The sequence below is a fragment of the Myotis yumanensis genome, unplaced genomic scaffold (assembly GCF_028538775.1).
Source record: "Myotis yumanensis isolate MYYU_CA2020_CCGP unplaced genomic scaffold, mMyoYum1.0.hap1 SCAF_23, whole genome shotgun sequence".
Taxonomy (NCBI): Eukaryota; Metazoa; Chordata; class Mammalia; order Chiroptera; family Vespertilionidae; genus Myotis; species Myotis yumanensis.
Window position 1 is genome coordinate 5,445,190 of NW_027223774.1, and position 65,408 is coordinate 5,510,597.

The 65,408-nt window shown below is 45.5% G+C and overlaps 2 protein-coding genes and 1 non-coding gene across 6 annotated transcripts; 1 reads left to right on the forward strand and 2 right to left on the reverse strand.

Moving 5' to 3' along the window:
- The first annotated feature begins 7,718 nt into the window (after window positions 1-7,718).
- Window positions 7,719-7,908, forward strand: LOC139000421 (U2 spliceosomal RNA). The gene has a single exon (XR_011469597.1). It is a non-coding gene; the product is annotated as a U2 spliceosomal RNA (small nuclear RNA).
- Window positions 7,909-13,621: 5,713 nt separating this feature from the next.
- On the reverse strand, window positions 13,622-41,655 carry LOC138999661 (zinc finger protein 726-like). Of its 4 annotated transcripts, XM_070401844.1 has the most exons (8): window positions 41,601-41,655; window positions 40,848-40,955; window positions 40,494-40,613; window positions 25,781-25,889; window positions 23,637-23,783; window positions 20,148-20,274; window positions 16,494-16,567; window positions 13,622-15,179 (listed from the first exon to the last, which is right to left on the reverse strand). In XM_070401844.1, the coding sequence occupies exons 5-8, from the start codon at window positions 23,649-23,651 to the stop codon at window positions 13,686-13,688; spliced, it is 1,710 nt and encodes a 569-aa protein (XP_070257945.1). In that variant the 5' UTR covers window positions 23,652-23,783; window positions 25,781-25,889; window positions 40,494-40,613; window positions 40,848-40,955; window positions 41,601-41,655; the 3' UTR covers window positions 13,622-13,685. The 4 variants fall into 4 exon arrangements, with proteins under 4 accessions (XP_070257945.1, XP_070257946.1, XP_070257947.1 ...); XM_070401845.1 differs by lacking the exons at window positions 40,848-40,955; window positions 41,601-41,655 and having other exon boundaries at window positions 40,494-40,644; XM_070401846.1 differs by lacking the exons at window positions 40,494-40,613; window positions 40,848-40,955; window positions 41,601-41,655 and adding an exon at window positions 38,905-39,029.
- A 3,425-nt stretch (window positions 41,656-45,080) lies between these two features.
- On the reverse strand, window positions 45,081-60,409 carry LOC138999666 (zinc finger protein 420-like). Its single transcript, XM_070401856.1, has 5 exons — window positions 60,276-60,409; window positions 59,088-59,207; window positions 54,661-54,787; window positions 48,937-49,010; window positions 45,081-48,072 (listed from the first exon to the last, which is right to left on the reverse strand). Exons 2-5 carry the CDS (start codon window positions 59,100-59,102, stop codon window positions 46,870-46,872), a joined length of 1,419 nt encoding a protein of 472 aa, XP_070257957.1. The 5' UTR covers window positions 59,103-59,207; window positions 60,276-60,409; the 3' UTR covers window positions 45,081-46,869.
- Window positions 60,410-65,408: the final 4,999 nt, after the last annotated feature.

The window sequence follows — 65,408 nt, forward strand, 5'->3', positions numbered from 1 at the left end:
GCTTTAGTCACTGGCCACCCGGAAAACAGCCCTCAGCCCCTCACCCAGACTGGCCAGGCACCCCAGTGGGGACCCCAACCCTGATCCAGGACACCCTTCAGGGCAAACCAGCTGGCTCCTACCCATGCACCAGGCCTCTATCCTATATAGTAAAAGGGTAATATGCCTCCCAGCACCGGGATCAGTGGAGCAGCGAGGCTCCCGGCACCAGGATCAGCGTGACAGGGGGCAGCACCCAAAACCCCTGATTGCCCTGCGGCTCTGTGTGTGATAGGGGGCGGGGCCACAACCTCCCTATCCGCCCTGCTCTGTTCGCGACAGGGGAAGGCGCCCCAACCCCCTGATCAGCCCTGCTCTGTGCCTGATAGGGGGGAGCTCCCCAATCCCGATTGCCCTGGGGCTCTGTGCTTGACAGGGTGCGGCGCCCCAACCCCCCCCCCCCACGGGCCCTGCTCTGTGCCTGATAAGGGGGAGCTCCCCAATCCCCTGATTGGCCCTGCTCTGTGTGTGACAGGGTAGAGCCATAACCTCTTCATCGGCCCTGCCCCGAGTGTGACAGCGGCGGCTCCCCATCCCCCTGATCGGCCCTGCTCTGTGGGTGATAGAGGGTGGCGCCCCAACCCCCCTCCACAGGCCTTGCTCTGTGTGTGACAGGGTAGAGCCATAACCTCCCCATTGGCCCTGCCCTGAGTGTGACAGGGTGCAGCGCTCCAACCCCCTGATCCGCCCTGCTCTGTGCATGACAGGGGGCAGTGCCCCAGCTCCCCAATCGGCCCTGCTCTGAGCCCGACCAGGGGGTGCACCTAGGGATTGGGCCTGCCCTCTGCCACCCAGGAGCAGGCCTAAGCCAGCAGGTCGTTATCTCCCGAGGGGTCCCAGACTGTGAGAGGGCACAGGCCGGGCTGAGGGACCCCCCTTCCCCCCCGAGAGCACAAATTTTTGTGCACCGGGCCTCTAGTCCTATACAATAAAAGCCTAATATGCTAAGTGCTACCAAGCGTATACGCTAATGATACATATATGCTAATGATACACTACGGCTGCTGAAATGCTCGCTGTGACATGCACTGACCACCAGGGGCAGACAGTCGACCAGTTGCTATGATGTTCACTGACCACCAGGGGGCAGATGCTCCGACTGGTACAGTGGTGCCTTGACTTACGAGTTTAACTCGCTCTGTGACAGAGCTTGTAACTCAAATTACTCGTATATCAAATCAATTTTCACCATTACAATGAATTGAAATGCCATTAATACATTCCGGACACCCAAAAAACACTGCAATTGTTTAGTTAAATGTTTTTAAATAAGAAAAATGTATTTAAAAATAACGAATATTGTATAAAACCACAATACTGATCAATAGAATGTAGTGCAATAAACTTGTTTTATTAAGTTTAATGTACAGCATTTACCTTGGAGATCAAACGACTTAAAGATACTGATGGGCCCTAACCGGTTTGGCTCAGTGGACAGAGCGTCAGCCTGCAGACTGAAAGGTCCCAGGTTCGATTCCGGTCAAGGGCATGTACCTTGGTTGCAGGCATATTCCCAGTAGGGGGTGTGCAGGAGGCAACTGATCAATGTTTCTCTCTCATCAATGTTTTTAACTCTCTATCCCTCTCCCTTCCTCTGTAAAAAGCCAATAAAATATATATTTTTTAAAAAAGATTCTGATGGAGTTGGAGGAGAAAGGCTGAACTGAATATCTGAATAACTGAATCTCATTTGCTGACTTTTGCCCTTTTCGCCACGTTTTCATCACTTTCATCTACAGTTTTTGATAAAAACCTGTCCAATGAAATCTGTTTCACCCTCCCTTTCAAAATATTTCTGAAATGAGTTAGGCAAGTGTCATTAAATAGCTCCATTGCATGCCCAGTTGCAATTTTTTCTGGGTGTTTCTTTTGAATAAAGTCTGAAAGTTTCTCCCACATTCCCAACATTTGCTTCATCTCACTTACAGAGATAACCTCCTCCTCCTCCTCCGTGTCATCTATTTCCTGCAAAACCTCTGTGTGCTGCTGCGTCTGTAGCTCCTTTAGCTCCTGCGTTGTCAGTTCCTCGGAGTGCTCCTTGATGAGCTCATTGATGTCACCTTCATCCATGTCCAGGCCCATGGACTTGACGAGGAATACAATCTCCTCCACCACTGCTGCTTTGGGTTCGAGTCTTTCAAAATCCGTTTCAGACACTACCTCAGGCCACAGTTTCTTCCACGCAGAAATCAAGGTCCTCTTTGTAACACCCTGCCAGGCCATATCGATAATTCTGAGGCATATCACGATGTTATAGTGGTCCTTCCAGAACTCTTGAAGGGTGAGGTTTGTGCTCTCCGTCACCTCAAAGCAGTGGTTGAACAAGTGCTTGGTGAAGAGCTTCTTGAAATTAGAAATCACCTGCTGGTCCATTGGCTGCAGGATAGGGGTGGTGTTAGGTGGAAGGTAGAGAACCTTTATAAACTTTTAACTCTTCAAGGATGTCATCTTCAAGGTTAGGTGGGTGAACAGGTGCATTGTCCACGACAAGAAGAGTTTGTTGAGGTAGGTTATTTTCCGGGAGATATTTCTTAATGTCAGGACCAAAGACCAAATTCACCCACTCCTCAAAGATCTGCCTGGTGACCCACGCCCTCAGGTTTGCCCTCCACATAACCTGCAGTTTTTCTTTCAGAATCTTATGTGACTTAAAGGCTCTGGGGTTTTCCGAATGATAAACGAGCAGTGGTTTAATGTTGCAGTCGCCGCTTGCATTGGCACACAGTGCGAGGGTTAGCCTATCCTTCATGGGTCTGTGGTTCTTCTGCTACTATAATTTCAGCAAACGTTTTGAGGTAATCCTCACCTGCCTTTATATCTGCGCTCGCTGCCTCACCATGTCTGACAATGGAGTGAATGCCAGTCCTCTTTTTAAAATTTTCGAACCAGCCCCGAATGGCTTTAAACGGCTTGTCCGATGCCTCGTCCATTGAAGTGCCTAGGGTCTGCTGCAGCAAATCAGCGTAAATAGCTCGTGCCTTCTCACAGATTCTAGCCTTTGTCACGGTATCTCCTGCAAGCTGCTTCTCTGTTAACCACACCATTAGCAGCTTCTCCATATTTTCATGGATAGATGTCCGCTGTTTAGAAATTATTTTAACGCCCTTGGCTGGAGTTGTAGCCTGTATCGACTCCTTCTGCTTCAGTACGGTGCAGATCGTAGAAGTGCTACGCTCGTACTGCTTCGTCAAGTCAATTACATGCACACCTTGGTCATGTTTTTCGATAATTTCTTTAATTCAATGCACATCATCTGCTTCTTCTCAGCATTGTCCTTCGCACTTACTTTCTTCAGATCCATGGTTGAAAAAAACGAAGTTTTGCAAAATAACTGCAAACACAAATGCGAGCACAACACTGATGCTTCAACTAAGAGCTAACCGCTTAACACTTGGAGTGCAGGTGAATTTCCCGCCAAAATATAAGATGGCTCTGTCTTTTGGTTTTGTTCCATCCACCAAAAGGGTGGATTACAAACAAATATTTGGTAATACGCAGTTACAATCGGCCCGAGTTTACACGTTTCCCGCACTCCACTGCAAATCTATATGAACCGAGTTAAAGACGGCTCCCTCGGAGTACGCGCAATTCACGCGAGCCGACTTAACTCGTTTCCCGCACTCCAAGTGTTAAAATGAACGAGTGAGACACGTGATGCTGGGCTGATGTTATGGCGTTCACTGTGACGTTCGCTGCGACAACTAGTGGTGGGGTATCTGAAGCTGGGTCGTAACCCGAATTTTAGCTCCAACTCAAAGCAAAAAATCGGCCGAGAGACGGCTCATATCTAGAAAAACTCGTTAGTCGGGACACTTGTAAGTCAAGGCACCACTGTAGGTTACCTTGTTGTTGGAGTCCAGCTGATGGAGACTGAGCAATCTGGATTGAGCAAGAGGGGTAGACACACCCTGGAGCACTTCCATGGTCCCTCCCAGGCTAGTCAACATTCCCCATCTTTCCCCGCCCTGATCGTACACCCGTGGGGTCCCTTGGCGGGCCTGTGCCCTCTTACAATCTGGGACCTCTCAGGGGATGTTGGAGAGCTGGTTTTGGCCCGATCACGGAGGCCAAGGAACCCCACTGGTGGACAATTCATGCACCAGGCCTCTAGTTAAAATAATAAAAAGAACAAAACCCCTGCATAGGAATTCAGAAAAGAAGTCATCCTCACCCACAGAGGCCAGGTTGTTGTAATTCTCCAACATCACATGCAGGTACAATTTCCGCTGAGCTGCGTCCAGGCATTCCCATTCCTCCTGTGAGAAATCTATGGCCACATCCTTAAAGGTCAGCGGTCCCTGAAAGAAAAGACACATTTACCTAGAGGCTACCAGAAAAGTTTATAATGTCACCCAATATGAAAACAGTGCTAGGAGAAGAGATTTGGACCTGGGGGTGTATCTTGAACCATCCAATAAGATTACATTGCCCTAGTAAAATTCTCTGATGTGTTTTCAAATACTGACAAATGAGGATGACACATGTCCAACAATCCATGGTACAGATTTTGCTTTTCAGAAAAATAAACTTTAAAATTAGGGCATGGCCGAAACCGGTTTGGCTCAGTGGATAGAGCGTCGGCCTACGGACTGAGAGGTCCCAGGTTCGATTCCGGTCAAGGGCATGTACCTGGGTTGCAGGCACATCCCCAGTGGGAGATGTGCAGGAGGCAGCAGATCGATGTTTCTCTCTTATCGATGTTTCTAACTCTCCATCTCTCTCCCTTCCTCTCTGTAAAAAATCAATAAAATATATTTAAAATATAAAATAAAATAAAATTAGGGCATGGACACAGGCATATGGATTTCTGAGTGCTGTGTTTGTATCATTAAGGGGTAGGGGTGTATATTTCTCAGCGGGAAATGTCAAGATGAGTCTGAAATATAAGCCCTTCTTCAAGTGTAATTCAGAAAATGACTGCACTTTTCTGAAAATACAGATGCTGATTGATGTTCTGAAATGGGGCCTCTGTTTCCACTTGTGTTACAAGCTCACTTTTTAATTGTGATACCAATGTTACCAGATCACGTGCCATATGTCTGAATACACAGAAAATGAAAACACAGGAAAAATTCATATATAACTTTGAACTCAAGGGGTTTGTTAATGGAATTTACAGTTCTCATGCAATAGGACATACTAGTGGAAAAGCAAATATAGCCTCTGACCCAGGACACATCTTTTACCTGAGAAGCAGCCATCTGGTCCTGGTTACTGATCCTGGTCCTGGGATGTTTTCTCAGGTGACAATATGTTGAAGAGTCACAGAATGTGTCTTCAAAGGCATCTGCACAGCCTGTTAATCAGCTCACCTCACACCCAGTGAGAAGAACCTGGAAATGAAGAAAAGACCAACCCATCCTAACTTTTATCACAGGAGCCAGGAACAATGAGCTCCTATATGTGAGGTGTTTTATTCTGTCTTCATGTGTCTGTCCTTCAAAGACTTCCACAAACTCCTATAGCAATGAGAGCATGCGCTGATTTCCTGAAACATCAAACCAACAGAGTACCACTTACCTCCCCTGAAAAAAGCCTGCACTGAGGCCCATGCTATGTCATCTTTAACCAGTTCACTCCTGAGGCCTGCAAGGCTCCCCCAGAGCTGATTTCAGTAGCGCTGGGTAACAGACATCAGTCCCAGTATACCTGAGACCTCTGGGTAGTGTGATGGTGTCACAGCACAGCTGCTCTGAGAACACATATTCTTCTGAATTCTGCTTGACCACACCATGTGTCAGGGGAGGATACATTTCTCCGGGAGCGCTGACTCCTGAATCCTGCCCATAGTGCTAATTGTGAGAGCAAGTTCCACCTTGAACCCTGCTCACTGCACCAAGTATTGGGAACTTAGTCTAAGTTCCTCCTTTACTCTCAGCTCGACTACACCAATTGTGGGGTTCGAGCTTCTCTGCCACAGGCTGGACCTTCCTGAACACCAAATAGTAAAAGGAGAAGCCATGAGAAGTTATAGATATATAAGAGTCTTTATTATAGAAGGTAGTGGCCCTGTAGGCACTGCTAACAATGAGCCATCAGACAAAACAGTTCTTCCCAACCTTCCTATACAGGCAGCTGCACACCACCTGATAAATACATCTTTCCCACCAAGTAGCAGTAGCCTCTGTACCAACAGCCTGAATCAGCAGCAGTATCCTCTGTGCCTACATCTACCATCTGGGCAGCCTGACGCTGTCTCCAAATTCACAGCCTCACACATAGAGAGTCACCTGAGCTCCCTGCATTTCCCCAGTCTCTTTAGCACCCTGGCTTCACAAGGTAGTTATATCTGAGCTCTCCATAAGCTCTTAGCCTCACATCATAGCAGTACCAGCTCTCAGCTTCTGAGTTCTCTAGCCTCACTAATATACTTTAATACGACTTAGACAAAAGAGGCTTCCTGCCAACAGTGACATAATCCTTTGGGTTATAGAAGGACACAGTGTAGATTGCAGTGGCCTTGCTTGTATCTGTGTAAGAGGCCGTGGGAGTCCAGGAAAGGCCTGACCCCACTCCAAGTCATGTAAAGGACATGAACTTGGCTTGCACCCCAGTTCTTGTGAGCTAGGCAAGCAGACATTTTGTCATAGCAACTGTTTGTCATAGCAACTGTTTGTCATAGCAACTGTCAAACATAGATGGAACTAGACAAAGCTTGCCCAGTCTTGCCCAGCTTGTAACGATCTGCTACTTCCCCATGACAGGCCTAGCCCTAGCAGTGATCTATGAAGCATGACCAGCCATAGCTTAGCTATAAAACAGTGTGTGTAAAAAATAAAGTGGCTGGTGCCTTGCGCCAGTCCTCCTAACCCCGGTCTCTGGTGCTTTCATCCCATGCCACCTCTACCCTGCAGGACCCCTTGGGAGCGGGTCTCCACATATCTGTGTATAATCCTTGATCACCCTGATTAAGATTCCCATGCTCATGTACCTTGGTTGCGAGCATATCCCCAGTAGGAGATGTGCAGGAGGCAGCTGATCAATGTTTCTCTCTCATTGATGTTTCTAACTCTCTATCTCTCTCCCTTCCTCGCTGTAAGAAATCAATAAAATATATTTTAAAAAATAAAAAATAAATAAAAAATAAAAATAAAAAAAAAGATTCCCATGCTCAGAGTGTCCTTGGCTGTCTGGCGTATTATAGATGAATCCTTCACACTCTAATTACCCTTGACTATCTGGTATCACTGGCATGGTTCCCACAGATGGCTGGAAGCAAGAAGTTTTACCAGTGCAGGTTTCCTAGGTAGATTTCTCCCCTCTTTCCCCAGGAAATTACAGAGAATGTAGATCTTCATACTAGAGTCTTTGGGAAATGTTAAGATATTCAAATATGCTGATCAAGTGAATTCACCATGAATACATGGGCTCTGTGGGAACCAAGTTTCAGGTCAACCCAGTCCGTCCTTCAACATTTTCTGAGAATGGAAAAGAGAGACTGGAGGAGAGCAGCTCCTTTGGGGCTCACAGTCACTAAATCAACAAATCACATAAAGGGAAGGAAGCAGATGCTCACAGAACTAGACTCTGACTGTTAAGATGATCGACATCCTTATCAGGTGCACGCTGAGATCGCCTCTATTACTAAGTGCCAATGAATGTTTCGAGATATGTTAAACAGCAGAAAAGACACAGGAGTCAGAATGTGAGCTACACCCAATATATTTAAAACTAAAAACATCGCTGCTCAGCCATTTGGCTAAGATTAAGTGTAGTATCTGTTCTTATCAGCTTAATATGTGATACATCCTCTATCCAAGGACATCACATTAAATGTATTTTTGGAGCAGAAATATGGAACAGGAGCATGCTCTGTCCACTCCACTCATTAAGGTGGTATTGCAGTACCTCTGGAATGATGCAAAAAAGAAAAACAAACAAACAAAACCCACAAAAACAATTGTGGTGGTTGTTTTTTTAGTGTAATGATATCTAGGTTTAAATACGTAAAAAGGTGGAGACTACCTTATATTAAGAATGATAAGAGCTGCTTCTGAGATGTCACCAATGCTTATTTCAGCAGTTAAATATTTACATGAAGGAAATGTCAGAGATAGAAAATGCATATCCACTGGGGAGAAAAAAAGATTGATCCTTCTAATATTCCTTGATAAAACATCCTGTGGGGGCAGACTCGGTCATTTCTTGTCCCCGGTCACCTCCTTCTTGCTATCCCAGGAAATGACAAGGGGACCATCAGTAACATACCAGTCTCTCCCTCTGTGTGAATAAGGTTTGCAAATGGAAGCAAATAAGTATACATTTGGTAAACTTCATAAACTGGAGATTTATAATTCTCAGTCAAATCTGTTTAAATAATTCAGTTGTTAAATTAACCATATCAACACACCAGACGATATACCACAACCTAATCATCCACATCCCATCAGCTCCCCTCTCATCCAGATCAGGGTGCCCATACCTCCAACTACAATGTATTTATGTCGATAGTTCTGTTTCTGTCTCACTGTTCCCTTCTTCTCCACTGTGGTCCTTTCCTATATTTCACTTCCCTGTCTCTGGATCTTTCTCCCTTTTCTCTCTGTCTGTCCCTACACCTGGTCCATGAAACTCCTGAAACCTCCTTCCCTTCAGGGGCTCTTTCTCCTGGTCTCTGAGGCTCCATCTCCACACACGTCTGCGTCTTCCCCTCCCCACGCCCGCGGCCCCTCTGCTGCCTGTTCCCGTCTGTCCCGCTCCCACAGCTGCTGACTCAGGGCTGCTCCCTCTGCTCCCTCATCCCTGAGCCCCCCTTTCTGGCCCTGCACTCGCTCCCCCAACTCTTCTCCTCTGAACCCGTGTCTCTGTCTCAACTGCCTCCTCCTGTGCGGCCCCCACTTCTGCTCCCCAGGACCCGCTCCCTCTCAGCCCCCCTTCCTCTCCCTGGGCTCCCCCTCCTCCCTGTGTCTCCACTTCCTTCCTCCTCAGGCTACTTTCCCCAGTGACCCCTTCACTCCTACGGTCGCCGTCCAGTCCCCCCCACACCCCACATGGGCCCCTCGCTGCCCTTCCTCCCGCCCACGTGTCTGTCTCTCTCTCCCTCTCCTGACCCCCCAGCCTGGGCCCCCGCCCCCCGCAGTCACCGCGCCCACAAAGCCCCTCCCTGCGGGCAGGTCGCCTCTTCAGGGGACACCCCGTCCTCCCCCTGAGCCCCCCACGGACACTGTGCTCCCCGGGCAGGCAGACTCCTTATTAAATGGGGGTGGGCCTAGGAGGGGGTGCGGACCCCCAGGCCGGGAGCCATCCGGGCTCTTTGGGCGGAAAGCGCCGGGCGGAGGGAGGGGCGCAAAGGGCGGGAACCCCCTGACCCAGACTCTCAGCCCCGCGGGGAGGACCGGCGGCCCCGGGAACGGTTTTCAGCGGGAAAACCGCGCGGCAGGCGGTGGCCACAGCCACAGGCGGAGAGACCCCGGGCCGGGGCCTCCGTTTCCTCCCAAAGGAACGTGGCGCCCGCACCGCGCAGCCTCCCGGGACGCGGACTCACCGCTGAGAGAGGCTCCGGGGCGGGGACCCCAACACGGACTTCAGCGCCGGCAGCGCCCTCAGCCTTCCCTGCGGGGAGGGGGACGGGGAGCGTCAGCTTTAAAGACAAACACCCTCCTCAGGGGGAACCGCCACCTTCCCCTCCACGGCCGCTTCCGCGTCTGCAAGGAACTGCGCATGCGCCTCCCTGCGGGGTGGGCGGGGCCAGAGGCTGAGGTGACCAATTCCGTTTGGAAGTGGGGGGTGGGGCGAGCCCGCCGGCGAGGCCCTTGCGGGGAGAGATGGGGGCAGGCGCAAGGGGGCAGCCTAGGCTTTCTTTGTTTGCACAGCTCATGCACAGCTGGGGGCTGAGGGCAGATGGCCCCAGAGGCAAACATAAGAACTGCCCTCCCCCTAACCTACTGGTGAAATCTCCTCCCTGGACTCCCTTGACCAAATCCTGCCTCCTCACCTCTTGACCAATTGGTGCAAGCACCTCTGAGGGAAAGTCACCCTCAAGTTCTGAGTTCTTCCTGCTGCCAGACAGTCCAGTTTCTCCCCGTATGATACCTGGGTCCCCAGAGACTTCCCGGAACTGGAGTTCAGAGCAGTCGGGAGCTTGTGACTCCCTCCGGATTCAAAAAGACAGCAGCGTCCTAAGGTGCCAGCCCCTTTCCACGCGTGCTTGAGCCTCCGTACCTCTGCACTTTACTTCCGCAGCTCCTGAGTCTCAGTGTGCTTTTCTCTTTCCTTCTAGTTGTAGAATTTTCACTAAGCCAGCCTTCCTGTAGTTCTGGATGATATCTGATTTGTCTTTTCGTTGTATTTTTGAAGTTGTGGGAGGCAGCAATTTCTGGTGTTTACCTATGCCACCATCTTGGTTTCTCTCCAGGTCAGCTAACTCTGAGCACGGTTATCCTCATGCCTACTGTATGTACACTGTCCAAGATTAGAGCTCTCACCAGAGCAAACTTCTCTGCAGAGTAGTCTTTGGGGCCCAAAGGTAGAAATGAAATAATTATTTTTCCAACCCTTTACTTTCATCTGAAATAGGTCTCATTTACACAGCATAAGTATGGGTATCGTTCTCATATCCATTCAGCTACCCTGTGTTTTCTGGTTGAAGCAGTTAACTCATTTATATTGTAAGTGATTATTGATAGGTATGTAGTTATTGGCATTTTTAAACTAATTAACACAGTCCGAGCAGGGAACTTTAGCTTCCTATTGACATCAATGGACAGATCTGCCAGAAAAAAAGTCAATATGAAAAATTGGTCTTAAATGGCTCATTAGACAAGATGGATTTGATAAATTTATAGCAGAGATTATCAAGCAGAGTGTCACACTGGAAAACTGGTGTGCTGTGAGAATTTTTAGTACAAGAAACACCTGGCTATGTAGTCAATAGCACAGACTACATTACCCAGAGATTGTCAAATAAAATGTGACAAAGGCCAACACAGTAATAGCTGTGTGGTGTGCATAAGTCAAAGTCAGACATTTTTTAGACAGGTTGGCAAAATACATATTTTGGTGGACCTCTGAATTTCAGTAATTACTCCATTTGTGCCATGAGATTAAAAAATGTTAAAATCACTGACTTAGAGCTTTTCAACCCAAAGCAAATATGCATTCTGGCCAAAATGAACAGAGAAGGCCCTCTTAACCTAGAAACAATGTCTGCTTCATCAATTTTCCTAATGACCATGTGAAAAACAAATCTTTTGTATCTTTTACATCAATACACCCCCTCAACATTCCTCTTTAGAGTACCAGAAAATGGAACTATTGTCTAGGTGACATCAAATTTTTATGAATGATCCGGATCCAATAGTTTGTCCTGAACAAAACCATAAAACCTGTGGTCCAGATAGAGACCCAGTCACAAAATATCAAGATATTCTTTTTTTTTTTTTCCCCAAGATATTCTTATACGTATGAATGCTCCATGGGAATGTCAGGAAGTAGAGTAGAAGAGTATCCAATATCTCGTTTCTTTAATCATTGTGTGATCCTTCGGGTTGGCCCATGCAAAGCATCTGATATTACCAGCTTGTACAAATTTATAAGACACTGGAGAAGGAATGAATGTGGCACTTTCATTTTAATCACTGCTATCCTGCCGTCCCTGGGACTTACAGTAATGGCTAGGAAAACACTGCGGGGACAACACGCCTATGCACATAACTGTGGGCATGCTGTCAATATACAAAATAACTTCTGATGAAAAATAAAATTTTTCAACCACACATCTGCCATGGTCTCTGGGATTCCTCTTGGAAGAATGACTAATATCCAGCAACATTTAAGTAATTGACAATAAAATCTGTTTAACAAGGGCTGAGTCCATCCCAAGAAAGAACGTAATGAGGTAACATTACATAAATTCTTAATGAAAGTCAAGACAAGAAAAATCATTCCAGTGATAAAGCACACAGAAGCCAATTTATTATAATCAAAAAATTAACACTCATATTCAAATTCTAGGATCCAGCATGGAAACATGAATGGTCACCTTCCTACTTCATGAATATAAAGCAAGATATTGCCAAATTCTGAAGTCGGTTATCACATTAGTAAAATTCTAAATTGCGGAACAGAAGCTACAGGGGCCAGAGGGTTCGTGTGGGAGAGGAAGAGGTTTAGACGGCATTGTTAAAGCGCTCCAGAAAAGAGTATCAGCTGAGTAGGAAAATGAGAAGAAAAAAAATAACACTGAATATGAAATAGGAAATGAAAGAAATAAACTTAATTTTCTGAGTTCAGCTAGGAGTGCAGCTTGGAAACAGATGTCCTCTCTCCAATGCAGAGTTCATGGCAATTCTGCATCCTGGGTATGAAACATCTCCTATGTTGTACTACAACATCACTGATATAGGATTTGAGAGAGAAGGGAGAGGGAGAGAGATAGAAACAGCAATGTAACAGAGAATCATCTGTCAGCTGCCTCTTGCATGAAAACTACTGTATATATAGTCCACAAACAGGGCATGAAACTTAATCGGGAAATGAACGCTGACTTCCTTGTTCATGGGTCCACGCTCAACAACGTAGCTTCATAATGCAGGCAACCCCACTGCTGATCAAAGTTGCACACAGTACATTTATAGGTGTTCCCTCCACTATGAGTTCTCTTATTTTGAGTAAGACAACAAGGACAATTAAAAGTTGTGCCTCATTCTTCACATTTGTAAGGCTTTCCTTCACAATGATTTCTCTGATGTTAAATAATACTCCATTGACAAGAAAAGGATTAGCCTCACTCATTGCATTTGTAAGGTTTCTCTCCAGTATTAAACTCTCTGATGTACAGGAAGGAATACACATTGACTAAAGGTTTCCTCACAATTTTGTTTCCTCTTTCAAAATATATTTTGATTGATTTCAGAGAGGAAAAGAGAGTGCTTGAGAGAAATATGTATAAGGGGAAATCGTGGATCAGCTTGCTCCTACTGGCCCCACACTGGAGATCGAGTCCGCAACCAGGGCCTGTGCCCTGACCAGGAATTGCACCCTGACATTGTGGTGCGTGGTCAGAGGTAAGCCACCGAGTCATGCCAGCCAGTGCTTTCTCACATTTTATACAGTGTAAGGTTTCCTCCAGTATGAAATCTCTGATGTTTAGTAAATTTTGAGCTGTGGGTAAAGGCTCCAGCCCATTCTTTACATTTGTAAGGACTCTCTCTGTTAGGAAGTCTCTCAAGTACAGTAATACCTGAATGACTTTTCAAGGCTTTTTTACATTTTTCACATTCATTAGGCTTCTGTCCAGAGTGAATTCTGTGATGTTCAGTAAGTTCTCACTGCTGGTCAAGGACTCACGAAACTCTGCACATCTCTAAGACTTCTCTCAACTGTGAAATCTATGCTGTCTAGTATGGCAGAAACAGTAAATAAAATCTTTGTCGTACTTTCTATATTTAACAGGCTTCTCTCCAGTATGATGTCTCCGCTGTGCAGTAAAGTCTGAAGACCTACCAACAGATTTGCCACATACTCTGCATTTATAAGGCTTCTCTCCAGTGTAAACTCTCTGACGATAATTTACGTATGATGCTACACTGAAGGTTTTCCCACATTCTCTACATGTATGGTATAAGACTTCTGAGGACCTTCTAAAGGCCTTGCCACATACTGTATATTTACAAGGTTTTTCTCCAGTATGACCTCTGTTATGTGTACTAAGTTCTGAAAAGCATCTCTACTTTGCCATATTCTCCACATTTATAAAGCTTCTCTCCAGTATGAACTCTCTGATGCGTAGTAAGGTGTGAGGACCATCTATAGGCTTTGCCACATTCTCCACATTTATAAGGCTTCTCTCCAGTATGAACTCTCTGATGCTTAGTAAGTTCTGAGGATCTTCTAAAGGCTTTGCCACATATTCTGCATTTATAAGGCTTCTCTCCAGTATGAACTCTCTTATGCAGAGTAAGTTCTGAGGACCATATAAAGGCTTTCCCACATTCTCTACATTTATTAGGCTTCTCTCCAGTGTGAACTCTCTGATGCGTAGTAAGGTGTGAGTACCATCTATAGGTTTTACCACATTCTCCACATTTATAAGGCTTCTCTCCAGTATGAACTCTCTGATGCGTAGTAAGGTGTGAGGACCTTGTAAAGGCTTTGCCACATTCTCTACATTTATAAGGCTTCTCTCCAGTATGAACTCTCTTATGCGGAGTAAGTTCTGAGGACCATCTAAAGACTTTGCCACATTCTCCACATTTATAAGGCTTCTCTCCAGTATGAACTCTCTGATGTCTAGTAAGGTGTGAGGACCATCTAAAGGCTTTGCCACATTCTCTACATTCATAAGGCTTCTCTCCAGTATGAACTCTCTGATGTGTATTAAGATGTGAGGACCATCTAAAGGCTTTACCACATTCTCTACATTTATAAGGCTTCTCTCCAGTATGAACTCTCTGATGCTTCGTAAGGTCTGAGGAGCTGCCATAGGATTTGCCACAATCTCTACAGTCATAAGGTTTCTCTCCAGTGTGAATTCTCAGATGAATACTAAGGGTAGAGCACCGGTTAAAGTCTTTGTCACATTCTGAACATTTATAAGACTTTTCTCTGGTATAATTTCTATGATGTTGAGTACGTCCTGAGGACTGACAGAAGTCTTGCCCATCTTCTCTGAGTTTGTAAAATTTTGCAATAGTATGAATTCTTCCCTCATGTACAGTAAGAGAGGAATGACATTTAAAGGTTTTGCCACATGCTTTACATTTGTAAGGCTTCTCTCCAGTATGAACTTTCTGATTTAGAGTACAACCTGAACGCCAAGTAGATATTTTACCAGAATCTTTACATTTATAAGGTTTTTCTCCATTATGGAATTTTTTCATTTTATTTAGATTGAATATTTGACTGGAAAGTCTACCACAAGGATTCCATTTGTCAGCCTCCTCCCCTAAATGAATATTCTCTTGTTTTGTGTAATTTGAAGAATAATGAAAAGACTGGACACATTTACTTCCTTTGTGTGTCTTCTCCACAATGAGAATAACCTGATATACATTGTGATTGGACATTTGGTCAATGACTTTTCCACTTTTATAACAGTCCTCTGCCAGCTCCCTTCTCCATTGGTGATTAAGATATGACTCTTGCTTAAAGTTTTTCCAATGTTCAATCCATTGATAACTGCTCTCTCCATTATAGGTACTCTGGTGATAATGGGAGATAGAAAGGCCTTTAGTGACAGTTATAACTTCATTAAACTTGTACACTTGTTCCATAAGAACCATTATGTGATACTCATTAAACCAAGTGAGTTTTAGAGAAAAAGCTTTCCTAATTCATTAAAATTATACACAAAAAAATAAATACAAAACATTGTCAGAGAAAGAAAAATGAATCCCTGTTTAAAAGATTGCCAAATTGCTCAGCAAGATGGTCATAGTTCCATTCCCGGTGAAGGCACAAGACCTGGGTTCAGAATTGGTCCCCAGTATGAGGAATGCAGGAGGAAGCCAAGAAATGATTATCTCTCATCATTGATGTTTGCCTTTCTCTCTTTTGCTATGTTCCTATCTAAAATCAATAAAAATATATTTTTTAATAAAAAAATAATAAAATACCTAGCCTAATTGGCTCAGTGGATAAAGCATTGCCCTGAGTACTGAAGGGACCAGGTTCAATTTCAGTCAAGGGCACATGCTCAGGTTTTGAGTTTAATCCTCATAGGGGGCATGCAGGAGGCAGCTGATCAATGATTCTTTCTTATCATTGATGTTTCTCTCACTCTTTCCCTCTCACTACTTCTCTGAATTTAATAAAAATATATTTAAAAGTAATAATAAGCCCTGGCTGGTTTGATTCAGTGGATAGAGCATCAGCCTGCGGACTGGGGGATTCCCAGGTTCAATTCCAGTCAAGGGCATGTACCTTGGTTGCAAGCACATTCCCAGTAGGGAGTGTGCAGGAGGCAGCTAATCGATGTTTCTCTCTCATCGATGTTTCTAACTCTCTAGCCCTCTCCCTTCCTCTCTGTAAAAAATCAATAGAATATATATATATATATATATATATATATATATATATATATAAAATTAACAAGATTGCCAAATTGAGTACATTTAAATTTTATAGGTACATCATAAATCTCTACATTTTAGAAACGATTGCATGAAAATATAATCCCACCCTACATTTTAAGCAATTCAAAGGATTATTTACACTACAGACTATAATTCCTAGTTTTTCCTGATTTCCTTTCCAAGAATGCATAACAGTAAAAAGTTGTTTTCAACTTTCACCTTCAGAAACACATTGATCTGCCAATGGAACTGACTTTAATATGGGAGGTTTCCCAAAAGCATAATACACTTGACCTGTATAGGTAACAACAATTGTATTATGATAACTATTCCAGATTAGTTCTGTTTATATTAATTCCCTCTCTTCTCATCACACTCTTCCTCAATTTCCAAGGCTTTTATTCAGTGTACATTATCAAAGTGACACCTTTTATATCTTACCAGTATTATTTCAGGGAATAAATCTTGTATTCCGGGCTTTGGAATAAGGGCTGGGTCATCTTCAGATGACATACCTGAAAGAAAACAAATTTTCAGTTTGGACAATCAGGTGAGTGCACTTTGAAGTTACCAGCAACTATAGGCCAAATGACAGTTTTGAGAACTCGATTACCCAGTGAAGGATTCAACAAAGCTCAAGATAGGTACAATGAAGAAAACTCACATCAAAGAGGGACAAAGGGCTGCCTACATTTGCAAATGATACCGGCTCAAACCAATTGGCACACAATGTCAATATTATAAAAACACTCCCAATTCCCAGTTTCTTTGCTGGAGAGAGAGAGAGAGAGAGGTATGAGGGAAGTGTATCTTTAATGATCTCCCTGTTTTGAAGCCTCTTTAACAACAAGTGTCTGTTGTGTATGACATAGCGTGTGAACAGAATTGCAGTACATGGTGAGTGCCCTGTATTGGATGCTACAAATGAGAAATTGTTAGAGCACCACAAACACTGCAGTACAGAAGATGTATATGAAGCCTGAAAAGATACCGTGTGTCTGAGAAGGAAACAGAGAACATTTCCAACTGGGAAATTAAAGAGACAACTGAACCAAAAACAGAGATCCTGAATACAGTGGTGACCAAAGGAGAATTTGTTCCAGAGGTTATTATTTGTTTCTTCCTATAGAAAGCATGTTCAAAAGTGTGCTAATTTATAATTCAGGAATTTGAACAAAAGAAATCAAGTCTTGGGGGAAAAAAACACAGAAAAAGTGTACCATCAGGAAAACAAAATAAATATACTCAAACTGGCATGACATTAATGAAAATATATTAATTATCTCAAAAAGAATGGAAAATAAATATCTTAATGCTGTAAAGTAGAAAAAAATTGACAACTATATAATATCACGAAAATATTATTTAATCAAAATAAAAAGAAACCAAGATCACCTGAAATTGCTGCCTCACACAAGCACTTCAAAAATACAACTAAAGACAAAACAGACATCATCCAGAACCACAAGATGGCTGGCTGAGTGGAAATTCTACAACTAGAAGGAAAGAGAAAAGCACACTGAGACCCAGAGGAGGTACAGAAGTAAAGTGCAGAGGTACGGACGCACACGCGGAAAAGGCTGGCAACTGAGGATTCGGCTGTCTTTTTCAATCAGGAGGGAATCTCAAGCTCCCAACGGCCCTGGCTCCAGTTCTGGGCGAGTCTCTGGGGACCCAGACTCAACTGGCTTTCTCTCAGAGGTACTTGCAGTGATTACCGCGGGACACTGAGACCTGGGGCCTCTTAGGGCAAGACTGAGGAGCAGCCATAGCTGTTTGCTCCGTCCTGTTGATTCCCTGAGACCCCGCCCTGCCCAAGCTGTGTGCAGAGCCTTTTGCATATGAAAGGCTTGGCCCTTTGCAATCTAAAATTACCTAACAAACTGCAGCTGGGTCAGAGAGACCCAGAACATCAAAAAGAAGGCCCAAGGCCCCATAGCACCTTGCACTGCTTCACAGCTGGGCCTTATCTGGGCACCTCCAAATCCCAAACAAAAAAGAGCAATCTGCATATCTCTCCATAGCTCCTGCTGGGTAGCCTCAGGCAGAGGCTAAATTAGCACCTCCTTAGAGATCCAAGTGCCAGTGTACCCAGTGGTTAGAGTGGGATCATCCAGATTACAACTCCTCAGATCCATAAGGGACACACTCAGGGGGCAGACTCAGTGAGCACCAAATCCCACTGAAGCAAGTCTTGCCCCAGAAGGGTGCCTTCAGCACAGAAGTTCTCCCACTGCAGACACAGCTGATTCTCACAGCCAATTAGCCTGGAGGTCAATTCCTCCCAGTGATACCAACTACAAATCAAGGCTTAACTACAACAAGACTGTACACACAGCCCACAAGGGAGTGCACCAAGAGTGTCCACCTCAGGTCAGTGGGGAGGCTGAGCCACTGGGCCCTATAGGACACCTAGCACACAAAGCCACTCTATCAACACAGGGAAGCATAAAAAATGCAGAGACCAAGAAACAGGTCACAAATGACAGAAATGGAGGAAAGCAAACTATTGGATATAGAGCTCAAAACCACTGTTATAAGGTTTTTTAAGAATTTATTAGAAACCGCCGATAAATATAGTAAGACCCGCAATAAGTCTAGTGAGACCCTCGAGGATATGAAGACGGATCAACTAGAAATTAAGCATACACTGACTAAAATAAAGAATATTATACAGAGATCTAACAGCAGACTAAAGGATCGCAAGAATCAAGACAAAGATTTGAAGTACTAAGAAGTAAAAAACACCCAACCAAGAAAAGCAAAAAGAAAAAGAATCCAAAAATATGAAGATAGTGGAGACTCTGGGACAACTTCAAGTGTACAGTACCAACATCCCAATTACGGGTGCAGCCACTAACAAAACACTACGATTTTCTAATATTTACAAAAGGTACCAGGAAACCAGTGATTCCATATTGGGCGATTTATACAGAGAACACATATGGTCAGGGCACATATAAAAAAATCAATTAATACCGAGCTGAAGTTTCTATCTCTCTCTAACTCGCACTTCCTCCTGGAATTCAACAAATTCTTAAAAAAAAAAAAAGAAGGAAGAGAAACCAAGATGGCGGCATAGGTAAACACTGGAAATTGATGCCTCCCACAACAACTTCAAAAATACAACGAAAAGACAAAACGGACATCATCCAGAACTACAGGAAGGCTGGCTGAGTGGAAATTCTACAACTAGAAGGAAAGAGAAAAGCATACTGAGACTCAGAGGAGCTGCGGAAGTAAAGTGCAGAGGTACGGAGGCTCGAGCGCTCGCGCGGAAAGGGGATGGCACCTGAGGATGTGGCTGTCTTTTTGAATCGGGAGGGAGTCACAAGCTCCCAACTGCTCTGATCAACCAAAGGACTTATATGCAAGCATATAGGCCTAACCAATGGACACGGACAACGAGGGGGTGAGGGCATGAGCGGGGGGGGGGGGGGGGGGGGTGGGGGCGGGGGGAGGGGGTAACGTGGGGATAAGGACACATATGTAATATCTTAATAAATAAAAAATATAAAAAGAAAATGGAGTGTGAATTTTGATAGAGGCTTTCCCATTTCCAATCCAGGTTGTACTCTGGCCAGAAGACATGTTAGAATATTACAATATTCTAGAAAATGATTTTCTAAAATATTTTCTTATAGAACCTCAATAATTGTAGGCAACATGTAATGTGTGCAGACACTGAGTTCTTAATTCACATATATCACAAAGCCTTTCTTTTATACCCCAAGGACACCCAATTTGTTCCTTTTTTTTTTTAAATGTATTTTTTTTTATTGGTTTCAGAGGAAAAGGGAGAGGGAGAGAAAGAGAAACATCAATGATGAGATGAGAATCATTGATAGGCTATCTCCTGCATGCCCCCACTGGGGAGAGAGCCAACAACCCTGGCATTGGCCCTGACCAGAATCAAACCTAGAACCTTTCAGTCTGCAGACCTGTGCTGTATCTACTGAGCCAAACTAGCTAGAGCTCAATTTGTTCCTTGAGAGCAAGAATCTAGCACCGAAAGCAGAAGCCCCTAGAGATGTCAAAATAATAAAGGAAAACCCTGTGGGTAGAGGAGGAACTTGGGAAGGAAGTCATCCTCACCCAGGGAGGCCAGGTTGCTGCAGTTTTCTACCATCACATCCAGGTACAATTTCCGCTGAGCTGGGTCCAGGCATTCCCACTCCTCCTGAGAGAAATGTATGGCCACATCCCTGAAGGTCAAAGGTCCCTGAAAGAAAATAAATATTTACCAAGAGGTCACCAGAAGAGTTCATAATGTCACACAACATGAAAACAGTGTTAGAAGAGGTTGGGACCTATGGGAGTATCCTGAATTACCCAATAAGATCACTTTGCCCCAGTAACTTTCCTTGATATGATTTCAAACACTGAGAAATGAGGATGACATATGTCCACAAATCCTAGATATAGATTTACCTTTACAGGAAAATAAACTTTACAATTAAGGCAAAGCCCTAGCTAGTTTGTCTCAGTGGATAGTGTCAGACTGTGCACTTAAGAGTCGTGGGATTAATTCTTGTTGCAAGCTCAATCCCCAGTAGGGGATGTGCAGGAGGCAGCCGATCAATGATTTTCTCTCATCATGGATATGTCTCTCTCTCTCTCTACCTCTACCTTCATCTCTGAAATAGATAAAAATGTACTTGAGAAAATAAGAAAAAAGAATAGCTGAAATAGCCAAACCGGTTTGGCTCAGTGGATAGAGCGTCGGCCTGCGGACTGAAGGGTCCCAGGTTCGATTCCGGTCAAGGGCATGTACCTGGGTTGCAGGCACATCCCCAGTGGGAGATGTGCAGGAGGCAGCTGATCGATGTTTCTCTCTCATCGATGTTTCTGACTCTCTATCTCTCTCCCTTCCTCTCTGTAAAAAATCAATAAAATATATTTAAAAAAAAAAAAAAAAAGAATAGCTGAAATAATGTTAACAGTTTAAGCACAGAGACACACATTTTACAACTATGAAATCAAGGTGGTTTAGTGATTCTGTAAATCTTATGAATCTATTTGTGTGTGATCCCCATTGTGTTTTATAAACAAACTAGTGGCCCGGTGCATGAAATTCGTGCACATTAAAAGGGAATTAATCAGAGGAAATATTTTAATATTGCTATTTGCCCTTTTTCTATAATAGAAATTTCTGGCTGGCCCCAACCCCATTGGGCAACACCAAGACCCGTCTGGCCCCACCCCAGTCCTGCCTGGTGGGACACCCAGCCTCCCATCCCGGTGCTGGGGCGGGGTCCACGGCCTCAGGTGGATCCCCCAACCTCCCCATGCAGAGCTGGAGAGATCGGGACCCGCCTCCACAGCTCCACACTCACGATGTGATGGATTGTGACAGCATGAGGGCATCATAGCGTGATGGCATGAGGGTGTAAAGACCATTTGCATATTAGCTCTTTATTATATAGGATAAGGAGAGAAACATAAGGATACAAAACAAGTTAAACCTACTTTCTTTTTTGTGGTTGTAAATCCTCATGTGGGGAGATTTTTTCCATTGAGTTTTAGAGAGCGGAAGGCAGGGAGGTAGAGGGATGAAAAGGAGAGAGAGAGAGAGAGAGAGAGAGAGAGAGAGAGAGAGAGAGAGAGAATGTGAAAGAGACACAAAGATACATGGACTGGCTGCCTACCACAGATTCCCAGGAACTACTTGCCCTGGACCAAGAATCGAAACCTCCACCACTAATCCACAGGACTCTGGGGGAACTAATATTTATTATCAGTACAATTCTTTCAAAATTTTTATGTATCATTAGTCAAGAGCTATTTTGTAGACATTTAATGAAATTGAACATACATTCATAATATCATTATTGGAAACTTTCTAGAAAATACAAAAAGTGATAATATAGGTTATGTCCATGATGGGAGTATAGAATATAACGAAAATTTAAAGAATCAAGGCCTGATTAGTTAAAGCTCCCATGAAAAAGCCAATGATCTGTAGGAAAGAAAAGTAAGTCTTTGATTTTCCAAAGGAAATGCAAACTAAGAAGTGGGACATTTCCAGATGTGAAGTGATGGTCTCTGCACAAATTTCATTAAATCGCTACTACAGCCTTGTTCCTGAGAAAGGGAGACTATTAACTCTGCAGTTAGGGAAGCACCTCTGCCATGTGAACATCAGGTGGACTGAGACAATGGGCATCGGGTGACTGAGGCACACAGAAAGTCAGGTCACCACTGCTGTGACATTACTGCCAAAAATACCTCAATAAAGAAGGAATTATGTGGAAATGATCACAAATAAACATTAATTTTTGCAAGTGTCAATCCACAGGTACCTCTCATGTTCTGTAAGCTAGTAGAATATTTTTTTAAAATATATTTTATTGATTTTTTACAGAGAGGAAGGGAGAGAGATAGAGAGCCAGAAACATCGATGAGAGAGAAACATCGATCAGCTGCCTCCTGCACTTCTCCCACTGGAGATGTGCCTGCAACCCAGGCACATGCCTCTGACCGGAATCTAACCCGGGACCCTTCAGTCCGCAGGCCGAAGCTCTATCCACTGAGCCAAACCAGTTTCAGCACTAATAGAATATTTACCTACCAAGTCTTTTGTACTAATCTAGTGAGCAAGTCTCTTCTATTTACTATTTACTCTTCTTTCAGAACTTGCTGAGCTATCCTGAGCAGTAAAATGGACATTTTCTTACCTCTGATCAAGAGATGATGCTGTAGCCACTTGAACCTAAAACCTGCCTTTCCCTTCTCCAAGACACAAGAGCCTCTGACCCCATCCCAACAGGGATGTTATATATGGCTGCCTTCCCAGGTGGATCTGTCACAAAAGGGATGTTCTGAGTAGTTGAAAGTCATTAATTAAAGGAGGGAATGATTCCTGACCTTGGGGAGGCTGCATAAAATGAAGGCAGAGAAGGCTCTGGGAAAATGGAGAGAAGTATAGCCGGGCCAGTGTGGTTCACAGGTATAGAGTGTTAACCTATGAACCAGGAGGGCAGGTTTCCATTCCTGGTCAGGGGACACGCAAGGTTTCAGACTCCATCCCCAGTGGGGGGTGTGCAGGAGGCAGCTGATCAATGATTCTCTCTGCTCATTGATGTTTTTACCTCTCTCTCTCTCCCTCTCCTTCTCATTCTGAAATCAATAAAAACATACATTAAAAAAGAGGGAAATATAGAAACTGCTGACACTGACTATCATAAGAAAAAAAGAAAGAAAGAAGGAAAGGAAAACAACTTGGAACAGAAAGAACATCAGAAGTAGAGAAATATGGAGAGGAAGGCGCCCCAGAGAGACCAAGGGGAGCTGCGAGGGAGAGGGGTTCTGGTGAACAGAAGTGGGGGCAAGAAAGGGAGAGGCACTTCAGACAAAGAGACTGGTTCAAGGAGAATTGGGGGAGCAGGTGCAGGAAAAGAAAGGGGGGTTTAGGAATGATGGAGTAGAGGGAGAAGCACCACTGAGTCATCCAGCTGTGGGGAAACGGACAGAGTGTAAAAGGGGCAGCAGAGTAGACACAGGGGTGGGAAGGGAAAGAGACATGTATCAACAGATGTTCAAGGAAAAGCAAACATAGTCACTGACACAAGACACATATTTTACCTGAGAAGCAGCCATTTAGTCCTGGTCCTGGTCCGGATCTGGGTTGTTTCCTCAGGTGACAATGTGTTGAGGAGTCACAGAATGTGCCTTCAAAAGAGTCCCCACAGCCTGTTATTCAGCTCATCTCACACAAACAGTCAGAAGGACCTGGAAATGAGGAAAAGGTCAGCCCCTCCTGTCCTGTGTCACAGGAGACAGTCAGGAGAAATGAGCTTCTATATCAGTGATTCCCAAAGTGGGCGCTACCACCCCCTGGTGGGCGTTGCAGTGATCCAGGGGGGGCGGTGATGGCCAAAGGTGCATTTGGGGGCGATGAGTAACTGCTATTAAAATTTTTAAAAAATTAATTTCCAGGGGCTGAGTAATATTTTTTCTGGAAAGGGGGCGGTAGGCCAAATAAGTTTGGGAACCACTGTTCTACATGGAGACCACACTGGGAGGTGCTTTTTTCTGTCTTCATGTGTCAAACACTTCGAGAAACTCCTACAGAAATGAGAACACGTGCTGCTCCGCTAAATCCCCAAACCCAGGAAAGCACCTGTTACCTCCCTTGAAAAAGCCTGCCCTCAGACCCATGGCATGGCATCTTTTACTAGTTCCCTTCTGGGATCTGCAAGGCTCACCCAGAGCAGTTTTCCGTAGCCCTGGGTAGCAGACATCACACCCAGCAGCCCTGAGACCTCTGGGTAGTGGAACGGGTTGAAGCAGGAACTTGTACACGTGCAGGTTTCCCAGGCAGATTTCCTTCCTCCTTTCCCAGGGAATTACAGAGAATAGATCTTCATGCTAAAGCCTTTGGGAAAAGTCAGCTATTGAAATATGCTCATCAAATGACTTCACCATGAATAGAGGAGGGTCTATGTGGGAACCAATTTCTAGTTCAATCCAGTCCATCCTTCAATATTTCCAGAGAATGGACAAGAAGGACTTAGGGGAACGTCTCCTTTATGGTTCATGGACAATAAATCAACAAATCACACATAAAGGGAAGGAAAGAGGAGCTGAACATTAGACCAACTCAAAAAACTAGCTTCTGACTGTGAATATCATTGACATCCTTACCAAGTGCATGCTGAGATCGCCTCGTATTACTAAGTGCCAATAGATGTCTCGAGGTGTAATAAACAGTAGAAAGGATGCAGGGCTCAGAATCTGAACTACACGTAATGCATTTAAAACCAAAAACAATTACGTTGTTTCTTTTAATGTAATGATTTCTAGGTTTAAAGTTTTGAAAAGGGAGAGACTGCCTTATATTAACAATGATAAGAAGTGCTTGTGAGATGTAACCAATGCTGATTTCAGAACTTAATGACTATTTACATGAATTGAATATCAGAGATAGAAAATTCAAATCCCTGGGAAAGAAAAAAAGATCCAGTGCTTCTAATATTCCTTTATGAAACATCAGACTCAGTCATCTCTTTTCCCAGGTCACCTCCTTCTTGCATTCCCAGGAAATAACAAGGGGCCCATCAGGGACAAACCAGTCTCTCCCTCTGTGTGATTAAGGTTGCAAAGGGTAGCAAATAATTATAAAATATTCATAAGCTTTATAAATTGGAGATCTGTAATTCTTATTCAAATCCGTTTAAACAATTCACTTGTTAAATTAAACATATAAGCCACAAGCCGATATATCACAACCTAACCATCCACATCCCATCAGCTCACCTCTGACCCAGATCAGGGTTCCCCTCCTTCCCACTACTATGTATTTCTGTCTATGGATCTGTTTTTGTTCCCTGTTCCTTTTCTCTCCAATGCTGTCTTTTCCTATGTTTTTGGTTTTTGTTTTAATAAATATTTTATTGATTTCAGAGAGGAAGGGAGAGGGAGAGATAGAAACATTAATGATGAGAGAGACTCCTTGATTGGCTGCTTCCTGCAAGCCCCCTGGGGGGGACTAAGCCAAAAAACCAGACCAGGAATGGAACTGTCACCTCCTGGTTCATAGGGCCACCTGCAACCACTGAACCACGCTGACTGAACTTTTCCTATGTTCTGTCTCCCCACCCCCTGCTCTTTCCCCCCTTTTCTCTATTTCTGTCCTTACTCCTGCACCATGGAACTCCTGAAACCTATTTCACCTTCAGTTGTTCTTTCTCCCTGGTCTTTCTGATTACTCCCATCTACGTACACACCTGGGTCTTTCTCTTCCCACTTTTGTGTCCTTTCTGCTGCCGGTTACAGTCTGTCTTGTTCCCCACAGTTGGCTGACTCAGTGCTGCTTCTCCCTCTCCTCTGTCATCCCTACAATTTAAAAAAACATAAAGAAACTTCACGAGTATTCACAGCAGTTTCGGTAACTGAGAAGAGTAATAAAGACAGGTTAAGCAAGTAAGAAAAAATACCTCAAATAATGTTAACATTGTATGTAGAGTCAGACACATCTATGAGAACTATCTACAATAATAAAAGTGTAATATTCAAATCGACTGAATGACAGAACAGCAGGACTCTAGATGACCACACTATGATACACGCTGGTGCCAGGTGAGCCAATGCAGGTGCGATGTGATTGGTCACAGGCCTGGCTATCGCCCCATTAATCGCCCTACAGTAGGAGGCCCAGGCCACTGGCCAGTGGGGCAAACGATCAGCTGGGTGGGCTCTACGTTCGCCCGAAAGAGGAAGGCCCAGGCCACTGCTGGCTGTGACGGATGGGCAGGGTCTACCTCTTTGGAGCGATTGATCCTGGGGCACCCAGACTGTGAGAGACCGCAGGCCTGGCTGAGAAACAACCCCCCCCCCCCGCCCCCCGCCCAGGTGTACGAATTTTGTCCATTGGGCCTCTAGTGTACAATATAAAAGAGATAGAAAACAGAACTGTCATGTCAATGAACTCAAGATTATTTTGTGATTCCATAAATTTCATGAATCTATTTGTGAATGATACCCTTTGAGTATTATAAACAAAATATGGTGAGGAATTGACATAATGATAGAAAACAAATTATACCTATTATTTCTTAGGCACTCATTTATGGGAAAACTAGTGGCCTGGTGCACAGAACTGTGAACGGGGTGGGGGAGTAGGGGTGTCCCTGACTCCAGCCTGCACCCTCTCCAATCTGGGACCCCTCAGGGGATGTTCGACTGCTGGTTTAGGCCCAATTCCCTCTCGCAATCCAGGATTGCTGGCTCCTGACCCCTCACCTGTCTGCCTGCCTAATCGCTACTATGCACTCTACCTGCTGGCCCTGCTCAACCCCAAATGCCCCTGCCCCCTCTGGCCTGATCACCCCCAACTACCCTCCTTTCCTGGCCTGATCGCCCTTAATCGCCTCTGCCCCAGCTCTGCCACCATGGCTTTGTCTGGAAGGACGTCCGGAAGGTCTCCCAGTCTAATTAGAATATTACCCTTTTATTAGTATAGATTTCAGTATATCATTAGTGGAGAGCTACAATCATAGAAGTTTTTTAAAAATTTATTTTATTGAATTTTTACAGAAAGGAAGGGAGAGGGATAGAGATTTAGAAACATCGATGAGAGAGAAACATCAATCAGCTGCCTCCTGGACACTCCCTACTGGGTATGTGCCCACAACCAAGGTACATGCCCTTGACTGTGGGAGCATACCTGTAGATGCCGCAGCAAACTGCTGGTTCCGGGTGCGTGGCCACTGTGACCTCTGAATGTCCCTCTCAGGTACGTTGGCAATTGCTGGGGAAATGGAACCAACTATGGTCCAGGGTAGTCTGGGAAACGGGGCAAGTTTATAATAGTCTAGGAAACGGGGCAAGTTAATATTAGTAGTCGGGGCAACGGGGCAAGTTGATATTAATAGCTAGGGCAACGGGGCAAGTTGATTAATAATACCTTGGTAACGGGGCAAAAATTGACTAATGATGTTTTATGTAATTCACTTGTTTTAGTAACCGCACTTAGCAACAATGATTGATTGTATAACTTTGAAGGAAATAAATAGGTTAGAACGGCGACCAAAAGGTGCCGTTGGCCATTCACCTGCATGTTGTGTAGGTGTCCTATTTTCCTTTCCACAGCTGGTGCCCCGTGTGAGGAATCCAGTGCCGCTTGCCAAGGGGAGCAGCGTAGGTCCGTGGAAAGACAGGGGAGTTTGATCGAATCCGAAAGAGCTTGGGTGAGTAGCCTTCACGATAAAAGCATGGGGAATTCCATGATTAAGGATAAACAGCTTTTTTAAAAAGCTTATCCAGCAGTTGCTTCGGGCGACTGGCTGTGTGTGATTTATTGACTCTTATAGAGCAAATTCATTATCACTGTCCGTGGTTCCCGGAGAAAGGCACGCTGGACGTGGAGGTGTGGAACCGTGTGGCAGTACATTAAGGAGAGAGCAGGAGAGAGGCAGTGCGATGGGAGGTTCTGTTTTAGGAACCTGGGCTTACATTACCACTGCTTTGCGGCCCTTGCAGCCAACTCAGGCGCCTATTACAGCAGCCTTGGTGTCAGAAGAAGAACTGGGAAAGGCAGATGAGGAAGGGGCGGATAAGGAAAGGCGTCAGATAATGACGGACCCTCTGGCTCCGCCGGATTCTAAAAATCTTTCCCCTGGAGATGAGATTATTCCCCCTTGCCAGGAGGCTGGGCGGTTGGTGAGCTCCTCCAGGCGGAATGGCGAGATGACAATGCCCTCCGGCTTCCCACTGCCGCCGCCTCAGGACGACTGCATAGCGGCCAGGCTGCCGCTGTTGCGCCCCCCCCCCCCCCCCCCCCCCCCCCGCCCCGTCTGTATCACTCTCGCTGGCGCTGTCCACCATAGCCCCAACGGCTTGGGGAAGGAGGAGGAGCCGGAGGCTGCGGCGAAAGCTGGGCTGCGAAGGAGTGGGCGCAGGGCGAGCGCGAAAAAGCGCCAAGTTGAGTGCCTAACACCAGGGCGCAGACGCAGAGTGGCCAGAAGGCAATGTTAACCTTTTAGAGCAGCGATTCCCAAAGTGGGCGCTACCGCCCCCTGGTGGGCGCTGCAGCGATCCAGGGGGGCGGTGATGGCCACAGGTGCATTTGTTTTAACTTTTTTTGTATTACCTTTCTATTCTGAGTTCAATAAATAGTTTCATAATTTCAAACCTCAATGTTTCTAATTTACACCTTTCTTTACTATATTTTATGAAAAAGGTAGAAACATTAATACATATATCTTTCTGTTTAATTGCTATTAAAATTTTTAAAAAATTAATTTCCAGGGGGCGCTGAGTAATATTTTTTTCTGAAAAGGGGGCGGTAGGCCAAATAAGTTTGGGAACCACTGTTTCAGAGTTATTTCTTTTACTCCTTTAGAGAATGCAATGACTGTTTTTACTAATAGATCAGGAAATACTGGTATAGCTGGGATTTGCTGGAGTAAGCATAGAAGCTAGAAGAAATTGACTGCTAAGAAATATTCCAACACCCAGCGAGCTGAGATAAAAGCTTTAATTTTAGCTTTACAACATTTCCCCAATTCTTCACTCATATTACTAGCATCCCCTATGATCCCACTCGTCAGGGTATTACAAAACGTGCCCATTCTACCTTGAAGGTTATATTGTTAAAACAAAAAAGGGGGAGTAGAGGGATGATGCCTAGAGATAGGCTAAATAGGGCACTGTATTTTTAAAATTTTTTATATCAGCAGCATGGGGAAATGGCTACTAAAAAACACTTAGTTCCTCAAGAACATAAGCCTAATCCTAAAGTAATGTACCGGGATCAGGAATCCTCCTTTTGGAAAGGCCTGGTGGAGTTGCTAACTTGGTGAAGAGGGTATGCTTGTGTTTGCAGACCCCAACAACCAGAGTTTGTGATCGGATCTCTGAGGAAGAGGATAGAAGCCATAAACCTTCAGGACGCGATCCAGCGGAGGGGTGGTCGGCAGATGGAGATAGCTCCTCCTATTACCTGGGGCTCTTTGAAGAGGCTGGATGCGGAAGCTCAAAGCATTCACTAGGAACTCTTCCTGGGGGTTGATTTTGGCTTTGATTGCCTTGACTGGACTTTGGCCAGTGACTTCGGCTGAGGTTCACTGGACTCATATGATTAATCCACCAACCTTCACTCTGCAGACTTGGAATGATCCTGATCCGCCTTGGACTACTGATGACTCGGACTATATTCAACGGACTTGGGTGAGGCCTAATGGACATTTGGGGGACTCTCGTTTTCAAGCATTGTTTAACCAGACCCTCACCCGGAATGTACCCACTGCTCCTCTGTATATTCCTTAATAGCTTTTATTATGTCTACTATGGTAATTATCTCTTCTGCTGTAGCATCAGGATTTGCCTTGGAGACCTCTATCCTTACAGCCCAACAAGTGGATAGTAGGTTACACAACCTGACCTCTAACTGGGAAACAGGTAGCCATTGATCAGCAGATTATGGCCAGGCTAGAAGCTCTGGAGGCTACTGTGTTGTGGATTGGTCAGCGTCAGCGGGCCATAGTCAGACAGCAGCAATTAACCTGTGATGCACAGTTTACCCGAATTTGTGTTACTAACTTCATTTATGCCAATGAATCTTGGAGTGATGAGCAACAAGCTCTCCTAGAAGTTTTTTTTATATATATATTTTATTGATTTTTTACAGAGAGGAAGGGAGAGAGATAGAGAGTTAGAAACATCGATGAGAGAGAAACATCAGTCAGCTGCCTCATGCACATCTCCCACCGGGGATGTGCCCACAACCCAGGTACATGCCCTTGACCGGAATCGAACCTGAGACCTTTCAGTCCGCAGGCCGACGCTCAATCCACTGAGCCAAACCGGTTTCGGCTCTCCTAGAAGTTTTTAATAGTAATCTTTCTCAGGATATTGGATCCTTAGAGAAGCAAGTGCACACTGAATTGGCAGGATTAATAACCGTTTCCCGAGAACAAGTGTGGGCAGACCTGTTGGGTCGCCTGCAATGGCACCCAAAGACCTGGTTCTCTTCCATTATTCCCAGTTCCTGGATCCCTGCAATACTAGTGGCTATCTTGCTACTGTTTTTAATCTTTTTTAAGAGAGGTTGACTACAAAGGGGGGATATGTGGGAGCGTACCTGTAGATGCCGCAGCAAACTGCTGGTTCCGGGTGCGTGGCCACTGTGACCTCTGAATGTCCCTCTCAGGTATGTTGGCAGTTGCTGGGGAAATGGAACCAACTATGGTCCAGGGTAGTCTGGGAAACGGGGCAAGTTTATAATAGTCTAGGAAACGGGGCAAGTTAATATTAGTAGTCGGGGCAACGGGGCAAGTTGATATTAATAGCTAGGGCAACGGGGCACGTTGATTAATAATACCTTGGTAACGGGGCAAAAATTGACTAATGATGTTTTATGTAATTCACTTGTTTTAGTAACCGCACTTAGCAACAATGATTGATTGTATAACTTTGAAGGAAATAAATAGGTTAGAACGGCGACTGAAACGTGCCGTTGGCCATTCACCTGCATGTTGTGTTGGAGTCTTACTTTCCTTTCCACACTTGACTGGAATCGAACCTGGGACCCTGGAATCCGCAGGCTGACACTCTGTCCACTGAGCCAAACTGGTTAGGGCTACAATCATAGAAATTTAGCTGAATTGAAGATACATTAATATGATTCTTGTAAACATTCCAGAATATTCAAAAAGTGATCACGGACAGTATGTCCATGACATGAATATAGAATATAATGAATATTTACAGGAACACGGCCTGATTGGTTAAAGCTCCTATGTCAAAAATCAAATATCTGTAGGAAAGAAAAGTAAGGCGTCTATTATTCAAAGCAAATAGAAACTAAGAAGTGGGGCCTTTCTAGATGCCGTGTGATGGACTTTGAACATCTCTCCACAAATCCCTACTAAACCCTTCCTACTGAGAAAGGGAGACTATCAACTCTGCAGTGAGGGGAGCGCCTCTGCCACGTGAACCTCACATGAACTGAAACGATGGGCATCAGGTGACAGAGGCACAGGATAGGACAGGTCATCACTACTGACATTACTGGCAAAAATACATCAATAAAAAAATAATTGTGTGAAAATGATCACAAATAAACATTAATTTTTGCAAGTGTGAATCCACATGTACCTCTCATGTTCTATAGGCTACTGGCACATTTCAATACCAAGTTTTCTGTACTAACCCAGTGAGCGCGTCTCTTCTATTTACCCTGCTTTTCAGAACTTTCTGAGCTATTCTGAGCACTAAGATGTGCATCATCTTTTGTTTTTAATATATTTTTTTTATCCGTTTCAAAGAGGAAGGGAGAAGGGGAGATAGAAACATAAATGATGAGAGGATCATTGATTGGCTGCTTCCTGCATGCCCCCTACTGGGGAGCGAGCCTGCAATCCGATCATGTGCCCTTGAACACAATCAAACCAGGGACCTTCGAGTCTGCAGTCCAACGCTCTATCCATTGAGCCAAAACAGCTAGGGCATATGTGCATCTTCTTCCCCTGATCTAGAGCTGATGCTGCAGCCACTGGAACCTAACACCTACACTTGCCTTCTTCACTGATACCTGAGCCTCTGACCCATCCCAGTAGGGATGTTAGACATGACTGCCCTGCAAGTTTGATCTCTCACAAAAAAGATGTTTTGAGTACTTGAAAGTCACTAATTAAAGGTAGGAATGCTTCCTGACCTGGGGAGTCTGCATGAAATGAAGGAGAGCATTATAGCCCGGCCAGTGTGGCTGAGAGGTAGATGGCTGACCTATGGACCAGGAGGGCAGGGTTGGATTCCTGGTCAAGACACATTGCGGGATTCACACTGGACCCCTAGTGTGGGGTGTGCAGGAGGCAGCTGATCAATGATTCTCTCTCCTGATTGATGTTTCTCTGTCTCCCTCTCCTTTCCATTGTGAAATCAATAAAAATATATTTTTAAAAAGAGGGAGAAAAAAATTACGAAAAACAAGGGACAGAGAAATAAAGAAAATGTTAAAATTGACTATGGTCCCGATCAGGGCCTCGGATGTTTTCTCAGGAGACAATACAATGAGGAGCCACAGAATGTGCCTTCAAAGAAGCCATCACAGCCTGTTAATCAGCTAACCTCACACTCACAGTCAGAAGGACCTAGAAATGAGGAAAAGGCCACCCCTCCTGTCCTTGGTCACAGGACAGAGTGAGGAACAGTGAGCTCCTACATGGAGACCACACTGTGAGTTTGGGTGTGTGTCTTCATGTGTCTCTCCTCCCAAAGACATCCACAAACTCCTACAGAAATGAGAATGTGAGCTGCTGTCCTGACCCCCCAAACCAAACAGAGCACCCCCTTACCTCCCCTGAACAAAGCCTGCTCCCCTCTCTCACAAAGGCATCCTGCACCCCTCCTGCTATCCCTGTCCTCACCTTCCATCACCTGGAGGCCCTCAGAAACCAAGGATGCCCCACCCAGAGCAGCTGTCCAACTCTATGGGGGAGAGTGTCCCTGAGGGCATTTCTTTAAGCTCCTCAGGGGATCTGAGAAGACCCAGGGGATTTATCTAAGGATGTTTTTAAAAAATAAATTAAGTGTCAGACACAGAAAAAGTAAATCCATGGAAGCAGCACACACACACAGACACAAAACACCACAGCAACAAAACTAAGGCTTCTAATATTCCATGAAAAGGCATCAGGTGGTGACAAACCCAGGTCACCTCCTCGTTGGCATCCAAGGAATGACACATGAGAAACAGACAAGTCTCTCCCCTCTGAGTGAATAAGAGTTGCAATTGGAAGCAAATTATTATAAAACTAGATACCTGGTGCATGAAATCTGTGCCCGGGGGGAGGGGAGGGTCCCTAAGCCTGACCTGTACCTTCTCCAATCCGGGCCTAAACGGGCAGTCTGACATCCCTCTCGCAATCCAGGACCTCTGGCTCCTAACTGAACACCTGCATGCCTGCCTTAACCACTGTCCTAACCTGCCTGATGCCCCTAACTGCCCTTCCCTGCCGGTCTGATCCCCCTAACTGCCCTCCCCGGCCAGGCTGATCCCCCTAAATGTCCTCCCCTGCTGGCCCAGTCACCCCCAACTGAACTCCCCCGATGGCCTGGTCACCCGTAACTACCCTCCCCTGATGGCCTCGTTGAGCTTAACTGCCCTCCCCTGCCAGCATGATCCCCCTAAATGCCCTCCCTACTGACCTGATTCACCTAAATACCCTCCCTGGCCAGCCTGATTCCCTTAACTGCCCTCCCCTGCAGTCCTGGATCCCCCCAAGTGCCCTCCCTCCCCGGAAGGCCCAGTCACCCCAAACTGCCATCCCCTGCAATCCTGGTTCCCCCCAAATGCTCTCCCTCCCAGGAAGGCCCGGTCACCCCCAACTGCCCTCCCCTGCCAGTCTTGTTGACTCTAACTGCCCTCCCCGGCCAGCCTGGTGGCCCCTAACTGCCCTCCCCTGACGGCCTGGTCGCCCCTAACAGCCTCTGCCAAAACCCCCACCAGGGTGGCTTTGTCCAGAAGGACATCTGGATGGTTGTCCAAAGGATATCCAGTCTAATTAGCATATAAACCTTTCATTAGTATAGATAAACCAGCCGTCAGACATCCCTCTTGTAATCTGGGACCTCTGGCTCCTAACTGAACACCTGCCTGCCCTAACCATTGTGCTTACCTGCCTGATCCTCCTAGTGCCCTCCCCTGCTGGCCTGATCCCCCTAAATGCCCTCCCCTGCTTTCCTTTTCAACCTAATGGCCCTCCCCTGCTGGCCTGATTCCCCCATCTTCCCTGATCGCCCCTAACTGCTCTCTGCTGCGGGCGGGTTCACCCCTAACTGCCCTCCCTGACCTGCCTGATTCCCCTAACTGTCCTTCCCTGCTGGCCTGGTTGTCCCTAAATGCTCTCCCCTATCTGCCCGGTCACCCCTAACTGCCCTCCCCTGATGGCCTGGTCGCCCATAACAGCTTTTGCCAAGGCCCCCGCCACAGTAGATTTGTCCAGAAGGACGTCCAGATGATTGTCCAAAAGATGTCTAATCTAATTAGCATATTAACCTTTTATTAGTATAGATAAACTGGCAGTTGGATAGCCCTCTTGCAATCAGTGACCTCTGGCTCCTAACTGCAAACCTGCCTGCCTACCCTAACCACATTGCTTACCTGCCTGATGCCCCTAACTACCCTCTCCTGGGGCTTGATTCCCCTAATTGCCCTCCCCCGCCAGCCTGATCCCTGTATATGTCCTCCCTTGTCTGCCTTGTCGCCCCTAACTGCCATCCTAACTGCCCTCTCCTGCCGGCCTGGTTGTCCCTAACTGCCCTCCCCTGTTGGTCTGGTGGTCCCAAACAGCCTCTGCCAAGGCCCCTGCCACAGTGGCTTTGTCCGGAAGGACGTCCGAATTGTTATCCAAAAGATGTCCAGTCTAATTAGCATATCAAGCTTTTATTAGTATAGATAAATGGGCAGTCGGACACTCCTCTCACAATACGGGACCTCTGGCTCCTAACAGCTCACTTGCCTGCCTGCCCTAACCACTGTGCCTACCTTCCTGATTCCACCAACTGCCCTCCCCTGCCAGCCTGGTTGCCCCTAATTTCCCTCACATGCTGGCCTGTTCCCCATAACTGCCCTCCCCAGCTGGCCTGGTCACCCCTAACTGCCCTCCCCAGCCCTCCTGACCACCTAAATGTCCTCACCTGTCAGCCTTGTTGCTCCTAACTGCCATTCCCTGCCACCCTGGTCATCCTAATTGCCCTCCCCTGCTGGCCTGGTCGCACTCAACTGCGCTCCCCTGCTGGCCTGATCCTCACAATTGCCCTCCCCAGCCGGCCTCGTTGTCCTTAACTGTCTTCCCCTGCCAGCCTGGTCACCCCTAACTGCCCTCTCCTGATGGCCTCGTCACCCCTAACAGCCTCTGCCAAGGCCCCCGCCATCGTGGCTTTGTCCAGAAGAATGTCAGGATGGCTGTCTGGAAGATGTGCAGTCTAAATAGCACATTACCCTATTATTAGTACAGATAAACCAGCATTCGGACATCCCACTCGTAATCCAGGACCTCTGGCTCTTAACTCCTCACCTGCCTCCCTGCCCTAACCACTCTGCCTGCCTGCCTGATCCCCCTAGCTGCCCTTGCCTGCCGGTCTGATCACCCTAACTGCCCTCCCTTGCCTGCCTGATCCCCCCAACTACCCTCCCCTGATGGCCTGGTCACCCTTAAACGCCTCTGCCTCCGCCACAATAGCTTTGTCCGGAAGGACATGCAAATGGTTGTCTGGAAGATGTCCAGTGTAATTACCATATTACACTTTTATTACAACAGATAAATGGGCAGTTGGACATCCATCTCGCAATCCCGGACCTCTGGCTTCTAACTGTTCATCTGCCTGCCCTAACCACTCTGCCTATCTGCCTGATCCTCTTAACTGCCCTCTCCGCCACCCTGATCCCCTTAAATGCCCTCCCCTGCCGGACTGGCCACCCTTAATGGCCCTCCCCTACTGGACTGTATTCCCCTAACCACCTATGCCTCGGCCCCCACCACTGTGGCTTTGTCCAGAAGGATGTCGATGGTTGTCTGGAAGATGTCTGCTCTAATCAGCATATTACCCTTTTATTAGTATAAATAAATCAGCAGTCGGACATCCCTCTCACAATCCAAGACTCTGACTCCTAACCGCTCACAAGCCTGTCTACCCTAACCACTCTACCTACCTGCCTGCCTGATCCCCGTAACTGCCCTCCCCTGAATGATCTAACTGCCCTCCCCTGCCAGCCTGCTTGCCCCTAACTGCCCTCCCCTACTGGACTGATCCCCCTAACTGCCCTCCCCGGCTGGCCTGGTCCCCGTAAATGACCTCCCTGCTGGCCTGATCCGCCTAAATTCCCACCTCTTCCGGCCTGATCCCTATAAATGCCCTCTCCTACCAGCCTAGTCAACCCTAACTGCCCTCCCCTGCTGGCTTGGTTGCCCCGAACTGCCCTCCCCTGCCAGCCTGGTTGCCCCTAACTCCCCTCTCCTGCAGGCCTCATCCCCCTAAATTCCCTCCCCTGCTGGTCTGATCCACCTAAATGCCCACCCCTGCCAGCCTGACCCCCATTACTGCACTCCCCTGCCAGCCTTGTTGACTCTAACTGCCCTCCCCTGCTGGCCTGGTCACCCTAAATGCCCTCCCCTTTCAGCCTAGTGGCCCCTAACTGCCCTCCCCTGCCAGCCTGGTGGCCCCTAACTGCCCTCCCCTGCCAGCCTGGTCGCCCCTAACTGCCCTTCCCTGCCAGTATGTTTACTCTATAACTGCCCTCCCCTGCCATATGTTTACTCTAACTGCCCTCCCCTGCCAGCCTGGTTGCCCCAAACCACCTTTGCATAGTCCCCTGTCACTGTGGCTTTGGACAGAAGGATGTCTGGATGGTTGTCCGGAAGGTATCTGGTCGAATTAGCATATTACCCTTTTATTAGTATAGGTAAACCGGGAGTTGGACATCCTCTTGCAATCTGGGACCTCTGGCTCCTAACTCCTTACCTGCCTGCCTGATTCCAACTGTTCTCCCCTACTGGCTTGGTCGCCCCTAACTGCCCTCCTCTGCCAGCCTGGTTGCTTGTAACCGCCTCTGCCTCAGCCCCTGCCACCATGACTTTTTCCAATAAGACGTCCAGCCCTAATCGGTTTGGCCCAGTGGATAGAGCGTCGGCCTGTGGACTGAAGGGTCCCAGGTTCAATTCTGGTCAAGGGCATGTACCTTCCTTGCGGGCACATCGCCAGTAGGAGGTGTGCAGGAGGCAGCTGATTGATGTTTTTCTCATCAATGTTTCTAACTCTCTGTCCCTCTTCCTTCCTCTCTGTAAAAAATGAATAAAATATATTTAAAAAAAACAAAAAGACATCCAGATGATCTTCCAGAAGATGTCAGGTCTAATTAGCATATTACCCTTTTAATTAGGATAGATTCCCAAGCCTTATAAACTGGAGATTTATAAGTCTGATTCAATCTGTATAACAAAAAAAAATCAGCTGTTAAATATATGAAGCCATGCTTAGGTGGCACAATCACTGGTTTCGATTGGACTTATGAACCAGGAGGTTATGGTTAGATTCCCAGTCAGGGCTTATGCCAAGGTTTCAGGTTTGATCCCCTGTGAGGAGCCTGCAGGAGGCAGGTAATCAATGATTGTGTCTCCTCATTGATGTTTCTCTCTCTCTCTCTCTCTCTCTCTCTCCCCCTCTCCCTTTCCCTGTGAATTTGATATCGATAAAAAATATACTTTAAAATTTATATCTACATATACTTATATGTGTGTGTGCCACAAGCTGATATATCACAACTGAACCATCCACATCCCATCAGCTCACCCCTCACACTACTATGTATTTCTGTCTGTGGATCTGTCTCCTGCTCCCTTTCTCTCCACTGTGGTCCTTTCCTGTGTCCCCCCCTCCCCTGCTCTCTCTCCCCTTTTCTGTCTGTCCTACACCTGGACCATGAAACTCCTGAAACCTCCTTCCCTTCAGGGGCTCTTTCTCCTGGTCTCTGAGGCTCCATCTCCACACACGTCTGCGTCTTCCCCTCCCCACGCCCGCGGCCCCTCTGCTGCCTGTTCCCGTCTGTCCCGCTCCCACAGCTGCTGACTCAGGGCTGCTCCCTCTGCTCCCTCATCCCTGAGCCCCCCTTTCTGTCCTGCACTCGCTCCCCAACTCTTCTCTGAACCCGTGTCTCTGTCTCAAGTGCCTCCTCCTGTGCGGCCCCCACTTCTGCTCCCCAGGACCCGCTCCCTCTCAGCCCCCCTTCCTCTCTCTGGGCTCCCCCTCCTCCCTGTGTCTCCACTTCCTTCCTCCTCAGGCCACTTTCCCGAGTGACCCCCTCACTCCTACCGTCGCCGTCCAGTCCCCCCCACACTCCCTATGGGCCCCTCTCTGTGGACCCCTCGCTGCCCTGTCTCCCGCCCACGTGTCTGTCTCTCTCTCCCTCTCCTGACCCCCCAGCCTGGGCCCCGCCCCCCGCAGTCACCGCGCCCACAAAGCCCCGACCTGCGGGCAGGTCGCCTCTTCAGGGGACACCGCGTCCTCCCCCTGAGCCCCCCCATGGACACTGTGCTCCCCGGGCAGGCAGACCCCTTATTAAATGGGGGTGGGCCTAGGAGGGGGTGCAGACCCCCAGGCCGGGAGCCATCCGGGCTCTTTGGGCGGAAAGCGCCGGGCGGGGGGAGGGGCGCAAAGGGCGGGAACCCCCTGACCCAGACTCTCAGCCCCGCGGGGAGGACCGGCGGCCCCGGGAACGGTTTTCAGCGGGAAAACCGCGCGGCAGGCGGTGGCCACAGCCACAGGCGGAGAGACCCCGGGCCGGGGCCTCCGTTTCCTCCCAAAGGAACGTGGCGCCCGAACTGCGCAGCCTCCCGGGACGCGGACTCACGGCTGAGAGAGGCTCCGGGGCGGGGACCCCAACAAGGACTTCAGCGCCGGCAGCGCCCTCAGCCTTCCCTGCGGGGAGGGGGACGGGGAGCATCAGCTTTAAAGACAAACACCCTCCTCGGGAGAACCGCCACCTTCCCCTCCACGGCCGCTTCCGCGTCTGCAAGGAACTGCGCATGCGCCTCCCTGCGGGGTGGGCGGGGCCGCGCTGGATGGACAGAGAGGGCCAGGTGGCTTTTTTGATGTCACAATGCACCCCAGACAGAGGGCTGTTCCTTTATTAGGGTGCTAGCGAGTAAATGGCAGCTGTGGCAAAAGCATAAAGAGGGGAGGAGGAACCTGGAATTCACACAGAAGTTTCCCAGCTCCCAGAGGCTGTGCTTAGAGCTATGGCTGGTCTGCCCTTCAGCTGCAGGTGTCCCTGGGAGGGGTCTTTCCCAGGATCTTCACAAGCCGGGAGCACATTCTTACAGTGAAGTTACAGGGAATTCAAAAGGCTGGCCGACTGGGTTTGAAACCAGAACTTTCTGCCTGCGATTTGCCTGGATCCTTAAACCCTCAGTGAGGAGTGGGGAGGGGAAGGGCAGCCTGCTCTCTCAGGCCCTCCCCGTCTCCCCAACTGAAGGAAGAGGCAGCTTGATTTAGGGAAGCAGGAGGGTGGGGGTGTCAGAGACAGACCCAGATATTCATTCATGTTGGGCACTTGATGAGATAGTCCCATCCATCATAGTGGCAAACAAGTTTATGTATTTTTCAAGGGATAAAAATTTTCTAGTTGTAAGTTGTGGTCTTTGAAATCTTTGTGTTCTGGGAATGCATTTTTAAATAAATATTTTGACTTTAGTAGTACCTATAGCCTAGTTAATGGGACACTGATATCAATGTAGAATGTATCCTGTTAGTTTTCCTATTATTTGGGAAACAAAACAATTGAAAATCAATATTTAAAAGAGTTATAAGAATAATAACTATTATCATTTTACTTAGACCCATCACCATTTTTATTATTTTCCAGTATTTTCATGAATATAGGTATTCATTTCAGTATTATAAATCTTTATTTACTTTAAAAATATGACCTGTTTAGAAACCTGTAATTTAGAGTAAGCCAGACCAGAGGATTATGTTTAACTTATATAAATATTTAATTGGTTTAGGCCAATAAAATATCACCTCTTAGTATTGCCACCTGAAGCCAGAAAACACACCACATATAATAAACAGTTAAACACATAAAGACAATCCATTCTACAAAGATGGTGAAAGACTTACACACTGAAAATGACATAGCAATGCAAAAGGAAGCAGATACAAATAAACTGAAATACATTCCTTTATATGTCCAAGTAGCTACACAATAAATAGATTGCCTATGGAAATTCCAAGGCAATTTTGACTGTAATTTAAGCAAAAGAGATTCCGGAGAGGCTAAATAATTCAAATATATGAAAGTGGGATATTCATGTTTTTACACTGAAAAACATTTTACAAAGCAAGGGTAAGCAAGTGGGTGTGATCCTGGAATAACACAGATCCATACACCAATGGAACAGAGGAGAATGCCCGACATAAACGCTGATGAAGCCTTACCTGCATCCAATAGGAGCCTTCTCTGTGCCAGAGGATACAATCCAAAGGGGCAAATGCAACCTCCAGAAATGATGTGGTAAACATGATCTTCAACTTTCCGACATGTCTGTGGACTTCCTCCTAAAAATTGATAATGAAATGAAACACCCTCTGGCAGTTATGTCTGCTTGTCAACACTCCTCTCCATTCCCAATGGTGAAGTTTGGAAGTCAGTGACTCACACAATTAGCTTCAAATATATTATGAAAGCACTCAGAAAGATTTCCACATGTGTTGGAAACTACAGTTGAAAAGGATTACATCAGGAACTAATTTACCTCCCCCTGCCCCATCCCACCCCCATCTCCTGCTTACCCTGGGCCAAGCAGGCACATATTGGTAGTGAGACTGAAGCAACTCTGTAGCAACTGAGATCTCACGGAGGGGCTGGAAGTGAGGAGGGGCTTGAACCCAGGAACATGACTGCAATTGGAATTCATGTAAGCACTTTAATGAAACAAAAAATTGCAAATATGTGTTTGAGGATGAACTAGAATGTGAAACAAAACTCTCCATGGGTAGACAGGCAATTTCATACTGACACCAGCAGCCTTTTCCTGCTCCCTGCCTCAATCCCCAGGGAGACCATGACTCAACATGCCTGAGTTCCAGAGCTTTTCAGGGACAGGATCTGGGATATGAGAATTCGATGGCTAGGACATTTGATTATTTAGGACAATAGAATTGCTTAAAAATAAACCTTTTAAAAATATTGTTATAAACTGCATTACTAAAACAAATGTTGTGTCCGACACTTAAATTACCTTGAAGTACTATTTTCACTACAAACCTTTTATTATTTCATGTATTAGCTGTTCCAAAATTAAACAGGTCCTACATAATAAAGAGCTAACATGCTAATTAGCCCAAACATCACAATGACCCACCAGATGAAGCTGGGGCTGAAAGGGCTGGGGGGCGGGGGCGCTGCGAGAGTCTGTGAGGGGCTGTGAGGGCCAGCCTTAGCACCCGGGGCTGTGAAGGCCAAGCCCTTTGCATGAATTGTGTGCATCAGGCCTCCAGTCTATATCCTATCTAATAATAGACAAACATGGTAATTAACCGTACCTCTGACATGCTTCCCATGAGCTAATCAGGGCGATATGCAAATTAACTGCCAACCAAGATGATGGCCGGTAGCCAGGCAGCTGCAGTGAACAGGAGGCTTGTTTGTTCCAGTGATGGAGAAAGCCAAGGTTCCCCGCATGCTGCTGCTGGCCTCTGAGCTGCACTCTAAGAAACAATGTTGCAATTATAGAAGCTAAACAAACCCCAGAAACCTGCTTTCAGCCAGCCGGGCCTCAGACCTGGAGCTGCAACAGTGTTTCAATTATAGAAGCCAAACAAACGCAGATACCTGCTTTCAGCAGCCAAGTTCTTAGAGCTGGAGTCAAGCCTTAGAGCTAAAGCCGGCTCTCAGTTCCAGTAACAGCCATAGAAGGTAAATAAACCCCAGAATTAAAAAAAAAAAAGAAAAAAAGGAGAGGCTGGGAGCTTCAGTCACCTGCCAGCCTGAAAACGGCCCTCAGTCTCTCAGACTGGCCAGGCACTCCAGTGGGGACCCCCACCCTGAAGGGGGTGTGACCAACTGAAAACAGCCATCAGGCTGCCATCCAGGCTGGCCAGGCACCCAAGCGGGACCCCCACCCTGATCTGGGACGCCCTTCCGGGCAAACCAGCCAGCCCCCACCCGTGCACCAGGCCTCTATCCTATATAGTAAAAGGGTAATATGCAAACTGACCCTAACAGCAGGACTGGGAATGACTGGTCACTATGACACACACTGACCACCAGGGGGCAGACAATCAATGCAGGAGCTGCCCTCTGGTGGTCAGGGCGCTCTCACATGGGAGGAGCTCTGCTCAGCCACAAGCCAGGCTGATGGCTGCCAGTACAGGGGTGGTGGTGGGAGCCTCTCCTGCCTACTCAGCAACACTAAGGATGTCCGACTACAGTTTAGGTCTGCTCCCCGCTGGAAGTGGACATCACCCGAGGGCTGCCAGAGGGATGTCTGATTGCCATCTTAAGCCCAACAGGTGGTCATCCCTTGAGGGGTCCCAGACTGCGAGAGGGCACAGGCCGGGCTGAGGGACCCCCCCCCCCCCCCAGTGCACAAATTTTTGTGCACCGGGCCTTTAGTATATATATAAAAGGCTAATATGCAAAGTGTCCCCTTGTTAGTTTGACTGGGGGACTGGGAATTCGATTACTCTCGAATTCTATGATATGCACTAACCACTAGAAGGTGGCGCAGAACACTGTGGGCTTCAGCAAAGCGGCTCTATCAGTGGGTGGCAATGGAGGCCCCGATGAGAGAGGGACCTCAGCAGGATGGTGGAGCAGGGGCCAGACCACCTGCAGGTCATGGGGAGGGCCACCACCCTGCTCCCAAGCTCTGAGGGAGCTAGGGAATGAGGAGGCTGGGAGGCAAGTTGGGAACTAGTGGAAGCTGGCAACTGGCGAGGGAAGGAGGAGGAGAGGAGGCAGGGAACCTGACTGACCCTGGTCGCTGGCCAGGCCTAGGGACTCTACCCATGCATGGCTTTCGTGCACCAACTCTCTAGTCAAAAATAAATATTGTCGACTTAACTCAGAAAAAGACATTGAACTATGCTGGGGGATCGGGCCTAAGCGGGCAGTCAGACATCACTCTGGCAGCCTGGGAGCCCTCAGCGGATGTCGACTTGCCAACAGGGAGCAGGCCGAGAAGCTGCAGTCGGACATCCTTAGGGCTGCTGAGGAGGCGGGAGAGGCTCCCACCACCACCGCAGTGCTGGCAGCCATCAGCCTGGCTTGTGGCTGAACAGAGCTCCCCCTGTGGGAGCGCACAGACCACCACGGGGCAGCTCCTGCATTGAGCGTCTGTCTGCTCCTGCTGGTTAGCCTCAGGCAGAGGCTAAATCAGCACCTCCTTAGAGATCCAAGTGCCAGTGTACCCAGTGGTTAGAGTGGGATCATCCAGATTACAACTCCTCAGATCCATAAGGGACACACTCAGGGGGCAGACTCAGTGAGCACCAAAGCCCCATTGAAGCAAGTCTTGCCCCAGAAGGGTGCCTTCAGCACAGAAGTTCTCCCACTGCAGACACAGCTGATTCTCACAGTCAACTGGCCTGGAGGTCAATTCCTCCCAGTGATACCTACAACAATCAAGGCTTAACTACAACAAGACTGTGCACAAAGCCCACAAGAGGGTGCACCAAGAGTGTCTACCTCAGGTAATTGGGGAGGCTGAGCCACTGGGCCCTATAGGACACCTAGCACAGAAAGCCACTCTATCGACATAGTGACGCATAAAAAAATGCAGAGACAAAGAAACAGGACACAAATGACAGAAATGGAGGAAAGCAAACTACAGGATATAGAGTTCAAAACCACACTTTTAAGGTTTTTCAAGAACTTTCTAGAAACCGCCGATAAATGTAGTGAGATCCTCAAGAAATCTAATGAGACCCTCGAGGTTGTGATAAAGGACCAACTAGAAATTAAGCATACACTGACTGAAATAAAGAAAATTATACAGACACCCAACAGCAGACCAGAGGAGCGCAAGAATCAAGTCAAAGATTTGAATTGCGAAGAAACAAAAAACACTCAACCGGAAAAGCAAAATGAAAAAATCCAAAAATACGAAGACAGTATAAGGAGCCTCTAGGACAGCTTCAAGCGTACCAACATCTGAATTATAGGGGTGCCAGAAGAAGAGAGAGAGCAAGATATTGAAAACCTATTTGAAGAAATAATGACAGAAAACTTCCCCTACCTGGTGAAAGGAATAGACTTACAAGTCCAGGAAGCGCAGAGAACCCCAAACAAAAGGAATCCAAAGAGGACCACACCAAGACACATCATAATTAAAATGCAAAGAGCAAAAGACAAAGAGAGAATCTTAAAAGCAGCAAGAGAAAGACAGTCAGTTACCTACAAGGGAATACCCATACGACTGACTGTCAGCTGATTTCTCAACAGAAACTTTGCAAGCCAGAAGGGAGTGGCAAGAAATATTCAAAGTGATGAATACCAAGAACCTACAACCAAGATTACTTTATCCAGCAAAGCTATCATTCAGAATTGAAGGTCAGATAAAGCGCTTCACAGGTAAGAAAAAGCTAAAGGAGTTCATCACCACTAAACCAGTATCATATGAAATGCTGAAAGGTATCCTTTAAGAAGAGGAACAAGAAGAAAAAGGTACAGATACAAATTATGAACAACAAATACACATCTATCAACAAGTGAATCTAAAAATCAAGTAAATAAATAATCTGATGAACAGAATAAACGTGATTGTAATAGAATCAGGGGCATAGAAAGGGAGTGGACTGCCTATTCTTGGGGAGGAAAGGGGTGTGGGGGATGCGGGAAGAGACTGAACAAAAATCGTGCACCTATGGATGAGCACAGTGGGGGAGGGGCTGGGAACTGGATGGAGGGGAGCTATAGGGGGAAAAAGAGGAACAACTGTAATAATCTGAAGAATAAAGATTTAATTAAAAAAAAACTATTTACATGGGTTAATTCCATCCCAATAAAGAAGTTAACGGGCTAACAATGAGAAATCCTTAAGGTTTCCAATGAACAACAGGACAAGAAAAATCATTCCAATTACAAAGTACACAGATGACAATTTGTGGTATTCCGAAAATTCATATTCATATTCAAAACTATAGGTGTCAGCATGAGAACGTGAATGGTGGGCTACCTACCTCATGAAAATAAAGAAAAATATTCACCAAATTCTACTGTCAGTCATTGCATTTTTTAATTCAAAACTACTGAGTGCAAGTTACAGGGCTTTGAAGGGCTGATGTGGGATAGGAAGAGCTTTACATGCTGTGGTCATAGCACTGCAAAAGGAATGGCAGCTTAGAAGACAAAGTGAAAAGGAAACAAGACAGAGAAGAACAGGAAATGAGAAATGAAAGAAATGGAATTAATGTTTCTGAGTTCAGCCAGCAGTGTACACTGGACACTGGGAAAAGTGTTCTCTCTCCACATGCAGCGTTCATGCCAATTCTGCATCCTGGGTACAACAATGTCACTGCAATATCCCTCTTAATCACAGAAAATCTATTACACAGACAGCACTGTCCTGAGTGTAGTTCCAATCACCTAAATGTGACAACCACAAATTGACATGCCCTCAAAAAGTTTTCACCTGAACACATTGGCAAAGAAAAGGAAGTATCCTTGATGACATCATTTCCAAACTTGAGAACTATTTTTAAAAATTTATTCAACAGTATTATTCTCTAATAGAAGAAAATAATGCACCATACAATGTACCCAATATTCCATGGGAATGTGTACACAAGTGAAGTCCATATAATATACAACAGCTCACAGATCTTTAAGACAGAAACAATCAACCCCATGATTTCACTGACACACACCAGATATAAAACATACCAGCATCAAGCGGTATGGGAGTAGAATCACATTAACATTTCCTTTTCAAAATACTTCAAATGATTTCAATATAAGTAACACTCTAAGTAATTGTACATATGGAAACATCAATTCTTTTGATATATTCAAGTATACAAACATTACCTAACAACATTTAAAGTTTGGAGTACACTGTGCGTACTGATTTAGGGCAATACCTGAAAGGCATTTTGGCTATTGATCTAGTGTGAATTCAGTGAGACTTTAAAATTCATAATCAATTAAATACTTGGATAAACTTTTTACATCTTTAAAGCCACTTTAAGGCATAAATTTCTTGGAGATTTGTAAACTGTATATTTTAAAGAAAAGCCATTCCTTCTATATTAAAAAAAAAACGTGGAATTTCTACCCAATTATAATCCCTGATAAGACTGGGGCTGTAGGTTCAATTATATGATTTCCCACATTTTTCAGTTTTAAGGTTTCCCTCTAGAATAAACTCCAATGTGAGCAATAAGCTACAGATGCTGATTAAAAACTTTAGGACAATGTTTACATTTGTATTAATTCTCTCCAGTTTTAATTCTGATGTTGGGTAAGGTATGCATCCTGAGTAAGGTTTGTCACATTCTTTATATCTGCTGAGCTTCGATCCAGTAATAATTCTGAGAGGTTCTATGACATGTAAATGAGAATACACACTTTGACATATCCCTCAGAATTTGTAAGACCTTATCATTCTCAATGAAAGCATCGTTAAATCTTTGGATAACTTTATATTTTTGTTGTTTCTCTTTAGAATGCTTCGTAAAATGTTAAGTTTGAACACAGATATGTGAATGGCTTTTACAAGTTTTTTACATTTTTCCCATTCGTAAGTCTTCTTTCCAGTATGAATTCTGTGATATTCAGTACATTTTCACTGTTGTTCAAGGACTTACAACACTACACACATCTGTAAGATGTCTCTCCAGTGTGAACTCTATGATGCTTAGTAAGGTTTGAGGATCTGCCAAAGGATTTGCCACATTCTCTACATTTATAAGGCTTCTCTCCAGTATGAACTTTCTGATGCATTGTAAGGTTTGAGGCTCTCCCAAAGGATTTGCCACATTCTCTACATTGATAAGGCTTTTCTCCAGTGTGAACCCTCTGATGCTTAGTAAGTTCTGAGGAGCTGACAAAGGATTTGCCACATTCTGTACATTTATAAGGCTTCTCTCCAGTATGAACTCTCTGATGCGTAGTAAGGTTTGAGGAACTGCCAAAGGACTTGCCACATTCTGTACATTTATAAGGCTTCTCTCCAGTGTGAACTCTCTGATGATAAGCAAGGGTTTCAGATCTGGTAAAGGCTTTGCCACATTCTATACATTTATAAGGCTTCTCTCCAGTGTGAATTCTCTGGTGCTTTGTAAGGTTTGAGGCTCTCCCAAAGGATTTGCCACATTCTCTACATTGATAAGGCTTCTCTCCAGTGTGAACCCTCTGATGCTTAGTAAGTTCTGCAGAGCAGACAAAGGATTTGTCACATTCTGTACATTTATAAGGCTTCTCTCCAATATGAACTCTCTTATGCTTTGTAAGGTTTGAGGAGCCGCCAAAGGACTTGCCACATTCTATACATTTATAAGGTTTCTCTCCAGTATGAACTCTCTGGTGCATTGTAAGGTTTGAGGATCTCGTAAAAGCTTTGCCACATTCTATACATTTATAAGGTTTCTCTCCAGTATAAATTCTCTGATTTAAAGTACAATCTGAAGGCCAATGAGATGTTTTACCAAAATCTTTACATGTATAAGGTTCTTCTCGACTATAGATTTTTTTCAGTCTATTTACATTGAATATTTGACTGAAGACTCTCCCACACAGATTCCATTTATAAGCCTCCTCCCCAGTATGAATATTCTCTTGTTCAGTGCAATTTAATGACTGCTGAAAAGACTGGACACATTTATTTCCTTTGTGTGTCTTCTTTACAATAGGAATAACCTGACATATATTGTTATTGGACATTTGGTCAAAGACTTTTCTAATTTTATAATGGTTCTCTGCAAGCTCACTTGTCCGATGATTAAGATATGACTCTTGCTTAAAGTTTTTCCAATGTTTATTCCATTGATATCTGCTGTTTCCATAATATGTACTCTGGTAATAATGGGAGATAGAAAGACCTTTAGTGACAGTTATAAATTCATTAAACATGCACACTTGTTCCATAAGAACCATTTTGTGATACTCATTAAACCAAGATCGTTGTATAAAAAAGAGCTTTCCTAATTTATTGAAATTATCGACAAATGATAAATACAAAAAATTAATTGTTAGAGGAAGAATATTAAATCCTTGTTTAAAAGACTGACAAAAATAAAAAGACTGCCAAATTGCCTAGCCAGCATGGATCAGCGGTTGAGCTTCGAGGTATGAACAAGTAGGTAATAGTTCCTTCCCGGTCAGGGCTACATGTGCCAGTTGCAGGATCAGTCCACAGTAGGAGGCATGCAGGAGGCAGCCAATGAATAATTCTCTCTCATCATTGATATTTTTGGCTCTCTCCTCCTCTCCCTTACTCTCTGAAATCAATAAAAATATGGTGTTTTTTTTAAATCATAAAATAATGCCAAATTGAGCACAGTTTAATTTTATAGGTACAGTATAAATCTCTACATTTTAGAAATGATTGCATGAAAGTTTAATCCCACCCTCCATTTTAAACAACTGAAGTAATTACACTACAGACTATGTGAATTCCTAGTTTATCTAGATTTCCTTTCCAAGAATGCACTTTCATGTACAGAAACACACTGACCTGCCAATGTAACTGACTTTAAACTGGGAGGTTTCCCAAAAGCGTAATGCACTTTACCTCTTTAGGGAAAAAATATTTTATTCTGGTAAGTGTTCCAGATTAGTTCTGTTTATATTAATATCCTCTCTTCTCATCACACTCTTTCCCAAATACCAAGACTTTCATTAAGTGTACATTATAAAGTGACACCTTTTATATCTTACCAGTATTGTTTCAGAGAATAAATTTGGTATTCCGGTATTTGGCATAAAGGCCTTGTCATCTTCAGATGACATAGCTGAAAGAAAACACATTTTCAGTTTTCACAATCAGGTGAATGCACTTTGAAGTTACCAGCAACTATAGGCCAAATGACAGTTTTGAGTACTCCAAGAGCCAGTGAAGGATTCAAAGAAAGCTCAAGATAGGTATAATGAAGAAAAGTCACGGCAAAGAGAGACAAAGAGTTGCTTACATTTGCCAATGATAGCTGCTCAAACCCCGTGGCACACAATTGGAATATTACAAAAACACTCCCACCTCCCAGTTTCTTCGCTGGAGAGAAAGAAAGATGAGGGAAGTGCATGTTAAATGATCTCCCTGTTTTGAAGCATCTCGAACACCAAGTGCATATTGTGCATGACACAGAGTGAGAACAGAATGGCAGTACACGGTAAGCGCCTTGCAGTTGCTGCTACAAAGAAGCAACGAGGTGTCATCCGCCATTTTGTGTGTAGCAATGTGGCCTCCACAATCTTTGAGCAACTTCTCTGCTTCTATCTAGAACGCCCCTTGATCACAGGCATGTCTCAAGATAGGTTCCAGAGATGCAGTTGTGGTACCCAAAGTGACGTAAACATTCAAAGCAATCTCTATCAAAGTCTCAGTGACACTTTTGGTGGAAATACAAAAGCTCTTTCTAAATTAATGTAAATGTCACAGGACTCCATGTTAACCAAATCAATCGTGAAAAGAATGTATGACATTAGCCCTCACCGGTTTGGCTCAGTGGACAGAGCACCAGCCTGCAGACTGACGGGTCCCAGGTTAGATTCCAGTCAAGGGCATATACCTTGGTTATGGGCACATCCCCAGTACGGGGTGTGCAGGAGGCAACTGATCAATGTCTTTCTCTCATCAATGTTTCTAACTCTCTATCCTTCTCCCTTCCTCTCTGTAAAAAATCAATCCTATCTAATAATAGACAAACATGGTAATTGATGGTACCTTCGCTACGCCTCCCATCGGCTAATCGCCACGATATGCAAATTAACCACCAACAAAGATGGCGGCTAATTTGCATACTGCAGACAAGGCGGGACAGCACGAGCTGTCAGCGCGCTGCCATCCAGGCCACCATGTGCGACCACAGAAGCCGCCTGCCTGCCACCCGTGATCGGATCCGATCTCGGGCCACTGGCTGGCCCCAGAAGCCCCAGATGCCGCCTGCCTGCCCCACCCTGCCGCCCACCAGGCCTGTAGTCCGTGTGTGCAGCCCAGCAGCCAGTGGGGCCTGCAGTCCATGTGTGATCCGTGCCCCGCCCTGCCCCACTGCCCACCGGGCCGATCGTGATTCGCCCGCCCTGCCTGCTGTGTGTGGTGGGCGGCGGGGCGGTGCAGCAGAGGGCCTGCCATCTGTGACTCAGTGCGGGATCCGGGCCTGCCATTTGTCACCCGGGGAGCCGGCCTAAGCCAGCAGGTGGTTATCTCCCAAGGGGTCCCAGACTGTGAGAGGGCACAGGTCCAGCTGAGGGACACGCCCCCACCCCCTACTCCACCCCCCTGCCAGTGCACCAATTTTTGTGCATCGGGTCTCTAGTAAAATATATTTTAAAACAAAACAAAACAAAAAAATGTATGAAATTAAAGGCAAGCAAGAGGGGGTCAGTCGATGTGTCTCTCTCACATCAATGTTTCCCTCTCTCTACCCTTCCTTCCTTCCTCCCACCCTTCCACTCTCTCTGAAAAGCAATGGAAAAAAATGTCTTCATGTGAGGATTAATAACAATTATAAAACAGAAGCACTGTAGAATAAAGAGCCTACTTACAACTTCTCACGTATGAGGTAAAATAATCTTCTACAAGGGTGCTTATACCACAAAAGAAGTAAATATTTGATTTTTTATTATAGCACTAAGAGGAGAGATAAACAAAACAAAATAGTCAAAAGGCATTACGCCCCATATAAAAATAACATCACATTAAAGCAAGTTGTCAGTGCATTAAAAATACAAGCTGTAAAATGGGAAAAACTTCTGCAAAGCATATTATCTGATAAGTACTTAATATCCAGAATATACACGACCTTTTACAAGTCAACATGAAAAAAGAAGTAACACAACTTTAAAAATGTCCAAAGCTAAATAGCTAACTAATCTGTAAGATAGAAGGCAAGAATACACAATAGGTAAAGACAGATTCTTCACCAAGTAGTGTGAGAAAAGCAGAACAGATACATGCAAGAATTATAAGACTAGACCCCTTTCATAGGCAATGAACCAAACTGAACTCAGCATGGATTAACAACTAAAGTATCAGACCTGAATCCATGAAAACACTGGAAGAAAGCATAGTCAATGAACTTTACCATCACTCTTTAAAATACTGGTTTGCATGTATCTTCCTAGGCATAACAAAGAACCCAAAAAATAAAAAAATGAGACTACAAAACAATAAGTTTGGCATACCAAAAGAAACCACAAAATAACAACAACAAAAACCAAGCAATGCTACATCCTCAAAAGCTAAAGATCCAAAATATATAAAGAACTCTCACAAGTTAACACCAAAAGTCAGTGTGATTGAAAAATGGGCAAGGACCTGAATAGACATTTCCCAAACAGGACATAAAGATGCCCAATAGACATATTAAATGATGTTCAACTCCATCATCAGAGAAGTGAGAATGACACCAGCATGAAATACCACCAAACACCTAACAGGATGGCAATCATCTATAAATCAAAAACAACAAGTATCACCAGTGAAGTGGAGAAATGAGAACATTCATTTACTGTCAGAAAGATTATAAACTCACTGGTGCAGCCACTAACAAAACACAATGGAGGATTTTTCAATATTTACAAACAAATACCAGGTAACATAGTGATTCCATTTCTGGGGATTTATACAGAGAACATGAATCCAAAAAGATATACCCCCCTAACCGGTTTGACTCAGTGGATGGAGCGGCAGCCTGTGGACTGTAGGGTCCTGGGTTAGATTCTGGTCAAGAGCATGTACCTTGGTTGCGGGCACATCCCCAGTAGGAGGTGTGCAGGAGGCAGCTGATCGATGTTTCTCTCTCATCAATGTTTCTAACTTTCTATCCTTCTCCCTTCCTCTGTAAAAAATCAATAGTGATGATATCGAACTGGAAAAAAAGGACTATTTTCACAATGATGCTCTACCATTTAAAATAAATTAAAAGACTTCATTTGATTTGACATATAAGGAGACAAAATTTATATCTCAACTCATCTCCTTCAAGGTAAAACTATGTGTTTATTCCAGAAAGGACACAATAGCTACAAATAAAACTTCCACATTATTGAATATAAAATTACATTAATTTTATAAACTTCACATTTTTATAAGGCAAATACGTACCCAAGTTTGTATTTCAATCCACTGTATTAAAATGGAAACTCCCCATGTATCAACTCAAACATTAAAAAAAAACAACAACAATAAATATGGCATTATCAACAGAAAAAAACAACAACAAGAAGCCACAGGCAGAGAAAACATATTTGTAAAAGTTGACATGGCCCAGCTGGCACGGCTCAGAAGTTGAGTGTCAAGCTACAAACCAGGAGATCATGGTTCAATTTCTGGGAAAGGCACATGGCAGCTGATCAATGATTGTCTCTGATCATTGATGTTTCTATCTCTCTCTTCCCCTCCATTTCTTTCTGAAATCAATAAAAAAAAAGTCCTATAAAATAAAGAGGGGATATGCTAATTGACCACCACTCCCTCACAAAGATGGTGGCACCCACAGCCAATAAGGAGGGAATATACTAATTGACTGCCACGCCCTCAAAGATGTCAGCGCCCCGTTTTCTCATCCCAGCCGGGGCGGCAGGCGCACCTCCCTCCAGAGTCCCCCAGGACCGGCCCAAGGCATAGGCAAGCCTTGGATGGCGGCTGCTCAGCCGACGCCCGAGTCACAGGCAAGCCTCAATGGCAGCTGCCCAGCCACTCAGGACTGGCCCGAGGTGCAAGCAAGCCTCGGATGGCAGCTGTCCAGCCGCCCAGGGCTGCCCAAGTCTCAGGTAACTGGGGCCAGCAGAGGTTTGCGCTGCTGGTAGTGGCAGCAGCAGAGGTGTAATAGGGACATTGCCTTTCCCCTGATCACCAGGTTGCCTCCCGCCCCTGAGGGCTCCAGGACTGTGAGAGGGGGCAGGCGAGGCTGAGGGTCGCCCCCTCTAGTGCATGAATTTTCATGCACCGGGCCTCTAGTATATTAATAACACAATCAACATGTACAGGACAATTATACAAAACACTCAAAGAAGTCTTCAAATTCAGCAATGAAAAAAGAACCAACATGACTAAAAAGGGCCAAAAACCTTATCACACAGCACTACAAAATATATACACATAGAAAATCATGGAGGGTCGGGGGGACAATGGGGGTAGGACACATATGAATACCTTAATCAATAAAGAAAAAAGAAAATCAGTGTAACAAGAGCCTGCATATGTTATGTCACTAAGGAAATGCACATTAAAACAATGAGAAGTAACAAACAGCACAGGCAAGCAACACTCACCCACCATTGAACAGATCAGAATCCAGAACACTGACCCCTCCAAATGCCTCCGTGATGTGGAGCAACTGGAACTCCCAATCACTGCTGGTGAAAATGTCAAATGCTACAGCCCCTTGGGGAAACAGTCTGCAGGTTTTTATAAAACTAAATATACACTTGCCATGGAATCCAGCAATTGGGCTACTTACTATTAAACCAAAGACTTAAGCCTTTTATCTACACAAAAGCCTACAAGGAGCTGTTTATTCATAATTTACAAAAATTAGAAGCAATGAAGAGGTCTGTCAACGAGTGAATGGATAAATAAACTGAAGGACCTACAATGAAATCTTATTCACTACTATAAAGAAATAATACATCAAGCCATGAAAAGACATGAGAGAAGCCTAGATACATAGAACTCAGTGAAAGAATCCTATCTGTCTGTACAGGTAGCCCAGTTGCTTAGAGGATCGTACCGCTATACCAAGTTGTAAGTTTCATTTCTGGTCAGGGCATGTACAAAAAAATCAACTAATGCTCAGCTGAAATTTCTCTCTCTCCAACTCTCCCTTCTTCCCTGAAATCAACAAGATCTTTAAAAAAATAAAAAATAAAAGAAAATGGAGTGTGAATTTCGATAGAGGCTTTCCCATTTCCAACCCAGGTTGTTCTCTGGCCAGAAGACACGGTAGAATCTTAGAATATTCTAGAAAATGATTTTCTAAAATATTAGTTTCTGATAGTACTTTATCTCGTCAAGACAACACATAAAGTATGCAAACGCTGAGTTCCAAATTCACATACATCACAAAGCCTTTCTTTTCTACAAAGAAACCCCAATTTGTTCCTCTTTAAAAAAAATTTGTTTTTATTCCTTTCTGAGAGGGAGAGGGAGAGAGAAATAGAAACATCAGTGATGAGAAAGAATCATTGATATGTTGCCTCCTGCACGCCCCTTAATGGGGAGCGAGAAAGCAACCCAGGCATTGGTCGTTCACCAGCATCCAACCTGGGACCTTTCAGCCCCCAGGCCACTGAGCCTATCCACTGAGCCCAACCATCTAGGGACCAATGTATTCCTTGAGAGCAAGAATCTAACACAGAAATCAGAAGCCCCTTAGAGATGTTAAAATAAAGGAAACAAAACCCTGCGGATAAAGTGGGAATTCCGGAAGGAGTCATCCTCACCCACGGAGGCCAGGTTGCTGTAGTTCTCCACCATCACCTCCAGGTACAATTTCCGCTGAGCTGGGTCCAGGCATTCCCACTCCTCCTGAGAGAAATCTATGGCCACATCCCTGAATGTCAATGGTCCCTGAAAGAAGAGACACAGTTACCAAGAGGTCACCAGAAGAGTTCATGATGTCACCCAACATGAAAACAGTGTTAGTAGAAGAGGTTTGGAACTACGCAAGTATCGTGAATCATCCAATAAGATCACTTTGCCCCAGTAACATTCTCAGTGTTTTTAACACTGACAAATGAGGATGACATATGTCTACACATCCACGGTACAGATTTTACTTTACAGGGAAAAAAACTTTAAAATTACTCAGTTTAGCCGAAACCGGTTTGGCTCAGTGGATAGAGCGTCGGCCTGTGGACTGAAAGGTCCCGGGTTCGATTCCGGTCAAGGGCATGTACCTGGGTTGCAGGCACATCCCCGGTAGGAGATGTGTAGGAGGCAGCTGATCGATGCTTCTCTCTCATCGATGTTTCTAACTCTCTCTATCTCTCTCCCTTCCTCTCTGTGAAAAATCAATAAAATATATTTTATAAAAAATAAAATTACGCCGAAACCGGTTTGGCTCAGTGGATAGAGCGTCGGCTTGCGGACTGAAAGGTCCCGGGTTCGATTCCGGTCAGGGGCATGTACCTGGGTTGCGGGCACATCCCCAGTAGGGGATGTGCAGGAGGCAGCTGATCGATGTTTCTCTCTCATCGATGTTTCTGGCTCTCTATCCCTCTCCCTTCCTCTCTGTAAAAAATCAATAAAATATATTAAAAAAAAAAATAAAATAAAAAAAAAAAATAAAATTACTCAGTTTGGCTCAGTAGATAAGAGTGTTGGCCTGCAGACTTAAGAGTTGCAAGTTCAATTCCAGTCAAGGAGATATGACTGGGTTGCGGGCTCCATCCCCAGTAGGGGTGTCCAGGAGGCAGCTGATCAATGATTCTCTGTCATCAATGATGTTTCTATCTTTCTCTCTCTCTCTCTCTCTCTCTCTCTCTCTCTCTCTCCTTTCCTTTCTGAAATCAATAAAAATATACTAAAAATAAATAAATAAATAAAATTAAGGCATGGATACAGGCATATGGATTTCTGAGTGCTGTATATGCATCATTCAGGGTCAGTGGGGTATATTTCTCAGATGGAAATATCATGCTGGGTTGGAAGTATATGGACTTCTTCTCAAGTATGAAGAAGACCACAACAAAATGAACTTCTGTAAAGACACAGATTCTGATCCAGGTACTTAGATGGGGTCTGTGTTTCCACATGTGTCACAAGCTCACTTTTGACTTGTGATGTCAATGTTTCTGCATCGTATCTCATACTTCTGAATATACAGAAAAAGAAAACACAAGAAACAATTCATATAGAACTTTGAACTGAAAAGCTTTGTTAATGGAATTCAGTTCTCATGGAATAGGACACAAAGGAACCACAATCCTAGTTGGAAATTTACTGAGTAACCTTAGAACAAGATTATTCTATCTGATCCAGCTGGTGTGGCCCAGTGGTTGAGGGCTGACCCATGGACAAAGATGGTTTCATAACCGGTTTGGACACACGACCAAATTGTGGGCTGAATCCCCAGTGTGGGGTGTGCAGGAGGCAGCCAGTCCATGATTCTCTCTCATCATTGATGTTTCTCTCTCTCTCTACCTCTCCCTTCCTCTCTTGTTGCAGAAGATCGAAGAAAAAGCAAGCCATGCTTTGAGAAAGGGAGTTACATTTTATTATTAAATTCTGTGCAGGCCCAGGGGAAAATGTGTCTTTCAAATTCTGGGCCCCCAAATGGAGGAAACTCTCTTTATTTATACTTTTTTCCAGTCCTTTGTCTCCCAAATTTGGAATGAGATTTCCGGGCCTTCTGAGAAAGACGGCCTGTGAGCTGGGAAGGGGCCATGAGACCATATCTCAAGGCCTGACCCGGTGTCAGCACTGACAACTCTGTCTGGGGCATAGTTTACGGCCTCTCTGGAATGGGAGTTGTCTTATTTTCCTTACTATTTAAGCAAGCAAACATTTACAGAAGCCATACTATCAGGGTTAAAATTTCAAACAGCAGTTTTTATATAAGATGGATGCTTCACTCTGAAATCCATAAAAATATACTTGGGGGGGGGGGGAAGAAAAAATAGCTGAAATAATGTTAAGAGTTTAGGCACAGAGACACACATTTTACAACTATGAAATCAAGATGGTTTAGTGATTCTATAAATCTCAAGAATCTGTATGTGTAAGATCCCTGTGTGTTGTATAAACACAATAAGGAGAGAAACATAAGGATACAAAACAAGTTAGACCTATTGTTTCCTTTGTGAGGCTGTAAATCCTCACCTAGGGAGATTTTTTCCACTGACTTTTAGACAGTGTAAGGCAAGGAAGTAGAGGCACAAAAGGGAGAGAGGAAGAGGGAGAGGGGAAGGAGAGGGAGATAGAGGTCAATGTGAAAGAGACAGAGAGACACATGGATTGGCAGCCTACCACAGGTACACAGGAGCTACTAGCCCCGGACCAGAATTCAAACCCTCCACCACTGATCCACATACAGCCTGGGGGAACTAATTATTCTTACTAGTACATTTGTTTCAAAATTTTTATGTATCATTAGTGGAGAGCTATGTTGTAGAAATTTAATGTAACGGAACATACATGAATAATATCATTCTTAGAAACTTCCTAGAAAATACAAAAAGTGACCATGTAGGGTAAGTCCGTGATGAGAGTATAGAATATAATGAAAATTTAAAGAATCAAGTCCTGGTTGTTTAAAGGTCCCATGCAAAAGCCAATGATCTGTAGGAAATAAAAGTAAGTCCTTCATTTTCAAAAACAAACACAAACTAAGAAGAAGGACATTTCCCGATGTGAAATGATGGTCTTTGCACAACTTTCATTAAAACGCTACTACATCCTTGTTCCTGAGAAAGGGAGACTATTAACTCTACAGTGAGGGGAGCACCTCTGCCATGTGAACATCAGGTGGACTGAGACAAAGGGCATCGGGTGACTGAGGCACACGGAAAGTCAGGTCACCACTGCTGTGACATTACTGAGAAAAATACAGCAATAAATATGTGGAAATGATCACAAATAAATTTTGCAGTGTCAATACACAGGCACCTCTCATGTTCTGTAAGCTAATAGTACATTTAACTACCAAGTCTTTGTACTAATGAGCAAGTCTCTTCTATTTATTATTTATTCTTCTTTCAGAACTTGTTGAGCAATTCCGAGCAGTCAAATGTGCATTTTCTTACCCCTGATTAAGAGCTGATGCTGTAGCCACTTGAACCTAAAACCTACATTTCCCTTCTTCAAGACACTAGAGCCTCTGACCCCATCCCAATAGGGATGTTAGACATGCCTGCCTTTCCAGGTGGATCTGTCACAAAAGGGATGTTCTGAGGAGTTGCAAGTCATTAATTAAAGGAGGGAATGCTTCCTGATCTTGTGGAGGCTGCATAAAATGAAGGCAGAGAAGGCTCTGGAAAAAAGAAGAGAAATATAGCCCTGGCAGTGAGGTTCAGAGAGTAAGTGTTGACCTCTGAACCAGGAGGGCAGGTTTCCATTCCTGGTCAGGGCACACATCAGGTTTCAGACTAGATACCCAGTGGGGGGAATGCAGTAGGCAGCTGATTAATGATTCTCGCTGCTCTCTATCCGTTTCCCTTACATTCTGAAATCAATAAAAACATACATTAAAAAAGGGAGAAATATAGAAACTGCTGACACTGACTATCATAAGAAAAAAGGATGCCAAAACCGGTTTGGCTCAGTGGATAGAGCGTCGGCCTGCGGACTGAAAGGTCCCAGGTTCGATTCCGGTCAAGGGCATGTACCTGGGTTGCAGGCACAATCCCCAGTGGGAGATGTGCAGGAGGCAGCTGATTGATGTTTCTCTCTCATCAATGTTTCTAACTCTCTATCTCTCTCCCTTCCTCTCTGTAAAAAATCAATAAAATATATATTTTTTTTTTTAAAAAAAGAAAGAAAGAAAGAAGGAAAGGAAAAAAAACCTGGAAAGGCAAGAAAATCAAAAGGAGAGAAATATGGAGGAGAGGAAAGAGCCCCAGAGAGATGAAGGGGACTGAGAGGGAGAGGCGTCCTGGTGAACAGAAGTGGGGGCAAGAAAGGGGAGGCACTTCAGGTAGAGAGACTGGTTCAAGGTGAAGAATTGGGGGAGGGAGTGCAGGGACAGAATGGGGGGTATAGGGATGACGGAGCAGAGGGAGAAGCAGCACTGAGTCAGCCAGCTGTGGGTAGCAGGACAGACTGTAAGAAAGGCAGCTGAGGCAACACAGGTGTGGGGAGGGAAAGAGAAATATATACACAGATGTTCAAAGAAAAGCAAACAGCCTCTTACCAAGGACACATCTTTTACCTGAGAAGCAGCCATGTGGTCCTGGTTCTGATCCGGGTCTGGGATGTTTCTGCAGGTGACACTATGTTGAGGAGTCACAGCCTGTTAATCAGCTCCCCTCACATTCACAGTCAGAAGGACCTGGAAATGAGGAAAAGGCTACCCCTCCTGTCCTCGGTCACAGGAGAGAGTGAGGAACAATGAGCTCCTACATGGAGACGACACTGTGAGGGTTTTTATTGTCTTCATGTTTCTGTCCTTCCCAAACTTCCACAAACTCCGACAGCAATGAGAGTATGTGCTGTTCACTTGTATCCTCAAACCCAACACAAGAGCCCTTATCTCCCCTGAAGAAGCCTGCAATGGGGGCCATGACATGGCATCTTTAACTAGTTCCCTCCTGGGGTCTCCCAGGCTGTCCCAGAGCTGTTTGCAGTAGCGCTGGGTACCAGACACCAGACCCAGCAGCCCTGAGACCTCTGGGTAGTGGGAGGGGGTCAAGCAGGAAGTTATACACATGCAGGTTTCCCAGGCAGATTTCCTTTCCTCTTGTCCCAGGAAATTAAGGAGAATAGATCTTCATGCGAAAGCCTATTTCTCCACTTCCTTCCTCCTCAGGCTCCTTCCCCGAGTGACCCCCTCACTCCTACCTTCGCTGTCCAGTCCCCCCCACACCCTCTATGAGCCCCTCTCTGTGGACCCCTCGCTGCCCTGTCTCCGGCCCAAATGTCTGTCTCTCACTCCCTCTCCTGACCCCCCAGCCTGGGCCCCCGCCCCCCGCAGTCACCGCGCGCACAAAGCCCCTCCCTGCGGGCAGGTCGCCTCTTCAGGGGACACCGCGTCCTCCCCCTGAGACCCCCCATGGACACTGTGCTCCCCGGGCATGCAGACCCCTTATTAAATGGGGGTGGGCCTAAGAGGCGGGGTGCAGACCCCCATGCCGGGAGCCATCCGGGCTCTTTGGGCGGAAGCGCCGGGCCCGGGGAGGGGCGCAAAGGGCAGGAGGGCGGGGCAGGAGCGAGGGGGCAGCCCCGGGTCCCTGCACCTCCTTTCAGCCCCGCGGGGAGGACCGGCGGCCCCGGGAACGGTTTTCAGCGGGAAAACCGCGCGGCCACAGCCACAGGCGGAGAGACCCCGGGCCGGGGCCTCCGTTTCCTCCCAAAGGAACGTGGCGCCCGCACCGCGCAGCCTCCCGTGACGCGGACTCACCGCTGAGAGAGGCTCCGGGGCGGGGACCCCAACACGGACTTCAGCGCCGGCAGCGCCCTCAGCCTTCCCTGCGGGGAGCGGGACGGGGAGCATCAGCTTTAAAGACAAACACCCTCCTCAGGGGGAACCGCCACCTTCCCCTCCACGGCCCCTTCTGTCTGGAAGGAACTGCGCATGCGCCTCCCTGAGGGGTGGGCGGGGCCAGACCCTGAGCTGAGCGAGGGGGCGGAGCCAGGGACGGAGGGCGGGGCCGAGCCCGGCGGCCAAGCCTGTGCAGGGACAGCAGGAGGGAGGGCGGGGCAGGAGCGAGGGGGCAGCCCCGGGTCCCCGCTCCTCCTCCCACAGGGACAGCCCTTCCTGGGGGAGTTTCCCACGTCATTGTCAGGGTTTTGGCTGGTGACGCGGCTGTGAAAGGATTCACAAGGGAGAGAAGAGACAGGAGCAGAGGGAGGGCGTTTATTTTACTTCTTTAAAAGGAGGAAAGAGCCAGGTGCCCTCTGATGGCACAAGGCACCCCAGATAATGGGGCTGTTCCTTTATTAGGGTGCTAGCGAGTAAATGGCAGCTGTGGCAAAAGCATAAAGAGGGAGGAGGAACCTGGAATTCACACAGAAGTTTCCCAGATCCCAGAGGCTGTGCTTAGAGCTACTGGCTGGTCTGCCCTTCAGCTGCAAGTGTCCCAGGGAGGGGTCTTTCCCAGGATCTTCACAAGCCGGGAACACATTCTTACAGTGAAGTTACAGAGAATTCAAAAGGCGGGCAGATTGGGTTTGAAACCAGAAACTTTCTGCCTGCGATTTGCCTGGATCCTTAAACCCTCAGTGAGGAGGGGGGAGGGGAAGGGCAGCCTGCTCTCTCAGCCCCTCCCTGTCTCCCCATCTGAAGGGAGAGGCAGCTTGGGTTAGGGAAGCAGGTGGATGGGAGTGTCAGATACAGACCCAGGTATCCATTCATGGTTAGTCCCCTGATAAGGTCCCACCCAACACAGTGAGAAGGAAATTTTAATTTCTGTCTTTTTCAAGGGATAAAAATGTTCTGGTTGTTAATTTTGGTCTTTGAAGTCTTTGTGTTCTGGGAATGCATTTTTTTGGGGGGGGGATCTATTTTTTAAAATATATTTTATTGATTTTTTACAGAGAGGAAGGGAGAGGGATAGAGTTACAAACATGGATGAGAGAGAAACACTGATCATCTGCCTCCTGCACACTCCCTACCGGGGATGTGCCTGTAACCAAGGTACATGCCCTTGCCTGGAATCGATCCTGGGACCCTTGAGTCCGCAGGCCGATGCTGTATCCACTAAGCCAAACCGGTTAGGGCTCATTTTCATTCTTAAGGATTCTTTCTGAGGTTTTTGCTAGTTGAGTCCGTACTTTATTCATTTCCACATTCTCATTCTGTCTAGTTCAGTGCCTCTGCCGCACAACCCGCTCCGGCAGCGACAGCGTCTGTCTCTGGCACAGGCACCGGCTGAGGCTGTGGCTAGGATCCCGCCCTCGCCCCTGCTGCCCTGCGGGGCCCAGCGCGGACAGGCCTCCACCACTTCTCGGGGGAATGCACTTTTCACGGAATATTTTGACTTTAGTAGTTCCCATAACCTAGTTAATGGGACACTGATATTAATGTAGAATGTCTCCTGTTAGTTTTCCTTATATTTGGGAAACAAAACAATTTTAAAATCAACAATATTTAAAACAGAGCTATTAGAATACTAGTGGCCTGGTGCAGGGATTCTTGCAGATTGAAAGGAAATTAATTAGGAGAAAGATTTGTGTGGCAATTACATTACTGCAAAAAGTTACATGTCAAGCCCTAACCGGTGTGGCTCATTGAGTAGAGCGTCAGCCTGCAGACTGAAAGGTCCCAGGTTCGAATTCGGTCAATGGCGTGTACCTTGGTTGTGGGCATATGCCAGTAGGTGGTATGCAGGAGGCAGCTGATCAGTGTCTCTCTCTCATTGATGTTTCTCTCTATCCCTCTCCCTTCCTCTCTGTAAAAAAAATAAAAAATATATATTTTAAAACATTGTCAAAATAGTTTATAATATAGTGTTATATAATTAAAACACCCATGCGATAGGCGCCAGCGAGAGCTTTATATGTATCACATGTGCAAAAATCTACGTTTATTTTTAAGCTGTCAGTGTGCCCGACCAGCTGGTCTGTCACGTAGCCTTTTACATATATATATATATATAGAATAATTATTATCAGTTTACTTAGTCCCATCACCATTTCTGTTCGAGTATTTTCCAGTATTTTTATGAATATAGGTATTCCTTTGAGTTTTATAAATCTCTATTTACTTTAAAGATACAGCCTGTACAGAAACCTCTAATTTACAGTAAGTCAGACTTGATTATGTTTAACCTATATAAGTATTTCATCTCTTTAGGCCAATAAAATATTAACTATTGCCGCCCAAAGCCAGAAAACACACCACACATAACACATAGACAATCCATTCTACACATACAGTAAAAACTTTTACAATGAAAATGACACAATGCTAAACAGATACAAATAAATGGAGACATTCCTTAATATCTCCAAGTGTCTACAGAATAGATTACCTATGGAAATTCCAAGGCAATTTTGGCTGTAATTTAATAAACCACACTAGAATTTATATGGAACCAAGCAAAAGAGATGTGGGACAGCCAAACACTTCAAATGTAGGAAAGCTGGAAGATTCACTTTTTTCACACTGGAAAACATTTTACAAAGAAAGAGCAACCAAGTGGGCGTGATCCTGGATTAACATAGACCCATACACCAATGGAACGAGGGGAATGCCCTCAAATAAACCCTGATGAAGCCTCCCCTGCATGCAACAGGAGCCTTCTCTGTGGCAGAGGATACAATCCACAGGGGCAAATGCAACCTCCAGAAATGACGTGGTAAAAGTGAGCTCCAACTTCCCGACATTCCTGTGGATTTCCTCCATAAAACTGATAATGGAATGAGACCCTCTCCGGCAGTGATGTCTGTTTGTCCACATCCCTCTCCATTCTCAGTGGTGAAGGTATCGAAGTCAGGGACTCACACATTTAGCTACAAATATTTATTATGAAAACTCTCAGAAAGATTTCCATGTGTGTTGGAAACTAACAATTGCAAAGGGTAATGTCAGGAGCTAATTTGCCCCCACCCTCTCCCAGGCCATGCAGGGAGATGTTGGTAGTGAGGCTGAAGCAACTCTGCAGGAACTGGACCTCAGTGAGGGGCGGGAGGTGGAGAGGGGCTTGAACCCAGTAACATGACTGCAATTGGAATTCAGGTAAGCACTTTCATTAAACAAAAATTGCAATGGTCTGTGTGAGGATGAAGAAACAAAATTCTCCCTGGGTAGACAGGTAGTTTCATACTGACACCAGCAGTCTTTCTTGCTCCCTTCCTCATTCCCCAGGGTGACCAAGACTCAACAGCATTGCGTTCCCGTCTTTCAGAGGGACACGACCTGGGATATGAGATTTGGATGACTAAGACGTGTGAGCATTTAGGATAATAGCATTGCTTAAAAATAAACCTTTTAAAGAACATTGTGGTAAACTGCATTAGTAAGACAAATGTTGTGTCCAACACTTAACCTTAAATACTGTTTTTTCACTACACACCTTTTATTATTTCATGAAGCATTTTAATGTGACACCTATTCCAAAATTAAACACATCAAAATATTGCTGACTTAGCTCAGAAAGACATTGAGCTATCCTTTCTTTTTAAATATATTTTACTGATTTTTTACAGAAAGGGAGAGGGATAGAGTTAGAAACATCGATGGGAGAGAAACATTGATCAGCTGCTTCCTGCAAACCCCCTACTGGGGATGTGCCTGCAACCAAGGTACATGCCCTTCACCGGAATCAAACCTGGGACCCTTCAGTCCGCAAGCCAGCGCTCTATCCACGGAGCCAAACCGGTTAGGGCGAGCTATCCTTTCTTGGAAATATTGTCCAAATGAAACTTCAAGCACATGTACACTGGTTATTCTATCTCCTTTTTTTAAGAAGAACCCCACTTCTATCAGATTAGTACCCCAGTTTTGTGACCTCATATAACCTTAATGACCGCCTTAAGTACCCTATCTCCAAATAGACATATTGGGGGTTAGGGCTTCAAAGTATCCATTTTGAGGAGACACAATTCAGTCCTTAACACTCAGCATCTCAAGTTCATTATGTTATATAAACCACCCCAAAACTGATTCCCTTAAATGCAATAATTCAGTATTTCTTATGAGTCTATGGGTTGGCCAGGTGGTTCTGCTTCATGTGGTATAGGAAGGCAAATGTTGGTAGTGAGGTTGAAGCAACTGTGTAGGAACTGGGACCTTTAGTTTAGATCAACTTTTCCCTAAACCAAACATGATTTCCCGCGCTTCCAGACTTCAATCCTAGTTCCTTCAATTCTAGTTCCCTCGCATGTACCTGTCCACTAAGTCTCCTTCCAGCCTCTATTCACTAGCCAGTCCCAAGGCCATGCCATACACATTAGGTTTTTATTATTGAGCACCTCAATCTTAGTCTCTTCTAACTAGTCTTTTAACAACAAAAAAATTTTTTTAATTAATTGTAGAGAGGAAAAGAGAGGGGGAGAAACATCAGTGAGAATCATTGATTGGCTGCCTCCTGAACGCCCCCGACTGGGGATTGAGCCCGCAATCCAGGCATGTGCCCCTGGACGGAATCCAACCTGGGACCCCTCAGTCCGCAGGCAGATGCTCTATCCATTGAGCCAAACCAGCTAGGGCTTTCAACTAGTCTTTGTCGTAGAATAAAACACCCCTAAGTTTAATAGCTTAAATCATCCAAAATTAATCTTTTCACATAATTCTGTGGTGGCTGAGCCCTTCTCTGCTGCTTTCTCTTAGGCTCATACACCCAGGTGTATCCAGCTGGCAGGGCAACTCTCTGGGGCAGCAGGGAGCTGGGAAATTTTTCTTTGAAACAATTTTTTTAACACATTTTTAGAGTGAAATTATAAAGGAAGGAACAGATAAACATCTACAGTGGGGCCTTGACTTACGAGTGTCCCGACTAACGAGTTTTTTTTTGAGATACTAGCCGTCTCTCGGACGATTTTTTGCTTTGAGTTGCAAGTTCAAAATAATTCGGGTTACGAGCCAGCTTCA

What these genes read in the sequence shown, in the direction of transcription:
- LOC138999661 (XM_070401844.1), bottom strand. An exon ending in CAGCAACCTGGCCTCCCTGG is followed by an intron (nt 16,568 to 20,147) that starts GTGAGGATGACT and finishes GTTTTCTTTCAG; the next exon opens with GTATGTCATCTGAAGATGAC. An exon ending in TATTCCCTGAAATAATACTG is followed by an intron (nt 15,180 to 16,493) that starts GTAAGATATAAA and finishes CATTATCACCAG; the next exon opens with AGTACCTATAATGGAGAGAG.
- LOC138999666 (XM_070401856.1), bottom strand. An exon ending in CAGCAACCTGGCCTCCGTGG is followed by an intron (nt 49,011 to 54,660) that starts GTGAGGATGACT and finishes GTTTTCTTTCAG; the next exon opens with CTATGTCATCTGAAGATGAC. An exon ending in TATTCTCTGAAACAATACTG is followed by an intron (nt 48,073 to 48,936) that starts GTAAGATATAAA and finishes CATTATTACCAG; the next exon opens with AGTACATATTATGGAAACAG.